The sequence below is a fragment of the Anopheles bellator genome, chromosome 1 (genome assembly GCF_943735745.2).
Source record: "Anopheles bellator chromosome 1, idAnoBellAS_SP24_06.2, whole genome shotgun sequence".
NCBI classification, from domain to species: domain Eukaryota; kingdom Metazoa; phylum Arthropoda; class Insecta; order Diptera; family Culicidae; genus Anopheles; species Anopheles bellator.
Window position 1 is genome coordinate 20,954,752 of NC_071285.1, and position 72,089 is coordinate 21,026,840.

Genomic DNA, 72,089 nt, shown 5'->3' on the forward strand with positions numbered 1-72,089 from the left:
GACATAATAAAAAATAAAATAAATAAGATTTTTAACTTAATAAAATAAAATAAAATAAATAAGATGATTAAAAATGGTGAAGAACTCTATATTACAGAGAAAAGTAAAAATACCAAAGCATGAGAATAAAAAAGAAAAGTTATGTTTAAAAAGAGAACGAAGCTTAAAAAGGAAACCGTTAAAGTAAAGTAAAAGAACAATAACAGAACTTAGAACTTAGAATTAATAGCACAAATAATCACACCTGTTGAAACGAACGCAGAAGCTGATAACCTGTGTTTAAAGAGATGCAGAAATTCACGAATTAAACAAAAACATAAATGAAACAAACAGTGAAACATGAAAGCAAAACCATCACGACACTGATCATAGGACATGTTGAAGTAAATTTTTTTAAAAATTATTATTATTGATTAGTAACAACAATTAGTAACAGCAATTCTATCACATTTGGTCTGCAATGCTTCGTTTACTAAACATGGACGGGAATTGTTTTGCTCTACTATTGTCCCAACTATTCGACACTGTCAAACTCAATCCCTCAATTTGGTCGGTTTCGCGTTATCTACTGTTTTCCACGTTTTCCGACGAGTCAATCTGGTCTACAGTTCCACATTCGGCCCGCAAAACGCGCTGGCCCAGAACCTGGTGGCGTTCAGATTTCGTTTCGTTTCCAACCTAGCACAGCGACCAGCTTGACCCCAATCGCCAGACATCCTTCACGCTGTGTGGGTCATCGGAACCGGAACTGACCCGGTGCCACACCACCCTCGCTTCGGGCTCCGTTTGTGAGCTGCAATCATAATCCTTACCCTCCAACACACACCGAGACCCGGGCTGGCGTTGGATTACGATGGGCCCAACGGTGACGTTAACAAATGCGTGAAATTTGTTAACTTCAACAAGGATTCACATCCGTTCGTTGGGTCGACCGGTCGACCGTCAACCCGCATGTGGGGACACAACGCCCCGCTGCGCCCCCAGACCCAGTGGGTGATGGATGAAACAATTGCCCGCCGTTTTTTGTGTTTTGTGTCGAGCGAGCGACGCAACGTATGCTGCCTTTGCTGCGACCTGGAAACTTCCTTCCTTCGGCCATGGCAGGAAGGATAAAGCACCTGAGCGGCTAACCCACCTGCCGGTTTGAAACTGGTCGAGTAAAGCCGGAAGGCAGTGGAAGTACGACCGAGTACCGAGCATCGGTCTTGGTCTGGTGGAATCCTGGTTCCAGAACTCACTCGGCGCGGCTCGACTCGGTGGTTCCGATCCATTAGAGCACACTCCACAGCTGGCCATGTCTCGGGTGGCCAAAAGCCCGCCGGCTCCGTACCGAGAACCGAGACCCATCTCGTTTATAACGATTATCCTTGCCGTTGCCGTGACCCTCTCGTCGATCCTATCCTGGCGTATCAATCAAATTAATTCAATTTACGTTCGCTGCTGACCGGTTACTACCGGGCTTCACGTCCACGCGTCAGCAACTGGATGTCAGGGAGTTGGACCAGAGCGTTCTCGGAGTTCCCGGAGATGGTCTACCGCCCCCGGGCGATTAATTTCCGTTCGCAGCGAGCGCTGACAGCGAAAGTACCAATAACTGAAGAACTTGGAACTGGTGACATATCGCGTGGCGATTCCCAAAAACAACAGGGAAGTCCAATCACAACTATTATGTTAACCTCAACGGGAATTAATCGTAAGCAAAACGTGCGTGTGCTCCAATCACTGGACACTACTGGACCCAGAGTCCAAGTAACACAAGTCGGACGACGGACGCCAATTCTGATGGCACTCGCAGTATCAGGATACGCCGATACGCTTCAACGGCGGCCGAGAGATCGGTTTATGGAATTATGAACATACTTCACGTCCACCGCAGCATCCGTCCGCAGTGCCGCGACAGCAGATGCAACGTGCTACGTGTTCCCGGTTCGCGTCGGGTCAGGCTCGGCTCGGCCATTTCGGAATTCATTAATTCTTCTATCCACCCTAGGTGGCCCCCGGGCACCGCGATATTGGCCCCAAATTTCGCTTCGGTGACCGTCGACAAACCTTGACATCGCGCCAGTTTCTGGCCTGGCCCCGGATGCCCCGGAACCGGAACCACCGTCCGGTCCCGGCTGGCTAAATGTTTATTTGTTTACCTTTCGCTTCCTTGCTGTCCGGCCATGCTGGGGCATTCCGGATCGATGCTAATACGATGCGATGTCCGGATGTTTGAGGTGCGGCACGTTTATGTTTATTATGGACTCGGTCGTTTTTTTATGCTCCTGGGGAGTGATGGCGACCGGACACGGATGGCGGATGGTGTCAGCTGGTGCGCTTGCCGGATCCACACGGTCAGAGATTATTTCGGCGGTGCACAGGCCGAACTTGGGACATATTTAGAACGACATTCGACAAACTGGACAAAACCGGGTAGTTCGGTGTAGGTAGGGAGCCCAGTTGTTGGCCCGTTCCCTTGCGGAGGTTCCGGAATCAATCTACGAGACCGGATTGGCACGAGACCATCAAATGGACAGCGAACTCGTTTGGACCAGGATTTTATCGCCGGACACGGCGGATAAGAATGAATTGGCTGCGAAAGTGCGATGGACGTAGAAAGCTCTTCCAAGAAGGGTCCGGTCGGTTCGTTGAATTCAATTATAGGTTCACGAGCAAAAGTGTCTCTGTTAATGTTTGTTTAACTTTAAAATATTGGTCAATGACAAGCTTAAAAATACGAGATTCTTGGTGAGACTTATCCATTCCACGATTAGATGTCATTATTTCAGAAGACTCCGAATTTCTGGTAGACCCAAGGACAGTCAGTGTCAGTTGTCAATCAGTCCGTGGCATCTCAACATTTACCGTAACAGCCTGGCTTTTTATGTTTCTACATAAATGGCTTAGAAGTCTTCTTCAATATGATTGTAATTGGTTGAATAATATTATAAAACGTATAGATTGGGCGAATTTCCTTCCAAGAAGCCCAACGCATGTTTTCTTAAATATCGAAACGCTAATAATCCCTTGGGCCAAAAAGACGAGGCCACATTCCTATGCTCATTATTTTCATGAACGATGTTATATTTGTTATTTGTACAAGATATTTTTTATTTGATCAATGGGTTGATGGTGTGTTGTAGTTTGATTGTAGTTCGAGCTGCCGAGATCGCGGAACTAATATTTTGTTTAGAATACTTTCCGTAATATTTACGTTATTTTAAATAAGCATTTGACAGCGTCAGACTTCGGTACAGCAACTTTACGGTTTTGTCTTCATATTTCATTAACATTATGCGGTTCAGTCGGTAGAGTTTTTCCAGCAATCAAAACATGCCCCAAAGTTTTCTTCCGGTATAACCTTCAATGCGTTTTTCGTTACAGTTTCTATCTCTTCAATCGATTCAAAACGGTGTCCACGGAGTGGCCTCTTGAGTTTTGGCGAATAACGAGTGCAATAGTGATCGATTACAAGAGTTTTAATCAAAGTTGTTTAAACAATTGGTCGGAGAAACGAAATATAAAACACAGAAACATCGACATCTCTCGTTGACGTTTGCCCAACATTGCTGTCATAAAATTATTAATTATTTTCCACAAACCGAATTAAAGTTGCTCACTCATATTCCACCGGAACGGGCGTACGGGCCAAGAACGGCGGCGGTTCACCTTCCAGCGGCGGGAGGGGACAGGGGACAGGAATGCACATTCCGGAGGTCGCAGCTTATCTGCACCACCCGATCCTCTTGCTGCCCCACCGCGTTCACCGGACGGGCCACCACCGACCGAAACCGGCCGAATGCCGAAGTTTAATTAGTTTATTAAATTCTTGTTTTCCTTCCCTCCTCGAAGTGGCCACGCAATCACCTACACACATACACACATGTGGTTCGTTATCGGTGTTTGGTTCTGCACATAGTAGCTAGTGAGCCACCGTACCGCCCCGTACCCAACAGCAACGGTTGCGTTATCAGCGAGAAAAAGCCGAGCCTGACGCCGGCGTGTTATGTGTGTCGAGCATAAGTTTGGAAACAAGCGCACGATGCGCCTGCAGCACGCAGCATAGTTTTTTCTCCCCGCTGTGACCGGGAGAGAGAGAGGAGCAAAATTGTGTTTGTCTGCTCGTTATGGCCCCCTCCTGCATACATACACATCTGATAACAATCACATGGTTGCTTGCGCACCTCTTGCGCGTTTTGGGGTAACTCATCTCGGCGCGTTGTCGCCCCGGTACTGGGTTGCCCCGGAGGCGACGAAGCTACAAGCGTGCCTATAATTGTGCAATTCTAGTATTTCCGGTTCCCCGGCACGCTGGGCATGAGCAAAATGATGATCTATTATCGAACGCCCCGGAGCCCTGGGGCCGGCCACGACTCACCGACGCGAGCCTCCGATATCTAAATTAATTTATTTCCACTTCGCCAACTGCAGGCTCCCCGATTCCATGGCCACTGACACTGGTGACTGACCCAAGCCCTTACCCGTCGGGCGGTCAATAAGCTGTGAAGCTAAATGTTCTGTTTGGAAACCAATTTACCAATCACTTTCATTTAATTTATTACCTTATTGGTATTGAGCATTGTTCAAGGATTTTTAGTAAAAGTAGGCACAAGGAACCTTTATTTTGGATCGATTCAAACTTTTAATAACCACCATCTCCAACAGCAGGAAATATTCTATAGACCATAGACGCTATGCTTTAATTTTTTAATGCAGGGTAGGGTTTTGTTACTTCAAACGTTCGATAGTTACTGCTGTTATCGTTCTTTTTCTTCGAGTAACGCTTGGTTTCCAATATCTGGTACTAGATAATTAGTGGACAATTAATTTATTTCATACCAATTGGTCATGGTTTTGCAATTGGTCATGTGGAAGTAGCTCACAATAAATGACTACTTTCAAGTCCTACCAAATACACGCAGTGGAACTTTTCTGACTCCCCTTAATAAAAACACCGTAGAATGCACGTAATTTTCTCACAACTGAATGGGGAAAACAAAAAGCAGCAAACGATTTTTTTTCAGTGTGAAATGTTACTCTGACAATGAGCATAAATTTGATATTAATTATGAGACTTCTTTTATATTTCGCTCAATATTGAACGCCTATCAATTCCGGGTGCTTTCGCTTCAAGAAGTGATATGCTTCATCGAGGAATATCAAGATCAGGCGTCGTAATATGACTGTTAATGGCGAATGTTTTAAAGAATGAATCTGGATTTTATATCCTCAGTCTGGGTTGCGTAAAAAATACTCATTACATTGTACTATTTGGCATGCAGCCCGCAAAATGCCTCTCTCACCATCTGTCCCAAGCTTGCCTGCGTATTGACCCACGTACGCAATCCATTTCGATTCTACATTTCGCAGGTGAGTGCCGATGTGCGCAAATCATTCCGTTTCCACGGTGGACCAAACCCTGGAGCCTAATCACCCACCGACCGGGAAATGCTCCTCCGACTCGTCCCGCTTTCCACGGAAAGTCCTGCAAAGACAGAGGCTTCGGACCGGACCATGAAACCGGTAGTGTTGTGATATCGGATATTTTCGAATTACCGAACTCATCGTGTATCCTTGCCAGTCCCGCGGGGCCACTCGGTGTTTACTTTGCGCTCTGTCGGTACCACTACTCGTTCTGCTCCAGTACCTCCGCTCTTATTCGAGATGATGAGCCAATTGGTTGCCCGGTTCGCCAAATTACATAATGAGTTGCCGGGGACTTATGGAAAATTGTTGCTTCAAGCTCTCCAGGCCAGCTTCGGTTCGGGCTGCGCGTTCGAGAGACCAAATATTATGTCGAAAAGCAGGGAGGCAATCGATCAACACCCGGGGCTCCCACCACCCCCCACGCCAGCCCGGCTCGCCCTCTTCAAAGACGGCCAATTCTCGTACGCCTGACCGGGCGCAACTCCGGCCCAATCAGAAAGGCGTTCGGAGGTTGCAAGGGGGTCGTGAACAGGGGCACGGGTTCAAATGATAAGCCTTGCGTGGTGGAAGCCAGTTGTCTCCTCGCTGTCTGTCTGTTTCCGGTTCCGGGTACTCCGGTCCTAACGGGGTCGACGGTGTCGGGAAGCGCACGGCGGATTGCGAGCGATAACACACGATTGCAGTCGCTTGATAAAAGCAATCAATCTCCAGGGTTTGTGAAAAGTTTGTTAATTGAATTGACGTTCGAGGGTTCTGCCGATTGGTTTGTGGAGCGGTCCGCGACCGTCTCCACGGCTCTCGATGATTTGCAGTTCATTTGCAGGCCGTTGTTGACCAATAGTGGCACCGGTTTTAATTGATCGAGCGACTGACATCTTTTCGAGCCCGACGGTATCGGCCGCTCATGCATGTGATTTGCATTTGTGCACGATTACAGATTTAATTGCATGTTTTGGGGTTGAGAGTAGTTCTATTGAGCTACTGTATTGGTTGGAATTAATCGGGCGTTGGTAGACCACATCACAAACCACGTTGGTACCATTAACTACTAAGCATTGCTGTAAGTAAGCAAACGTAAACGCAAGAGCCTTTTTTATTTGAGCATTGTGTTTTAGTCGCAATCAAGGATTTGTAAGGGTTAGGTTGAAACCTTTTTGAAATCGATAAAAATATACAATTAATGGCATGAGTATTGACTAACACCTGATAGCAGCTTTTGCTCATCTAATCATGGTTCCGATGAGTCAATTATGATGGACAGGTAAATAGGAGATAAGTCAAGATATAACGAGTCAATTAAGCTATCAGTTGATGGAACACTTTGATAAACATTTGCGAGTGAACTAATCAGCTCATTAGCTCAATGTATGTTTTTTGTTAATACCTGTTGCTTGATGAAACTTTAAAAGGGTGAATAATAAATAAATATTAATTAATTAATTAAATATTAAATTTAAAAAATACATAAAGCAGAAATCGGACAACAATAACTTTTTAACAGGCAAATTTATCATTTTTTAGATTGACGTTATGAGTGAAAACTTTTCTAATCAACTTCGTTTTGGTAGCTTCACCACAACTTGATTAATATATTTATAGCGTTAATTTTAACATGTTCTTTTTTCATTAGATGTGACATGAGATATGCGGTTTACCCAACATAATTTAGGCGGTTTAAAAATATTTTGAGATCGGTCTGGTGTTCATCAAGCAAACAACCTCACTTTGATGTTAATTAGTGACACTTCTTGCCGTGAGAGCGGATTAGACTAAAACATTATTTTGCTGCTTTACTGCTCCTTTTTAACCCTCGTACATTCGGGTTCCCAACGCCCGCACTGAGCCTCCGTAAATTTAATACTCCCAAATTGATTTGATTTACAACGCGTAGTCGATTATTACTTCAAACGCTGCCCGGAAAACCTCTGCCGACCTCCGAACCCAACGCAGGCCAGTGTTTCGGCTTTTCTTCATCTCGAGCGTTCGTTCCCGGAAAATTAACCCACAACCCGTTTCGCGGAAAACACCGAGCCCCGGCGACCGGATTTTTGGTCGGATGGCGGTTCAGTGTAGAGACCGATCTTGGGAGTCCACCAGAAAGACCAGAACATCGTTCATGTTGTTCGTGGATTGCAGGGGCCGATTTTGGTCAACCGATTTTCTTTTATCTTTCACGCTTTCCGGTGAAGAAAACGCATCACCCGGGTTCACTTAGAAAAATTAGAAAGCTTCCGTATGGGTCTTCACCCATCTTCACAACCGTGACAATTTTGGACGCCACCGCCAAAGTCCGCAGCTTGTGTATATGCAAACCCACCGGCCGGCCGATGCTTCCAATGTTGCATGCTCGACACGGTCCCCCGTTTCAGTCCCTCTTTCTCTCTCTCTCGGGGCAGCATTTAACGCCGGCGACGAATTGATGATTATACCGATTGGCCTGATTATGGGATTCTCGGGGGGCAAGGGGATTCGCTAACGGTATCTCAGTGGGGTGCCCCGCTACCCGTAGAATTATGCGCCACCCACCGCCCAGTTCGAAAGTCCCGGGCACGTTCCGGGGCGACCTTACGAAGAAAGCGCGGCGCGATTTTGTGGCGGGTGGATCGTCGCGAATTGCGTGCCGAAATCGCCCATCATGGATCATGCACGAACGAGCATAAAAAGAGGCCCGGTCGGCACCATCAAGAGGAATTCCGATGGGTTTCTAGTGTTTTTTTTTCTTCGTTCGGGCTTTGTTTGGTCCATGACGAGGGCGCGATTTATCGTCCACTGTTCGGCGCCCCTTTTCGACGGCTTAATTTCAATCAATTGTGTGCACGATGATGATTATCGAACGCCTTCTTTGGATCATCATCACCATTCAGGGGACCCGCGGGATTCGCGCGGCCAGCATACACAAAACTATGATTAACGGACCGCAGCGTGCAACAGTTTTTTGTTGTTGATTTTGCGAAAATTTTTCGCATAAATCGTTCTGTCTCGGATAAATTTCGCATACGTTCACTTCCAGCTGTCTATGATGTGCTTAAAAACCGATTCGCCATATTTTTTTATGTTGTATTTAAGTTCATGTTTTGTATATTACTAATATTTTTTATTGATGAAATGTCCTTGCGTGCCTTTAACTTGAAGAAGTCCGAAGTTCATGAATATAAAAGGCAAATAACAATAAAACATGGACGACCGTAGATCATCCAAGTGCGTTGCATCGATTTATCAAAAAATAAATAAACAAATAAATAAAAATTATTATAAAAAATTATCATCAAACGTATAAAATGACTCTAAACAGGATCGGAATATAACAAAAACACTCAACAACAACTGTAACAACTAAACCCTACAAGCAAAACTTATTTGAAACGAATTGGAAGTTTACCATCACTAAGAGGGGAATACCATCTTTTCCCAAAATATATTTAAAAATAATTCAAAAGACTGACAGAAGAGACTCGTAGAGAAAATGCCTGTGGTGGTTAAATACCAGCTGGTTTAAAACACAAATGGGGGTCGTAATGGTATAAGATGGAACGGTCCCAGATGGATATTTTGTTTGTGGTTTTAATGTTTTTTTTTATTTTTGCAACATAGTATAAAACCAAACTTTTACTGGGTTGTTTAACTGAAAGTTCTGCTTAACTCGGTCACCAACCACTTAGGGCCAATCTTGAATGTCGATCGAAGGCACGATTTGTACGCAGTCCACTACAAACGGTTCCCACACATTGACGTCACACAACTAGCACCGGCATTATTCAAACATTATTTTTCTTGGCGTTCAAATATTGTGCGTTTCGTTTGATAGCGTGCCGTGGACTCCACCGATATGAGCATAAAAAACAAATCATTATTATTATTCTGTACGGGGAGCAACGAACTGGCGTTAGCGGGGGGAGGTACTCTCTCACACACTAGCACAGAGCGCCACTCGCCCCAAATATGATCTCAAATATTTGTCTGAAATTTTTGACACACCATCGCAACATTTCTCGGGCACGCGATCCCGCGAAGAGAGCTCTCCGGTGGGGAACCCGTACCCGGGGTTTAAAATGCAACCATTTAATGGCCCCGTGCGTTGCGTCCCCGGGCGGCCCCCACAAAACAAACACCCACCGCCCGCCGCCATCCCGACATCATCCCATCGACGAAGGAACCAAAAAAATCGACAACCAGTCGAAAAGTGTTTTTCTTTGTCCAACACAACGGGCGTTGGCGAGAGAGAGAGAGAGCAAGCAAGCGAGAGAGAGAGAGAGAGAGAGAGAGAGTGGATAATCGAACGCCATCGCTCTAATAGCGTTCGGCCGGCCGAGGGAAGATGGTAAAGAGGTTAGTGGTGGATGTGTACGCCTTTTTTATGTATATGTTTTGGTGGAAATAATCGGAAAATAGTATCAATCCTGGAACCCTGGCACTCTGTATGCCTCTGTGCGCGTGTGTACGTGTTTGTCTGCTGAGTTCTGTGGGTTGGAAAATCCCTTCTCTCGGCTCGGCTGACTATCGACGGATTTCACGAGATAAACAGCAACAAAGACGATCCAATTTTTGAGCCGGCACCCGGCAAGCCGTTTTCCCTGTCTAGCGATTTTCGATTCCGATTTTCAGACGACCAACGGACGGATGGACGGACGGGCCCAAATGGGGGCTGCACGATAAGTAGCTGGGAGCAGAGATAACGGTCTAGGCCGCAGTCAGGCCATATCTAAATGGCCCATCAATGTTTGCCAACTGTTCGCCTTTTCGCCAATAGTAACAGCCGGTTATTGTCGGCCGTTACTGTGTGAGGCATTTATTGCAGAAACATTCACGCGACGTTCTTTAAATCGCGTCTTGAGTAATCAAAAGAACAATATTAGTTGATTACGGCATGTATTACAGATCAGAAAAGAAATTCACTTACTTGAGAATTCTTTCATTGGATCGTCCTTTTCATAACGAATTTTCCGAAATTGTTCGGTAGGTGTTTTAGTAACTTGATTCTCGGTGAACTTGAGTATTAAAAATGTCGAGCTTTGTTCCGAATAAAGCGTTGTTGCGGCTTTAGCTAGATTTGATTTCTTTATAGAAGAACAAACCGTTCGAAGCATATGGTTTGCTTGTAGTGACCACGCTCCAGCAGTGGTAAGAAATGGTTTCATGTGAAACATGGTTTCGGCAGGTCGAGTTTGATGGTTTCGATCTCAAGAATGATCACCATCCTGGTGCAGTTCAAAGGTTCTAAGATGAGGAATAGGCCGAGTTGTTGAGCGAAATGCAAATGGAGCATCGCAAAACCATTTGCTGAAATGCTTCTGAACGGCCCCAAATGAAGTTGGAATACAATCTCTAATGCACAATTTCAAACGAGAGGTCTATAAATACGTATATGACTAGAATCTATATTAAAAAAGACAGTTGATGTGCAAAGTTGCCACAGTAATGCTTTTATTGTGCGTTGAACCGTACATCGATTATTTAAAAGTGTCGCCGGCGGCCGCCGGATTTAATGAACGGTTTTTCTCTCTATTTTAAAGCATAATTCGTCACCATTTTCTCATAGGAGGTATGTAAAGCTCATATGAGGTATGTAGTAAAACAGTTAGCCCGACAAGCAGTACCAGAAAGGAAATACTAAACCTGAACTTTGCATTTATAGAAAATGTCCCAGAATTGGCCCAAAGACATTCTGCATTGTCGGGCTGTATTTTCCAGACTTTGTCCAATAACATAATTGCCGGTGCAACATACACCTGCCGAACTACACTTCGCTGATTTTGACGATGGGTTGAAGAATAGTTTTCGACGAAACTAAACTAGTTTTATTGGAGATAACGATAATAATAGCGATAACGATAACGACAACGATAATAATAATTAGAAAATAATAGTTCTCGAGTGAAATTAATTCATCCTAGACATATTCGCATTCAACTAGCTTCTTGCGGTTTCAAACAAAAATATTGTTCATCAAAAACAGAAATCCTAATAAAAGTTTAGCGCACAAAATGTTTCAATCCGTAGGCTGTGAGGCCAATATTGAAGTCCTTTGATCCTTGAAGGCAGCAATACTCCCAAAGTGGGACGCAATCTGTGCAAACTTATCAACCCGTGCACGCGCCTCGTTCCCGTCGGCCGGCCCATTTCATTATGCTGCCATCATAAAGATCGACCCGCAAAGCGCCGCGGAGCTACGCGCTGAAGCTGAAGCCGTCTTCGGCCCGTGGATCGGCCACAAGCCGGGGGCTGCCCCGCTGCCCCGAGAACGTCTCGACCGGACGGTGGGGGACCGCGGCAACAACACCGACGATTCGGTCACGCTTTCACAATCGATATTATGAAAATCAGATAGAAATCATCATTAAGCAAAAATAATGGGCTTTTCCGCCGGCCGTGGCCGGATCCCTGCGCTTCCGACAAAGTACCCGGCCCGGCCTGTCCGACCGCTCGGTCGGTGAAAGGGAGCGCTATGCACGCTCCCGAAAACCCTCCACCGCGGGCCGCGGTCGGGAAGAGCCAAACATGCTGCCAAACAGCGCCGACAACAACTCACCGTGGCCGTCCCCGCACACCCGACACACGGAGGAAGGCCCCCGGGTTTGTGTCCTGAGGTTTGTGGGAAGGAAAATTTGCACAAAACACGGCGAATGGGCAACAGAGAAAAGCCAGGGTCCGGGTGTAACATCGGGGCCCTCCCGAGATGATGGAAACGCAACCGAAACGCTCCGGTCGAAGGTCGGCCCCCCGGTGGCCCAACAGCATTGGGAGCATAATTGTGAGCTATTGACAACATACGAACACACACGCACGTACAGAGATACACGCGAACGGCCTTGCCAATATCTGACGTGGAGCGTCAGTGAACGGAATTCAAATGAAGTGAAGGGAGATTGAGCAAAATGGAGTCTTTCGGCCGCAGTGGCCCTTCTTGATGCCAAGTTCCATTCCTTCTGTCGGCAGGATGGCGGGGTGGGTGTGGAGCGGGATGGCGGGGGTGCAACAGCAAAACAAAACACCGAACTCTCTGCACCACCACCAGGACCAGGTACCAGAGGAGTGGGATGCCGAGCCCAACGCCGACGACACGGAAAGGTGGCGGGACCGGCAGGAATGCCGGGCGGGCGGCTACGAGAAGCATAAAGCACCCAACCCCGATATGCTTGTGTTCCATTATTTTGCTTTTTTTCGCCCTCGGTTTCGTTTCCTCGGCCCAACTGAAAGAGGCCGGGACCGGGCCGGCCGGTGGAGTGGAATGGAATGGTTGTTGTTCTTGTTCTGATCACCACCAGTTTTTCTGCCTTCTTTGCTGCGCTTTGTTTTGCCTTCCTCTGCTTCCGACGTATCATCGGGCCACCAAGAGCCTCCGGTAGAGCGGCGCAGCATAAGGAGGAGAGCCCATGGCCGGTCCACGGGGTAAAGATTTGTACTTATTTCGAATTAAAAGCGATTAGAACCGACTCTTGTGTGAGTGTGTGTCGGTATGGAACGGTGCAGACCCTGAAGCAGCACCGACATTCGACAACAAGGACATTCCGGTGGTTGGTTGGCCGAGAGATACGGCCGACAGGGAGTGTTGGGCCGGCCCATAAACCATATCATCGAGACCCGTTGAATGAATTCTAGGTTCGGTTGGGTTTTCATCTTTTTATCACCTTGCTTTGCAGTTCCATAACCTACTTGTAAGTTTTATTTCTTTATTTCATTCCTATTTATCACTGTTCTCAGAAAGTCACAAAGTCAGAAGTTGCCAACTTTTTCTTTAACAAATTTGTTAAATGTTTGTTTGGTAAATATTTTGATTATCTTAAAAGTAGCTTTACAAACATTACACTGCTTGAAACAAGTAAAGTAAACCACTTTTGAGCAAATGAAAAAGCAAATGAAACGAAAAGCGAACAAAAAAGTGTATAAACAAATAGAAATAAGGAAATAGTCATTTGCAACTGTGTTCTTTGAGACTTTGAAAATTCAATATAAAAAAGTAATATGTGAATTGATTCCAAATGAGGGAGAAAACGTTAAGGTACAACAACTATGAGCAAAAGATTAACAAGTGAATCAACATGCGAACAAAACAGTGTACAAATCAAATTTGTGAAATTATCTGAAAAAAATTATAGATTACTTTAACTGGTTTGTTATTTGCTTCTTCCATCCAAACTATCTTACATCCGTTTTCTAAGTTTCCGCACATTTTTATATAAAGTTATCGGAATGCCCGTTTGCACTTAAACAACTGACCGGCACTGTTACTCCATTCAAATCTGCTACCCGGCCGAGGGAGGTAGCACACAGAGCTCATGCTACCGCAGCAAACTCGTTCGTTCGTTCGGTTCCTGTGTCGTTATGCTCCGTGCCTTCCTTGCCCCTGTCGTGACACCCGTCCCCAATCCCCGGTGTGTGTCCTTCTGTGCGACAGCTTAAGGTCGAACCGTTTTTCTTTCTCCCTCACTCGTTTCTTTCAAATTTTATCTTTTCCCGGTTTCGCTCGCTGTTAATTTTACGGCAATATTATTACCGTGTCGGAGATGGAGATATCTGTGCCGGGTCCGTTTGGTTTGCGAACGCTCCTAGGAGATGATGAACGAGAGGTGATGGACAGGATCAGGATCAAGCAGTGGCGGGAACAGTGTGTTTTGGAATGAATAACTCCCGGGACACCCCGGGACGAACTCATATCCATATCCTGCTGAAGGTCATGAAGAGAGAAAAAAAACAAAAAACACCCGGGGAAGAGATTAACAGATCGCCGGAACGAGTCGTGGAGGAGGTCATGCCGGGCCGGAGGTCCCACTCGGGGAGGTCCTAGCAGGGAGATGCATTTCTGCTGCTGCTGCTTCGAGGTGGGTCTTCAGCCCGGGTCGATGCTTCTGTCCGTGCGGTGCTGACTTTTCAAGACGTCGAGGAGCATCGTTTCGGTTGTAAAAAGATGTAAAACCCGACTCTTTTACGACGGGTACTGCGTGCCGCACACACGCAGTCCCCGATTCCGGAGATCTTCATAAATGCGGGACGGGACCATTTCAATGCCATCCCTTGACACGCCATTTTATTACATCTTTTTTCAGCATTAAATCTCAATTACCAGTTGCGGGTTGCGGGCCATTCGACCCAAAGGGAATATGTGTGATCCTTGGCGAGCTGCTGCAGCTGCGCCTCCGAGTCTTGGCGCGGTTGGCAATGCAAAACGTGCACGCGTAACGTTACGTAATTAGCTTATTGGCCAGAGGGATCCCTTTTCGGGATTTTCTCCATTTTCCAAACACGTGTCACGCGCACGAGGACAGCTGGCATCGAGGACAATGATAGCAACGCGGGCCTCAAGACGGCACGTCTGGCGCACCCTTGCGTTACGGACGGCCACAGGTGTGCATCGTGCAGGCAAATGTGACACACTTTTACTTACTTTGCCACCTTTTCTTAAGATCTTCGGCCATTTTTTGTGGTGGAAATTAAAGTGGAAAAACGAATCATGGATCGCCCTCGTCTTCTGTCGCCATTAGTGACCTCGTTGATGAGGGGCTTGAACTTTCTTCCTAGCTGGAAGAATAACTCTCCCAACATACACAACATCTGCGCCATCGCCTTCGATGATTCGAGCACGGCGAGAAGAGTCCACGCGTAAATAAACAATCAACTAATTGCGTCCATATCTATCGGACCGCGAGCCATCAACGCCAACATATCTGCCCGCTGCCTAGTCTTGGCCCTAGCACCAGCTGTGGCCTGCTCGCTCTCGTTTTGGCGGCCATAATTAGTGCGGGGCCCCATAATTGCGTTGCATAAATAATCTATAATGACTTGAAATCAAATTGCATTCATTGGACCCCAAGCCAACCACGAGGACGACGACGGAGCAGACGAGAGTGTGTTTCTTTCTGCGTTGTTTAGTGTTTCGTTTGGTTCTTCTTTTGTTCGTCCCGTCCCGTTTTTCTTCTTGCTATTACTGGGGCTTGTTTGCTTGTCTTCGGTTCGAAATTTAGTTTTATTCATTGACGTTGCTGCCCATCGCCTGTTTTGCAACTTGCCTTTTTTTGCTCTTCCTTCTATCTTTCTCCCCGTCTTGTGTTGTTTTACTCGACTTTCTTTTAGTTTTGATAATGTACTCCGCGAATGCTTCTCGTTGAAAGGATTCGCTACTTTCGATACCCTTTCCTTTTTTTATCCCGTTTTTTTTGCTTACTCCTTTCAACTGTTTGTCCCATTTTGTTGCCATTGTTTTCCCTTTGCTCGCTGGTCGTTTTGATATAACTTTTTTCGGGATTGAAAACCTGCCCTTCGCTTTCGCGTTGAATTTTCCTTCCTCCCCCATGAGGTGGAGGCCTTCTCATTCGAGGGCGCGCTGCACTTGGGAAGCGTATGAAATACGACCGGGACAGGCACATTTATGTCGTGCAGCGGTGTGCACCGTTCGCTGCGTGTTCGATCCGTATTTGCGGGAAGCAATGGAACGGAATCGAAACGGCGGACGGCAGAGCGAGCGGGACTCTGAACTGAAACCGAATTGAAAATCTAGGTTAGATGCTTATGCTCGTGCGGAGGCCGGGCCAACGGGCGGCGCATATGTATGCGCCCGGTTTGTTTGTTTGTTTGTTTTTCCGTTTGTTTATGGTATGCTACGCGGTTGTTGGCTGGCGGCTGGTGGTAGGTGGTTGAGGCCTTGCCTTGTTTCAGGCACTAGCGCGGCGCGGTTGGTCCGGATTACGAGGGCGCTCTCGCACCGTTCGCCCCGTGGATAAAATAGAAAGGAACTTAACTTCTTTTTTATCTTCAGCCTGCGGCCCGACCATCCTTCGATGAGCCTGCGATGAGCTCTCGAGACGCGCAGACGGAACCAACCGAACCAAATCCTCCGGCAAGAACATCATCCATAAGTAGGTTTTGTTTTCGGTTTTTTAGATCGTTTATGTTTCGCTCGTCTTCTCGCCCCGATGTTGCTGGTGGTGGTGTATGCCAGTTGTTTGAAGCTTGGGCTTAAAATATTGACATCCACCCGCGCCCGTGCGTGCGTGTGTGTGTTTGTTATGAGTTTTTGGTGTACCTTTGGTGGAAGCATTCGTAGCCCCTTTTTTTTGCTACTTACCAAAGTCCTCGGAGAGATTCGGTTGAATGCGCATTTGAAGGATGCTCAGGTTTTGCGGGACTACCGCCGATCTTACCTGTGCTGGGCACGGATTACGGTCTGTATGTATGTGTGTGTCGTTACAGAGGTGGCTTAAGGTGCTACTTTAATGTTGAAGCCGCTTCGGAGGGTGATTTTGTGTAACTCGTGCCACTGCCATTTCATTGATAATATTGTTTTTTGAAATGGAGTACGTATCGGAAGTTCAGTCAAACGTAGAAATTGGTTGCCTGCAAATTGGGTTTCGAATTTTGTCGACTGGTAATTGAAGTTCGGTTCTTATTGCTACTGTTCAAGCTCCGCGGTTAGTGTTGGCTAATACAAATGCGATTGCCAATAAACGTTGTGTATATGGTCCCGAATAAATTTTCGTGGAATCGATAATGTGGCTGGCTGGTTTCCAAAAGCTTCTATCTTCTTCCAATTCGACTAATGAAAGATTCAGAACAGTCCAACCTTAATACTGGCACTTTATTTGTTTACTAAAAAAAATATGACAATGATAATTATGAAAAACGTATTAAAATTGCTGACATGATTATTATGCTGCACTAAGCCTTTATTCTGAGGTGATGTCTAAATGTATTTAAAGGTTCTATTCATTTTGAGATGTGATTAGGAAAAACATTCAACGATTGCAAAACGAACGTAATAATTTAATATGCCAATAGGCCAATTAATAATCCATTGGCGGGAATGGTTTGGTTAATCAATTGCATAGCGTGGATCACATACTATGAGGGATAATTTGTAGCCAAAATTGTTAGTTTAGTTAAATTTACCATCAAATCAGCATCCAGAATTGACGTGGACAGGTCCGGTGCTGTTAATTTTCAAACTATCATATTTCACGACATTCCTGTAGAGGGGAAAGAAAATATTGATCAATAGGACGTTAAAACCACCAGGAAAGGTCACTAAGGAGACAATTTCACACCAACAATTCCCCTTATCTAGACCACAGTTCCTTTTCCATTTGTTTCCTTATGTTTATTTAGCACGGGTAAAGCAGAAAATTTTAACTCCTTATAACTGTAGTCGTATCAACAATTCATCGGCCCAGAGCACCTTTTCTGAGAAAAAGGGAGGTTTCAAAGGAATGTTATGGTAAAATACCATTCTTCTTTTCAAATTGCCTTACTCAGGTTCGGTTGCTTTTCGGAAAACAATCCAGTTCTGCCCGCATCATATCAGAGTACGCCCAAGGTCATGAACAGAAGGATTTGTTCCTCTACCTCACGATTGAAGTTTATGTTGAATATTTCTTGGCGGATAGAAGAGTATTTGTGGTCGAGATGTTAGTCGTAGAGTAGAGTAGAGAAGACTAGAGCCGTTTATCAATTCAATTTGATGTTGATTTCCTACCCGTTATTTCACAATCCATGTTGATTTTACCGACTATTGCCCAGCTTTTATGGAATGTTTTGCCAATATCGTAGTTAGTTTTATGACAAAAAATCATATCTATGATCATGTGATTCATTAAATATAATTGGGAGTTTTTGCCATCCTGCAAGCCAAGCAACAAACCAATGGCTTGTGAGTTCTTCATCGCTCGTTATTACTCGTTAGTAACTAATGTCCAAGTAAGTGTTAGTAGTTAGTAACTAATGTGTAATGTCCACTCGTTAGTAACTAAGGTCCAGATGTTTTACTACCAGACAAAACGAGGGAAGAGGTCGAAAATCGAAAACTTTGAGCTTCTAACTTCGATAGACTTTCGATCGATTTAACGACAAAAATTCATACCGCCCCTAAATTTCAACCAAAATGTCATTTCACTGCCGTAAAAGCTTTTTTAACATTGTTTTTTGGTAAACATAAGAGAAAACACACAGCGATCGTTGGGTGACCCTGCAACCCCCGTAACACACAACAACATTGGAACGCACTCGACACGTCAGTGGCTTCCGTAATGGATTAATTGAATGACTGACACTGACTCATTAGCCCGAAAAACATATTGGTCCGTGTTTGCATAAATCCATTTGCCACAATCCATACACACAGTGCATTGTGCGCATTTTTATGTGGGGTCTTTTTTCTTTCATTTTCCAGCATTATTGGCACCGTCTTCTGGCTTCATTTTTAATTAACCCTGAAAGTGCACACACAAAGCGGGAATGCGAATGCTTTTGTTTGTAGTGGAAAACGGGGATCCCAATATGGGCGCCAATTAATGCACTTACGTTGCGCGTGGTCCGTGTCCTTGGTGTGGCCGGGGAAATCAGGCAAGCAACAGCCGCCGCTGCCCGGATCAAGAGAGCGGCGCATCGACGCGATGCACCGAAGAGGGCTGCAATTAACAATTAACCAATTTTCGGAGTGTTTTGCACCCGAGGGCGCCCTTGTAGCTGCGTGGCGGCGGCGGCTGCTGCTGCTGATGATGATTTAATTACTTCCGCCGCCGCACCGAACTCATCTTGCATCAGCGGCCGGTGGCAAGCCGCCCGCTACATGGCCGATGGAGGTGTGAAAAAAATAAACTCAAATTGAATGGTACTTTTTGGGGGAGGCTGTTTTTTAATGGCTCTCGGTGGGCAACCCGCGCATCATTCGCGCGTTTGGCTTTGCATATCCGCACGTGTGTACGTGGTGGCCATGCTGAAGAGGTAGTTCCTTTCACCTCCGGGAGCTTGGCCCAGCGAACCTTTAACTGAAAAACCTCCGGCTGCCGGCAAATTAGACACTTATGTAAACTCCTCGCGAAGCCACGGGGCCTCTTGATGGCATTTTCGATCCATCCTGAGCGCCCCATGATTCACCTGATGACCTCTCTCGGAGTTTGTTTCTCGCGATGCCCAAAGTGTACTTTTACACATTCGCGCGGCAAATGCGCCCCTGAGTGGGCCCTCTTCACGGCGGCCCTCTACCTTTTTCGGCTGACCGACTGACTGATTGAAGACGGTGCCGACAGCGAGCCGAAAATCTCTTGATCACCTCACTTTGCCTGCGTGCCTGTGTTTGTTCTTTGCTGCAATAATTGCGCTTGGTTTGGCAAACTTGGCACTTGACGCCGTCGATCGGCGGAAAACTGAGCGGCACCGGCAGATCAGGACCACCGCGGACACCAAACGGCGAATCGGAGCCCGTCTATGGGGTGGCAGTAAATTATTCAATTTGTTCCTCCATTTCGCATAATTGTAGGCTCGATTCAGTGCCACTAAGCCGAGTGCCACAGCGCACAGCGGGACACTCGGCTTTTCTCATGCAAAATGATATGCCTTTTTTGGAGTTTTACTTTCATTTTCATTGGAGAATTAGGAGATTGAGGCCACCCGGCGGCCTGGGAAGAGAATGGTGGACCATTGTTTGGTTGATGCATATCTTAGGCCCCTAAACCAATAATGGGTACGATAATATGATGAGAGTACCGCATCTTTTATCCAGCAAACATCGACAATGCGGTGGGGCTTATGGTGAGATGGCTTCGTTCAGTTTATGCTGGGCGCGTTGCGTTCGAAGGTGACATAGGCACTGCATATGCATGAGCCGAGTCATAGTTCAACAGCTACAGCAAATTTTCAATAAACATAAAGATAAAGAAGTAACATAAATAAATAAAATTTTAAATCAAAGCAGTTTCTACATAATTTACTGTAATAAGGCGTGTGTTAAAAAAGTTTTAATTAATAATACTAGAGCAATTGATAAAGCGTGACTTAAAACTGGCAATTATACAGACAGATATAATAATTAATTTAATAATTTCATAAAATTGGTTATTTAAAATAATTATTTTAGAGATTATTGATGATATGATGATGATGATGATTAATGATTAATAATGATGAAGAAGTCTGTTCTTTTGCATTTACTTTACTTTTACTACGTTTTAACTACTCATTTTCGATGAAAAATACTTTTTATGTCTGGAAACAGATGGTAGTTGCTATTGGTCAAATCTGGTGAATACGGTGGATCCTCCAACAATTCGAACCATTGAATTGAATTCGAACCATGAATTTTTGCCATTGTCAAAATCCTCTTGTGACGAAAAATAATCTTTTTCTTCTGTCTCGAAACCAACGAACCAGGTTCACACCACTCCTTAGCCTTTCGTTTTTACTCAGGATCATGATGATAGACCCACACATCAACGCACAAAATCAACTTTATCCTTTCGAAAAAGCTATAAAAGTTGCCGAGAAAGTCGTATTCGAATGTGTTTTGGTGTAATGCATGGAGCTTTCTGAAACCTAATACTTCAGTCAAAATATTGCTTACACTGCTCAATGAGATGCCTAGGGCTTCTACTAAATCTCTTTCTTTCACTCGACGATTGTCCAATAATTTTATTTTAATCTTGGGCTTCCGTATCATCCGTCGCCGTGCACTAATTAATCGGTTTCTAAGCGAGAGACGTCAGTTCGTTCACTTTTCCGTGTCGCTTGAACTGATCAAAACTAATAATCTTGAATCAGTTACAAAACCTTTTTGTGTTGTGAGTGATGCTCATTTACGTTCCCGTCCCGTGGTGGTTTACTTTCACGCATCGTGCCAATCGCAGCAATTCCACCCCAAACGTTTCGAACCGTTTTGTTCATTCTTCGACTCCATTCCGACGGTAGTCCGTCGGCGCCCGCGGAAAACACGCGAAACCAACTCAAACTTCAATCCCCCAAAAAAATCCACAGGAAAAATGGAACAAAACGGCCCAAACATTACACGCACCGGATGCGGGAAAACAGACACGGCACGGCATGGCACGGGCACGGCACCAAAGAACGGACACGAGAATCGCTTTCTCGCTCCAGTTTTTTTGTTTCTGTACCACGTTTTTTCCCCATTTCACGTTCTTCTCGCTTTTTCCGGGTTTCCCGCGCACACTCGTGCATTTGTGTGCCGTGTTCTTTACCGTGTGGTCCCGCAGCCCGGTTCCCCCGCGGCAAGCGTATCCGTTAATGCTATTATTGTAATTATTTCATAATCTGTAATTTGCACGATCAACTATCGGAACGTCGAAATCGGCTTGTCGCGCACTTCCCTCTGCTCGGACCTTTCGCTCTTGCCGTGCGCTGCATTTTCATTGACCATTTCCCTTTCTCTTTCGGGCGGTTCGGCTCATTCTTTCTCACCGTTCGTGGTTTTTGCTCGTTTCCACGCTTTATTATACACCTCTTTTTTGTCTCTCGTTTACGCTTGACGTTTTTTCTTTTCTCTTTCGTTTTGTTTTCTTTCTTTTCTTTTCACTTGCTTACTTTCTTTCGTTTGTTCGTCTTTTCTCTTTCCATCTTCTTCTTGTTCCTTTTTCCTTTCTGTTGCGCCGCCACTCACTTCATTATGCGTCGGTAACGACGACGACGACGATTCGAGAGTTCGCGGCGCGCCTAACGAACCACCGGACGGATGGCACGTACCGCCAACGAAGATCCGTCCGCCGGGACGGTGGCCCCGCTCCCACCCGCTTCCTTACGTGTAACCGCGTTCCGAGGCCGCAGCCGGAGCGCGATCTTCGTGTCTTGTGTCATTTGGAGGTTTTAATTTAGTTCGCTCGCTTAGCCCGATTCTTGCTTCATCTTGCGCGTTTCCATCCCGCGGTTTAGCTGTCTCGTTCGCACACGGTCCGTCCGTCCGTCTCATTCTGGTCCACTGCCCTCTGCCGGACGTTGATCGATCGCCGTTCGATCGGCCAGCTCGTTGGAATTGAATTCCAGCGTCTCGCGGCCGCGGCGACGGCGGCCGTGTTTTGCTTCGCTTCGCTATTTGTACATTTTTATTCGTCGTTTAGCGAGGTGTCACCCTCCCCCAGGGCCCGCCCGGTGCTCCGCTCCGCTTCCCCGCGAAGGAGTTATGTACCGTTTAACTGCCGCACAAAACGCTGTTGTCATCTCGCGCGTCGCGTTATCGGCCGCGGACCGCGTTCGGCGATGCACCGTTTCTGCTGGCGGCGAAATCGGTAATGTGTCTTTTGCGAGCGAGAAATCAAAGAAGCGAACGCAAAGAACGCCCCAATGGCCGCGCGCCGGAACCGGACTTTAGCTGGGCGCGGAGCAAGATGACGATTCAGATTTCGCGGTTGCTGTGCATCCCGAGCATCCCGAGAAGAGTTTCGCATTCCCGGACTGGTTGTACTGGCTCTTCGTATTTTTTTCCTTACTCTTCTACAGAGGGTCGGCGAGGTCTTCGGCAACGACCCTCGCCCGAACTTTTGGGGCCAAATGGGTTTTTATCATTTCGCGCCGCGCTTTGATTCCGCAATTTATTTCACGCGCAGGCCACCTTTTGCGCAACGAGCGCTCGGCGGAGTTTCGTCAATTTATGGCGCAATCGGTGCTCGGTCCATTGTTTTGATTTTTGTTTTTTGAAACACTAAGTGGGTAAAATATGTAAATTTACAATAGAAAGCAGCACTGTTGGATTTGGTAAACCGGATTTCGGTTGACTGTGGTCGACGGTCGGTTGCGACATTGTTTTTTTTTTGTATTAACATTATTCGAGTGAATGAGGAGTGTACTCTGGTTGAGTTTTGACTCTCTGTGGCAGGCATAAAAAGGGAATAAATTGGTAACATCCAGATTGGCGCTTTTTAGGAATTCTTGCGAGAACTCGTTGGGATGAAGAATTCCTTCTAGAATTGCTCATTGGGCTAACCGTTTCATGATTCCTATGATAAATTGATAATGAATTATGAATTAATGAGAGAAAATGATGATTAAATTAAAAAACAAACATCCGTCTGAGCTGCACTGATCTATCTATCCGTTCTAATAACCATATTTGAAAATCTATGCTTAAGAGGCAAATTCTTTTACTAAAAAGTAATATTCTCTAACTAAATGCTGAATTGACGAAGCAGTTTAAAAATTAATATCAGAATTCGGATACGTAGCAACGATTCATTCAGGCGTAAATCTTTACGTCTGAATAGAGAATAGAGAATAGAGATAGAGAAATTAATCATTAATCAATTATTTGACAAAGAGATACATAGTGCTGTAAAGTAGAGAAATAAAGAAATACCATGACCATGATAATATCGCTGAAGATAGAAACAACCTCCTTTCTTTGAGAAATTGTTAAACTATGTTGAAAAGACTGTCCACAATATTTGCATTCAAACTTCTTCCTTTAAAAATGCTTTATAAAATAAACGATACTAAACGATTCTATCATTTTATTGAAACAGGCTAATATTTTGTGAATATTGTGTTTTTAACTTTATATTTCATTTCTTTTGAAAACCTCTGAAAATGAATCAAGGTTTTGGTTAGTCTTAAATCAGATGTTTTCTTTTATACAAAAGCCGCTTTAGGCTGAATCGATCTACTTTCAATTACCCTCACGAGCCAATGTCCAGCCATAATGCCACCTAAAGGCCGACCGTTCGCAGTAATTCTTGACACTACAAAAGGAAAGATGCTCACCGTCAATTTGCGGCTCACCCAACGTTGAATGGAAAGCGTACACGGGGTGGCAGCAGCCGGAATCAAAAGAGGAGAGTTTTCCACGCCCACAGCGGAGGACAGCTCCCCGGCATCATCGGGAACCCTTCCTGCCCGGCCGGACGTGTGGCTGTTTTTGATTAATTTTATGTTTACTCCCCGATTGTTTTCGTTGCCGTATGTGCTGCGTAATGCCTTGGCCATGGCGGGATGCTGCAAGTCCACAGCATAGAGCGGCCAACCCACTCGATAATGGTTCGTTTATGCTTTTGTGTTGTTGTGTGGGGTCCCCCGTCGTCACACCATCCCGGCAGGCTACGGTGGGCACGGCCTGTTCCCTCGTTCTCAATGGCCAGCGGGGCCGCATTATGCTTGGTGCTGCTCAGCAAAATCCCCACACATAGCGACGGTGGTCGCGGGGTGGTCAATTCCATCAACGCGCCGCCCCGTCAATCACTCAATTTTGGCGTAGGTCCCTTCGTGCCGCGTGATGTCGGGCTTGGGTTCACTTTAATTTCTCATGTTTTCGCACCACCAGCGCCAGATTTAATACGCCGGGAGTTGCGGTAATCGTAGCGAACCCACGAACCCTGGCTCCTTTTTTGGAGCAGCGGACACACATGGCGCGGAGCATATGCTGCCGCGATGCCGCTCACCGATTAGCCCACTTTTCGGGCAGCCCAAACATAATGTAGGTTACTGTGTAGCCAGCAGCATCGGTCCGTTATCGGCCATGCATCTCTTTTCGCAGCTGTTTACTGAGCTGGGCCAGTGCGCTCTCGGTGGATTCCCGGGTTCACTGGATCACGTTTTATGCTCTCGTCGCTTGAAGCTTGGTTTTTTGTGGGGGTTGTGGATTTCGCTTCGCCTGGCCGCGCGCAACATTAAAGCCTAGATCGTGTTTTATTTCGATTGCGATTATCATCACGATGGTGTCCTACCCAAAACAACCACAACAAAAAAAACACATCAGATCTGCTCACCTCGCATGACAGAATCGCAGCGACACCGTGGCCACGCGCACAGTGCGGCGAGTATATTTTTGTACAGGGGCAAACCAGATACTTTATTGTCAAAGCAAGTGTGAGGAGTAACATTGAGTTGAGCACTGATAAATGCAATGTTCAATTATAAGCTAGCTAATAGTTAAATCAAGCGCACTGACCTGTGTTCGGGATATTCCACTCCAGTTATATTCCTTCCACTATTCCATAATGGACACCGACTTCCGGGTCCTCCAATACTTCAGCACGCCAGTGTTCGTTCGATCGGACTAGAATTTCTAGGCTTCCGACGCTGATGTGTTTCGGGACTCCTGACCAACAGTATACATAGTATCTCCAGCCTTAGTGTCCATGCTTCGTTTGCAAGCACCAAAATGTCTGAGGAACTTTTCATTCATTACTACTGTCAAGTACACTTAGATACCTCAACCCATTAAACGTGTAAGGTGCAGTGCACATAGTCCATCGTAAGATTGATCGTTGACGTGGACACTGGACAGAAGATCGTTTCGAAACACACTTGCCACACCGTCGCATTATAAAATCGCATTCAGAGAACGACATTCGAGCGTTCGGGCACCCGAAAAAAACAAACCTGTCTCGTCGCCGACGGAGATAAAAACAATCGTGTTTGTCCGTGAAGAGTACCCCCGTCATCTGCATGCCACTCGGTTCCCATGCTTCTTCGTTGTTATTATTATTATTATCGCTATGCTGTTTGGGTGACTTTTCAGGAGCAGCATAAAATTAGAACTGTCGATTTCTAATGACACACAGAGTCAGACGGGGAGCGAACTTGTTTTGTGTCTGTGTCTTTGTCTATTGTGTCCATCAATTTTGTACCGACAAGAATCGGGGCCCTCCCTCCCTCCCCGGGTGGATTGATAACTTTTCCGAGCTCCCCCAACGGAAACCTTTTTGCTTTTCCTATCGGGGCACCGAAAACCGCGACCCGATCGTGGCGTGGTCTGGCCAGTGCATGATGATGCCATCGCGTGTCAACTTCAATTAGGCGAATAATGAAAACCTTAAAAGGGAGGGGGAAGGGGCACCTCCGCCCGCCACCCCGCCGCCTCACTCAACCGCTCCGGGTTCAAGTTCGAGTGCCTTTTCATTAAACGAGGAACTCGAACGGGACGCCTTCGCGGCCAACGTTCTCGGGGATTCGATTTATGCTCCTCTTACATTCACTTTGTTGTTTCATGAAATATGTTATCAAAATACGGAGGGCGAAGGAGCGCCCGGAAAAAAACACAGACACACGTGCGCCGCCACGGTTAGTGAGTTGGCAATCCTTTCGCAAAGCACCATCCGCTCCGGTGGCATTGGGAGCGTACCGGGATTTATTATTAATGATACAACATAACCCGAGCCGGGAGGGGAGCCTGGCCGGAACCGGAACACACCGCGCGGATGCCACAAACATATACAATATTCTCTTTCATGATGCTGCGGCCGAGACGGAGCCACACAAGGCATAATTATTATTTGCACCGTAATTCAATCCACCAGCGCGGTTCGGCTCGCACCGCGTGGAAAGGATTGTTTCCGGGCGTCCCTAAAACCTAACACCTCGTCGCCACTCCCAGGTTCCGGCTGCCCGTTTGGCCCCAGAATCGATTTCACAAAATTCGCCCAGCTTTTTCACGGGAACGTCCTCGGGGAAAACTATTTACAGGCCCCCCGGGCGCCCGGATGTGGGAGCATATTTTTGGAAGCCACCCACCCGAACGCGTGGGAGGTGAGAAAATGGTTACAAAAATATGCTCGTTCTATGTTGCCTCCGGCCCCTAACGCACACACTGGCACCCGAGGGATATATCAACATAAACATCAAACGGTGGGCGTCTTCCATTAACCGGAAAGGTGGTCCGGATGTAACGGTGACGTTGGACTTTTCCGCACACCTCCCCCATTGAGGAATGGAAAACTATTTTCCTGGTGGAAAAACGGCAAAAACTTCGTCCCGTTTCGGGTGGAAGAAATTGTTTGCCACAATCGGTGGGTGTGTCGGTGGGCATTGTTGCTGTTGTTGCCTCCTGTGGCGGAACATAAAACTATGCTCACTATGCTTATGCGCCCGTCCGCCCCGGGGGCATCTTTTCGGGCGGGGAAGGTTCGACGCAATAATTCGGGCCTTGGGCCAAACCCGGCCCGGAAGCTTATCTTCTTATCCCGCTTCTCCACTTCAAACGGTCGTTTATCGGCGGCATTCTTCCGGAAGCGCGCTCGCGTGGAAAAGCGGAAAAGGATTCGCCACCGCCGGCAGGTAGGGAGCTCTAGCCGGCGGGGCTAAGTGTCGCAATCGAGCGAATCGATCGGATCGAAGGGCGACCGCCGTCGATTGGCTCCGCCCGTCGACGGGCCCAATTTGGGCCAAATAATTTGTGCCTCAATTGGGCGCCGGGAAAACGCCGTCCGGGGCCGTCCATAATCCGACGGAACGTGGGGGACACGGCGGGAATCGTTCGCTTAGCGCAAGGTCGAGGTCGAAAAGGGGCCGAAAAAAGGGATAACGGGTGCGGTGCTAGCGGTCGCGTTACTAGAGCGTAGCGACCCGGAAATTTAGAGTGTCAAAGTCAATGATCTTAAGGAGGTGTTTGTGTGTGTGTGTGTGTGTGTCCCGGTCCGGTCCGGACTCTATCGAAAGCCTATCGAACCGGACGTACCGGTTCAGGTTGCCTAAAGAAAGCGGACTTCACGGGCTGAAGGTGTTTAATGCTCCGACCTCTGCCCCAGGACATGGTCTCGCATTGAGTCGATTATTTCTCGATGATTGGAGTTGTAAATAAACAGTGGAAAACTATTTGTGAAAAAACGGATGTCTGTCCGTCAGGCACGTGCCGCCCCAAAACGGATCTCGGATTGAACGGAATTTGAACATCGTTTGCAACGTTCACTAATGGTCATCCACTTAGATTCCATTTACAGTTTTCGTTTGCCCCAAATTGGTTCAACGGAATTTATTTTATTTTAAACGTACGTTCGTCTTATTACGAATGTAAAGAAGGTTTAGTTATGTATAAGTAATAGTAAGTTGAATTTTTAACATGTTTTCATGTTTCAAAATGGAAAATGACGTCCGAGAAATGCATGCTTGAGAATTCGAAATATTGTAAACTAATCGAAGAAGCACGGAAATCGGTTATTAATATACGTGTTTGTGGTAAAAATAATGGAGATATTGGCAAAATATTCGAGTAAAGCGGGCAAGCAATTAGCAAAATAATCATGGAGTTCGTGTTCATCTTATCAAAGCTGGTGGACATAGTAAATTCATCACCTCAACGATTTGATAAGCTTATAGTTCATATCTCAACTACAAACACCTGTTCTATGCTTCAAAAATATTCGACAGCAGCTTCAATAACAGCTTAAAGAAGCACTTACATTTCATCCGCTGTAGGGTAAAAGATGCAGATGGCCAGGACAAGTTGGAAGAAAGAGTGGACTCTCGCAATGCTTTGAAACCTTCTTCATTCTGCAAAATAAATTATTCTGGAAAAAAATGCTCAAGACTGATGAGACGTTAGTAAGACTCAACTATCTTTCTTGTATAATTCTGCCAAGCCAGCATTGCAAGAAAATGACCAATGACCAATCTGGGGATACATTTCTGTACATGGAACTGGAACGTTAGCGACCCTTCAAAGTCGTGCGGATTCGAAAATTTCCTTGAACTCGATGAAAGAAGTCATCGTACCTTCAGGAAAACGGCTCAACCTACGGCAGGACACCGCACCAATTCTCGAAGGCCAAACTAGTAATGAAATACCTCGAAAGATATTAATATTTTGGACTATCAACCACAATGCTCGAAACACGAAAATATGTGGGCATGACTGAGACATCGAGTGGCTCAAAAGGTACTCCAGAATTTGACGGAATTAGTCAAGAACATTCAGAACATATTGAAAAAGAATAATCGCTGTTGCTTTCTATAACGTTGTGTATTCACAGGATGTGAAAAACCTAGTCGATATGTACACTGTAGGTCCGTTACATTAACGATCTGTGCACACATTACCCGAAATGGAGTAGTGCAATTGATCTAATTATATTGTAACACGATCCGGATGCAGGTCCTCGAAATCCTATCTCAACCAGCCATTCTTGGGCAAGATCTTCTCCGCTCAGAGGGCAATAAACATCGTGGCTTCTTTTGGAAAGTAATTGATTTTTGGCTCACGCTCGCGCCTTCGAGGCCCCCGCTAATTAATATGCCATCCCGCGGCCAACCCTGCGAAACCTTCGTCAAACGGGACCTCAAACGTCAAACGCGCACTATGGGCGGCCGCCGGTCAAAAACGACCGGCGACGGCGTTCCGCCGAAAGCGACACATTTCATGACACTTTCTCCCACACCGAACACCGCGCGATAGCCGGAAGCGTGTCCTGATTTGAAGGTTTACTTTCATGTTTCTCGACCGTCGCCGCCGTCGGCGGAATCGATTGATGTTGCCTCGGCGCAGATGCCAAAACAGCGCGCAGCAACGCAATTAACTGGCAACGTTTAATCATCTCTCTCTGCATTCACACGTACGTCACGAGGCCGGGCGTCCTGGTTCCTTCTGGGGGGAGTGGCCATCCTTGAACAGGCGAGACCCGCGCGCTCGAACTATACTTTTAACCTAAGAAAACAGCTTTGTAGTCCGGCCTTCGGTCTTCGGCCAGAGTCCTTCGTATGCCTGCCCGTCCTGGATACCCTGGCACGGCATTCCTGTACATCGTCACCCAGGTGTGTATGTGTGTCAGCGTTTCCGGGACGCTCCGAGCAGGAAGAAGCGATACGAACTCCCCGTGGCATTCCCGGAAACGCCGCCAGGACTTTGTGTGTTTTTCTTCCTTCTTTTTGCTCCGACTGCTGCCGGAGGACCGCTTCTTGCTATCTTCCTTTCCAGGACCTTCCATTTATCGGTTTTTGTATAGCGCTTCTTCAAGACGAGATAGAGAGAGAGAGAGAGAGAGAGAGAGAGAAAGAGAGAGAGAGAGAGAAGGGAAGACAAAAGCACAAAACCAACAGCCTGGCCCGCGTTGCTGAAGGCCCGAAAGATACTCGAACGAATCGTAGGAAGAGGCGCAAGACCAACTCGGCGACCCGTCCCGGGACTCCTTTTGGAAGCGAAGCGCCCGCGGAACCCGGGCGCAAATGGATCACCGCTTGAAATAGTTTAAATGGTCTCTCGTCTCCCGGCCAGCCGGCCATTTTTGGCCACCGCGCCCGTTTGGTCCGCTGCCGAGTGTGCATTAGAACCACCACCGACAGCCAACCCTGGCCTGGCCTTTGGTTCGTGTTCACAGTTTTGTTTAAAATTGTGTATTATTTCTTCGTGTTTTCGTTGCGTTCTTTGCGTCGCTTCCGTCAGCGGTCGCTCGCAGGCTTCCAGGATCACCCTCACGGATCTTCGCAGGCCACGGCACGGCGAAGCGAAGACTTCAGAGGCGTTCGCTGTTGCGGCCTGCGGTCTACCCAGCGGTAGAGCTGTTCCCCGCAGGGGGTCCTGTCCCTCTCTCTATCTCTTTCTTTCGCTCTCACCGTGTCCGTTTCTTTCATCCCGTGTTTGCCCCCGGGCGGGGTGAGCCGGAATTTTATCTTCGAACACTTTTTCGCCGACGCGGCCGCCGCCGGCTGGGTCTTACAGCCCATTATCCTGCTTATCCTTGTTGATGTGGTGCCCTCCTTGGCGCAGGTACCACGTCCGGCTGCCGTGGACACTTCCATCCCGCGCAATGTTTCCACTTTGCCGGATCGGATCAGCGGGCCGTCACCATGGCCGTCGTCGCTTTGGTCGGGTCGTGAACAACAACCTGCGCTGCTCCTGCAACGTGCCGAAAAGAAACATTTTCCATCGGCTCTTCTAACCGCCTTACGCGGTTGCCACGGTGGCTCTCTGCAGAATCAACAACAACAACAAGTTTGCAACAGCGAAACGTGAAGCACCAACCGGAACACCAGCCAAACTCCTGGCGACCGAAGCGATGGACACTGCAAGAATTCGCCTAAAATAAGAAGTCAAAATTCAATTCAAACCAAGATTGATTCACCATTAAAAGGGACACTGTTGGGATCGTATCCACGTCATGTAACTTCGTTTTTTGAACCTTCCTAAAATCACATTCTTCAATGTTACGTTGCTCCGGTCACCTACTTGGAAGCCACACGTATCACGTATCCCATATTATGGCGAAATCTTTGCATTCATTTCTTTTCCTTTCGATTTTCTAAGGTTTTGCTTCACGAAGGGCCGGCTACTTTCAACTGGATGAAGTTCTGAGTTCGCGGTATTCGGATATCATTTGCTGTATAGCAGCCTCTTGGCTACCACTCCGGAATGGCAAGTGGCTAAATCAGACCAAAATATAGTGGCCATCCGTTTGGTTGGTTGGTCTGTGACAGGACCTTGTTGATTCTTCAAGTATGAGAATATGGCCTGAGGGTTATCCAAAGTATACGCTTTTTTGGGAACTTCGAAAACGTTTTGCTTCACTTTTTAAATATTGGAGAATATTGGAGATCTTCGCTCGCTGACCTCTGATCAACAGGCAGATCGAGATCGAGAAAGTGTTTGAGAATGTCACTTACAGGCCATAATGAAACATCAAAGAATTTGGAACCTTTCTTGTGGCGAGTTTCGTGTTGCTGATTCGACTCCAGTTTCGTTGTGCAAATGTCAGCAACACATATTATTCCACAACCAATGAGGGTTCATTTTGGACCATTTTTATTAGAGTACATCGACAAGCATTGGTGTCAATTACACTAAAGGTGGCTAGAGTTTGACCGAGTCCATCGCTTATCTGAGTCCTTCTATCGGTAAGCTGTAACCTTTACCGCACGTCGTCGTCGTCGTCTGCCGAAGGTCTGTGGCTCCCGAACATCGCCGCTTCCATTTAAGATGCCCTCCAGGCGGCTGCTCTCTTCGCTGTAACCGCTGGTCAACGTCAACACTTGGCCGCTTATTGCGAGAGATCCTCTCTCTCTCTCTCCTTCTCGTCGCCCCAAGGACGAGACTTCTTCTCGGAAGCGCACCCGCCAGCCTTTGGGGGATGTTTTTTGGGGCGCGGAGATGAAATAAAGCAAGTGCTTCTCTGCGCTGGAGGCTGCCTCTTTCGCTAGCTAGCCAGCAGCGGCAGCAGCCGAATGGCAACCACTTGTTTATCACCTCTGGCGCTGCGTCCCGCGCGGACCACACCTGTAAACGGCTCCTCCTCCTGCTCCGGCTAATCCACGGTCCACGAGATCCCGGGCGCACGGATGCGGAGCAGTTCGGGGCCGGGATTACGTTAAGCACTGACGAGAAGCGTGACGATAAGCATTTTCCCAGCATTGATCCGATTGCCACCGCGACCCGTACAGCAACCCCTCCCGCGAAGGCGGGTGGGGTCCATTTCCACCTGGCGCGGTAGCACGGCCCACAGCAAGGATACTGTTGACCGGGGAGCCCGATCGGTGAACCTTCTTCTTCTGCCAACAGCGGCAGGTTGTGTGTTGGGACTGTTTTTATAAGCGTATCCTCGCCCACCTCGTCCGCCGGCGCCGACGGAATTGATAACAATTCTGGGGAAAGCTTTTTAATACTCTGAATACTTAATGCGCGAAACGGCTACCGTCGGCCACGGCCACCGTCCATTGAACTTTGTCTCTCGTCGTTTTCCCGTTTTCGGTGGTTTCCGGAATAAAGAGACGATTGGTTTTTTTTTTTCTTTCAATTGCGCCGACTCTGCGTTGATGATGGCCGTTTGCAGCTTTCGATTATGGCGCCCCGGAAAGTACACTTAATTTGGCTACTATACTATTGTGGACGATGCCCAGGAGCTTCGACGAGGTTGAGTTTTCTGAGTAAGCTTTCTTGGGGGAGTCTCTACATCCCATTCAATTATTATAATTCATAAGTTTTCTATGCTGTGTTGTTCTTTGCATGGCAAGGAAGTGGTCGTTCCTTTCAATTTACCAAATTTGGTGCCTATTTCGGTTTATTGTACATTGATTTTCATTTACTCATCTCATTAGAATTACATGAGTGCTTTCGTTTATTTTTCTTCATTGTATTGCTTTAATGCATATTACATTAATCAATGTTGCTAATTTGGTTCGTTGTTTTCACTTGACATGATCTGCAATTTGTTTGAATCACTTCTTGTTTTATTTTCTATTTTCTTTCACTTATTGATTACTTATTGAAACTAATAATAACAAATATTTATTTAAATATTTTTTACCTTTTACTCAATCGCAATTTGCTACAGTTAGCTATAAATTTCACCATTGATTTACATTTTTTCGTCTTGTTTCGTCTTTTTACTTCATTTTCTCTCATTTATCGACTGTTATGAATATTTTTTTCATTTGCATTTGAATCTCTTCTTAATTCGCTCTGTTCCTCTACTTTCTTCGATTCTACAATTAATTTTGACTGTTTCTCAATAAATCTTTTGTTCTCGGGTGCTTTTGAGACTCACTCCTATCGCCGTCTCGACCATGGGAAGTACTGCGTTCATTTCAATTTTTTTCAACAATTCTTGATAATTCAATCTCTTCTTCGAACAAAACCCATTCTGGAATGGATCCGTAGCTGTCACGACGACCGGTCACCACGACGGTGCTCCGGGCGCTCATCAGGAAACGGAACGCGCCCCGAGAATAAAGAGCCCGATCCAACGAAATGAGGGACCCCGGAGAAATAAATGTCACATTATCAAAAGTGCCGATCAACATATCATATGTTCAATTTCATATTCTAATGAACGGGGCCGGTATGCGCGGTTCCCCGGGGCCGGGACCCGGGGACCACGGAATGAAATCAGCCGCTGTCACCGCTGTTACCTCTGTCACTGCGGCGGAGAGTTGCGCGTTCAACGTCTGAAATTTCCCGCCGATGCCGCCGACGACGAATTGCCGGTGACGGTGGGACGGCTTTTTTCCCGTGAGGAGGGCCACGGAGCTAATGAATTTAATGACATTCGCCTGCGCCGCACGTATGATGATGATGATGTCGCGCTGATGATGACGATGGGCTCCGCCGGCCCCGACGCAATGATAAGCACGTCATAAAAGTAATCAAACTTTTTCCGGGGCGACCGAATAAAACTTTTTCCCGGGAAAACGATGAACCCCCGTGTGCAGGACAACGTTTGGCCAGAGAGAGAGGGAGAAAAATGGAGAGATGGAGAAAGATAGAGAGAGAGAGATGAATTGTAGCCCCGAGTCTCAATTACACGGTGGTGAGGGCCGAGGGCCCGGGCAACCCTACAACAACAACGGTGCCGCAAAAATGGCCGCCTTTGTGAGCGTAACTTGATGCGTTGGTTTTGTGCCTATTATATGTATGTTTGGAACGCTCCTCGGTCCAGCCGTCCATTTCCCTTCCAAAAGGCTGGCACCGTAACAGGGATAGATGGGCCCGGCATCCCGTGCCGGGAAAGGGATACTGTTTTGTTGCGTCGTTAGTTTTGATAGTTTGATCCCGTGGTGGTCGCGCACCCCTGGCCGATAATAGCCTCTGCGGATCGGAATCGGAATCAGGGAGCTGGGAAAAATCATCGCCCTTCAGCATTTTCCGGAGAGGGATTCGAAGCGATGATAATTCGATACTCGGTGGCACACTTTGCCTCTTGTGGTTCCCCGTCTCACTCGCACTTGTTGAAACTCCGAATCCTAAGGGGTTGTTGATAAGCCGGCGGTTTGCCGGGCCTGGCCTGGTGCAAGGTTGTTGAGCTGTCGAGTGCCATATGAGTAGCGGCGTTGTGCGGCGTTTCGGCTTCCGATTTTCGATCAAACGAAACGGAATTATGACATTAAGTGTGCCCGTTTTGCCCCCAATTTGTCCCGAAACGGTTGTACTAAACTGGTTCTAAAACTGGGTGTGGGCCGCAACGCATTCTAATTTAGATTATAAGCCCTTATGGCGCATCGGAAAATCCTATCCCGGATTATAGCGATTACGATTAGAGTTTAATAGCATTCCCAGTTGAACCCAGCAGCCGTCAGTAGCCTTATCCCTTCCGAGCTGGGGCCATCGGTCAAACTGACGAAAGACCGTGAGGAGGGTTCACGACCGACCGACCGGGGATTGATGTAAGGTTTGGTTTTCGTTTCCTTACAGGATGCACCGCAACGCGCACCACAGGACTTCCCGGCGTGAAGACATATGGTAGCATTTATGCTTCGTGAAATCGGCACCTCACGATGGCACCCCTTGGTGACTGATCAGGTAGGAAGCACCCTGAAGACACCATCGGAAACTGCATACACCCCAAAAATTTTCAGACAACTCGACTATGATCCATCAGTAAATGAGCTGCGCTCTTTCTCAATGACGCTTTACGATGCGTGGCATTCTCGGTTCTACACTTTTTAAGTCCCCGCGATGGCTGACTCTCGCTCGTTGTGACTTCCGACGGACTACAAAAAACCACAAGACGTGCCTCTCATAAAACAAAGCCCAACATAAATGGGCGGCGGTCCCCCTTCCGGAGCGCAGGGATCGTAAAATATCCATCACACGTCGTCGACATCGTCGTCTTCGGGACGGTCCATAAAAATTTGGATAGAGAAATCATCAGACCCCAACGGGTGCTGCTGCTGCCGTTCGTCACATTATGATTACTTTTAACAACAATTGACAACCGTTTTGGTTACGGAGGTTCCCCGTGGTTGGTTGGCCCCGGTGACGCATTGCGCTTTTCTTTCGAAGGCTACGTGCACCGCTCTATTTCAGAAGGTTGAGAATTTTGAATACCGCAGCCCGTGACTCTTGAGACGCTCGTGGAACTAATTTCTGAGTTGTTGTAACCCGACCAGAAAAGGTTTGATGACGCACGCGCCAGGCAAGGGCAAGTTATCAACACTCGACTGCTTGTGGTGAAGCGAACCAAATTTCCTAGTATGTTTGCAGAGCGACGAAGATCGGATTTGTTCTGGAAACCATAACTCAAGCAGCTAGCATTCGAGCCTGTGCCGACCACCAGCTTGTGTGTCGTGCAATTCAGCGGATTCTGCGGACATCGCCGGCAGCCGTTCTCCTTGTAGCGGCATCGCAACCAGATACACGCGAAAGCAAACACTTCAATGTAACGCACGCGCTCGCTCCCTGGTATGACTCATGCGTAAGCTATTTGTCTGACCAGCAGAATAAGAATACCGTGGCAAACAACGCAGCTAGACGATCCTTCTGAACAGATTATGGCGATCTTCGTTCGTTCTTCTTGATAACTTCAGCACTTCACAGATGTACCTGATTTCGAAAACGAATGGATGGAAAGCTAATAAATGGTGCCCTGAACACGAAACGTCCTTGTCGTAGTGTCCATATCGAAAAATGTCAGTAGCCTAAACGCAATCTACTCGTTACGCTTTCGATATACTCTTATTGGAGAGCACGCCCGATGACCGCTTGGACTTTAATTCTGTTTCGTCTTCACTTGACTTCAAAATGGCCATTTCGAAACGTCATTCGGTCCTTGATAATTTCTTTTGCAACCTAATTAGGTGGTAACGCACTTTTCGCCATTGTTGGTGGCTGGAGTGTAGATGCGGCAAATCTTTGCACGAAAAAAGCCTGCGGTGGTTGGTTTTAAAAATAGCTTAGTTATTTCCCAACTTAAGATTATTTAGCTTATTTCCTAACTACGTAGATAAGCTTTTGGATTTGATGGATAATTTTGATGATCTGTCGATGAAGATGATTAAGTGCAGTTTAAGTGCTGTTAAATTTGAGTTTCCATGTGTTACAGTAAATGGAGTATTTTGGTACATCACGGTTGAGTTTCTTTGTGATACTATTAGGGGGTTTGTCCTTCGGCGCTGATAGCACATTCGTCTGCGTAGATATACTGGCTGCAGTTTTGGTCAGCAGGCGTGTCCGAAAGGTTGTTGTCCGTATTGTGTAGTTGGTATTTTGTTGTTTTCCTTCGCGTGTCGTCTTAGCCTTGTTGCAATAACATTTTTAAATTGTTTTCCTAGGCAACTGACCAAGCTAATTGTCCTGTGGCTGTCGGGAGTTCTTGCATCCCTACCCTGTTATTATTGACTTTTTCCAGCTTTCTGGAAAAGACTCTATTTTCAGACATCCGATGAATATATGTTACAGGTTTTTTGGCAAATTTTTTAATGATCTGTTGTTTATGCCATTCAAGCTTATCCAAGATTTGTGTTGGGGCTGTAGTTGTTGTTGTCGTCGTTAGCTGTGGATTCGACTCTTCTGTCCATTGGCATTTTTATAGATTGTGAACTTTGTACAGCATTTTGGTTGTTGGCATGCTTCCACTGTAATTGACGACTGTTTTGCCTCTCTGTACCAATACTCAATTATGCTAGTTACTTTATATGACACGGTTATCCTGGCGGTCGTCAGCGCACACCAGCAGCGCACTTCGCTGACACATCTGGAATAAATAAAATAGTGCTCTCGATGGCCAGTCAGGCCTGCGTTTGGCGAACTGGCGTTTTGAATGAATAAAATTCGATAATTTAGCGGTGGGAGTTGATCCGCGCGGGTTGGGGATGAAAAACCCCGGAAACAACTTGTCCAGACCATCCGATGTACACGCGGGCTACAAACACGAACGCAACGTTTTTGGGAGCCCGCGACTGTGGAATTCACTGGCGCAAACAGCCGACACTAAAAATTACCATTCTTCGGCAACTTTATGCCCGTGGACTTGGTCGGTGGACGGCGGACACTCCTTCCCTATTGTTTCCCCCGGATCTTCCTCATTGCGACACAGCATTCCATTACGCCGTGTGCCGTTTTTTGCGTGTCTAGCGTTGCAACACCCGCCCCCGGGAATTCCTGGAGGAACCTTTCAAGAAGGGTCCAATTTTGGGGGACGAGGGACGAGGCCTTTCACTTCCGTGTTCCGGGTCTCCGGAAGCGTGGAGCTGAGCGCGTCTTCTTCCTTTTTCGTCCCAGTACCCAGGACTCATTGCCGGAGGTACTGCGAATGGAGAAAAGGGCCCAGGGCCCCCAAAGTACCCAACCCTGCACGGCCATCATCTCAGCTTAAGGGTGCATTAAAAATCCACGCCGAGAATAAAATAATCATAAAGTCCGGCCCGGGTCTGGCCGCGGGTAGCAGTGGCCGGGTACCTTCCGACTTACACCGAACACGGCGCAGCACGCGGGCACGGCTCTTATGACAAATTAATTACCGCCGTCATGTCCAGGTCCAAAGGTTGTATCTAATTTGCGTCCGGTGGATGTGGAAGGTGAAAAGCTCGGACTCCTCCGGGAGCCATGGAGTGTAAACATAATGCACACCCTCCCCATCTCTCTCTCTCTCTCTCTCGCAGTGCCCCAACCGGAACCCCAATTCTTTCGTCTACCTATTCTAACGCTCGCCGTCGTTGTTGTTGTTGTTGTTGTTGGGGTTGCGCGGTCCCAAGCGACCCGCATTTTTCGGCCCGATTCACTCGGCGTGCGCGTAAATCGTGAGTCACGGACCGCTGGCCTGCCTGACGCCCCCACCACCCACCCCCTTGGGGCTGGCATACCTGCCTTTGATCGTCCCGCTCCCTCCGTTTTTGGGTTGAACCGTGCACACGCGCCGCTGGTGTATAGGTGAGCGAACGCCTCTAGCGGTGGTGTGCGTGCAACCGAAGAGAGAAAGAGCGTGAGAGCGCTTCGAATGAGAGCGCTCTCTCTCTGCGGTACATGGGAAAACAAGATGTCGGCCAGAGTGGAGAGCGAGAGAGTGTTCCGAACCCGTTGGCACTCACGGCTCTCGCGGATTGTGAGATCGCGCCGTGCGAGCTCAACGCTCGAGGGTTCCGCAGCAGCGTTTTTCAAAATTTGTCATTCAGAAAAATCGCGTCGTTGCAGTCGGACCGCAGCGACTCCGTGCCGCGCGTATCACACAAACACACTCACTCGGTTGCAGTGGCGAAAAGGTGCACGATTCCCGTGAAGTGAGTAGTTAGTGCGCGGTGCTGCGAATCACGAAGAGGAAGAGTGAAAGAGAGTACGACGGCGAGCGAGTGCGAGAGCGAGAGAGAGAACGACGACGGCGGCTGCTGCAACCAGTTTTTACTCTGTGTGGTGTTCCGTTTTCTTCCTGTTTTGGCTGATTTTCCATTTTTCAACGGTGGGTATTTTGTAGTGTTCCGTTCCATCTTCTTCCTTCTACGGAAAAGCGCTCTGTGTATGTGCTTGTGTGTGCCCGTGTGTTGGGTGTTTTTTGGGGTGCCCCAGGTGCGTGCGTGCGTGCATCGGCGCGTGTGTATGTGTGCCATTCGGAGAGTTTGTTCGGATTAAGCTGAACTCCGGGTGGCGGTGAAGAAAAAAGAGAAAAAAAGGAATCCAATAGTTTTGGGGCCGACGCTAAAAGAGTTGCAGCGAAATGGAGAAGAAAGCATGAGAGAAAGAGAGTGAGTGAGAGAGAGAGAGAGAGAGAGAGAGAGAGAGAGAGAGAGAGAGAGAGCGAGTGCGTGCAAAAGTGTCGTGTGACGGAGAAGAAGGCTCTGCTGTGAAGCAGAGTTTGCTCCAACCGGAAAAATAGAAAGAAAATTTAATGGAATGAAAAGAAAATTCGGCGGAGCAAGCGAGAGAGAGAGAGAATCGCCGCAAGCAAAATGTTCACGTGAAGAGTGCGTTTTCTTCGGAGCTCTGTGAACACGCACGACGGGTGATGCACAGGATGTGAACCGAGTCTCCTTTTCGCCCGCCGCCATCATCAGCATCAGCATCGGTTTGGAGTAAAGAAGTTGGAAAATCGTCTGCATCGCATCTCCACTCACGTCCATCAGCTCCAGTGGCAGCAAAGAAAGGGTCAGTTCAATACTTACAGTGTAAACACTTCAAACATGCTACATTCCACGCAAAAAAGGCCGTCCAGAGTTTAGTGCGCAGAGCCTGGGATGATTTTTTTTTCTTTCACCCCGTGAAAAGAAGGCTCTGAAAAATTCCTCATTTTCGAGTACTGCCCGACGCCCTCTCTCTCTGTACCGTGGGAGTGCGCGTGTATGTGTGCGTGCAACCCGTAGGCTTTTTAGTACTCTCACCCTCTCAAGGGATGGATTTCCAGTTTTAGTACAACTTCAGCTCTCTCTCGCGCGCGCTCGTGAGAGCCACCGTCGCCGCCGCAGTGAGAGAAGGATATCGCGATCGCGAGTGGTCGCCTGAAAAGAGAGTTGAGGCGAGAGAATGGTGGAGAAGCAAACCAGGGAATGCGACAAAAAATGTCAAAGATGGCCATTTTGTTTACAAGGGTCTCGGGTCGTGTTTTTTTTTCTTCTTCGTTCCCTGTTTAACTTTTTTGGTTGGGGGATCTCCTGCCAAAAGTGCACGTCTCGCACTGTAACTAAATTGGACATTACACTAACTTCAGGCGTGTGAAATTTTGGAGAAGCATGGGGAAAATTGGAAATGCGAGAGAAACTAAAATAAAACAATATTGGGACTATACCACACATCAGCCAAAGGCTGGCCTCCGTAGAACCGGAGAATCTCCTAACAAGACTTCTGTAAAACCGAAACTCCTACGTATGAATGGGCAACGACCAGCAGCCAAATCTTGATAATCAGTTTCCGTTGCTACATCGGAAGTACGTTCTAGGAAGGCATCCGATTGATGAAAGATCCAAGCCGGCCGCGCGCTATACGCAACCGGGCAACGTTAATGTGTTTATTTTCATAGAAAGGTGCTAAATTTGGATATTTTATTAACCGAAGCCGAGTCGAGTGGCTGGTGCTCTGGATTTGCTTTCGCCATAGGACCCACTACCAAGTTGCGCACTACTTTAATGGCCGTTTTAAAGTGTTAAGTGTGTTAAATTTAGTGCACTAAGTGTTTTGACTTTTGAGCTGTGGTGAGCTAACAGCTTCGGTAAACTCACATTGAAGTGCGCCTCCAAACACAACTTCTTCGTGCCGAGAGAGAGTTACAGAATCGGGTAGATGATGATACGGCGCCAAGTGTTTGGAAGTGTTGTGGGAGATAGGGGCGTGAAGCGGTACAACTTATGCGCCCCGCTAATCAGCGTTTGAACACGATGCCTAATAAAAGGTTCCAGTGTGAGGAACGGTTCCCCAAGCCGTAAAACAATCGCACGCGCTTGCTCTCCGTCGCAACTTTCTCGTGATCCGCTTGCCTCGAGAGGGATCCGCGGACCTTTCACTTCTGGCTTCTAAGCGTCAGACGCTTAGTTCACGAAGGTCACGGCGCGCCAGGAGCTAAAACGGTTGAGGAGATTGGCGAAAGGGAGCAATCGTGAATCGAAATGGGTGCAGCCAGAGTGTGGCTCAACTGCTAGACCTCATTATACCAGTCTCTAATACTCTTCCCAACTCACTCCAATTGCTTCGGAGATCTGTTTCCAAATTATTCAGAGATGTCCAGACACAACCTCTAGATGAAAGTGGATCACATGTCATCTAGCAGCCTGGACTCGATAGTGCATGCTCTGGTCGAAGTAAGCAGCCCCGTTTCTTTGACACCTTATCTTGAACTTCAAAGCACCTCGTGGTTCTTGAGTTGTGTGCCGTGTGGCCTCAGCAAAAACTCGATGGAGTGACGATGAAGAAAATGGACAATACGATGCGCCCCGCAAGAAGTCAACATTAGGACGAAGGAACAGTAATCATCGGCTGTGTGCACCCGTTGGCTCCTAGTAGTTGACGGCGTCTTGAAGCTCGCGGGTCAAGTGTGATAGAGCAAGGGGGAGCAAGGGCGAGCAATAGGAGGCCCGCCGCCCGGCAGGCGAAAGACAAGGCTCCAAGATGATGCACTCGTCTCCAACTTCTTCCCATGCCCCGTCGTCCTGGGTACAGAAGGGGCGACGTCTCTTGAAGTGAAGAAGTAGAACGTGTCCGAGATGGGGAGGCTTCAGAACGGAACCAGCAGAGGAGTATGTGTGTCTGTGTGCATGGCAGTGTGACTGGCCGCTTGTTTTTCGCGGCTATCCAGAAAGGGGAACTACAGAAACGGTGCCGAGCTAGCGATTGTTTAGAAACTGGGTTTCTTGGAAATCGCAAGAAGTCCCCACCAGTAAGTGAATCGTCAGGATGATGGAACGAGAGCGAAAGAGATGGCGATAGGGAGAGAGGGCTTCTCGCATCTTCGACTGGCTACCAGTGCAGGTTCTTCGAGGATCGCGTTTTGCGACGCGAAGTCAAGACGCCAAGTCGCCCGAATCTTGACCATCACCCCGTGGACGGAGTGGAGCGAAGGGGGATCGCTTTCGGTGGTGGTGGACGGGCCGAGAAACAAAGGCTAAACGCTTTTGAAAGAGACACCAACGGAGAGAGCGAGAGGGTGATGCTGCATAATGGGTGCCTCTCCCTCGCTTCGCTGTTAATTCACCTTTTTGTATCAAATCTCTGCCAACAGCGAGATGAGATGAAAAAGGCGAGATACACACCGAGAGAGTGCGTCTCGCTCTCTCTGCCTCTCGGTCGCGTCCTTCTTGCGCTCGTCGCAGACTCTCTCTCTCGCGCGATGCATTCCTCGTTCAACAACCTCGCTCTCTCGCATCTTCATGATGAGAGCGCGCGCAGCATCATCTCGCCAGCGGCGGCGAGAGAGTGAGAGCCTTCTTCGAGCGAGCGAGCGTTCGGCGGTGTGTCCCTTTTTTGCGTTGCTGGCCACAACATAGTTTTTTTTTCTTCCTCGGCGACCGCGCGACCACTCGTGTGACTGTGTGCGTGTCTGTGTTGGTGGAAATTTCAGGTTTTCACGTCGGCAACGAAAGCCAGAGAAACACAGGGAGAGAGAGACGCAAAAAAACGGGCCACACAAACCCAAAACCTGACTGTGGATTTTGTACAGAGAGCAGCGGGACTCGTGGGAGGGTGCGGGGGAAGCTAACATTCCAGGCAGGCGAAAAGCGAAGCGAAGAAGATTGGGAAAAAGAGCGTCCACCGATCTCTGTGTATGTGTGTGGAGGCGCTGCGATCTTAAGAAGGAGAGCGACCGGTCGTCGGGTACATAAGATCGAACCTCAAGATGATCGTATCGATGGTCCGAGGGGTGTGCGGGTGAAGGGTGTTGTAGAAAAAACAGAACAGGGAGAGACAGCGGCACTTGGAGAGCTGAAAGCTTAGCTCGCGCGGGGACCACGGAGATCTTGAGATTTGTAGTGTTGCCGTTGCCGTTGGGCCGCTCCACGATCGAATGGAGCAATTTGAAGGTTCACTTCACTTCGTTTAGGCCGCGTCCGGGGTTTTTTCCCCGTCTTTTCTCCTCGCGCTTCTGGCGATTACCAGGCTCAATGACTCCCCATCACGGCTTCTTGTTCTTCTGCGTCTTCGTCTCGGAGCACACGGTTCTCTACCTCATCACCATCACCATCATCATCATCGTCCGCGGCAAGATTAAACAGGAATGCTTCCGCCCCAAAAAAATTGAGCTAGAAGGAAAGAGGAACGAAAACCATCTAACATCTAGCGCGCGTCTAACGGGTGTTGTTACGGGGGCCGATCGCGGGCTCGGAGAAATTAATCGCAGAACCCACCACCACCATATTGGAAATCTTGGTCCCAGAGCCCAGAGATTAGAGCGCGATCCGGACCGACCCTCCGAGAAGTACGGTCCTTCCGTGTCGTGTTTGATGTGATGATCTTGTTGATCATTTAAACGCGCACCCCAGACCCGCACCATTCACCAACATCACAATCCCACAGTCCATATGGCGCGGTACCCGTGGTTCTACGACGAGGTTCCAACTCGCCAAATGCCAAATTTCTCCGAACCGAAAGGACGAAATTAAATGCAATTACGCCACATTCTGGTGCTCTCTGCTGGGGGGATATACGGTATCATCGCGCATTCCCTAATGTCACTTGCCTTCCTTAAGCGCTCGCGGCCTTCGGGCGAGGCCCCGTGTGGACGGGGCGCGGATAAAGTTAATTTGTCAAATTATTCTTACATTTCATGGCGATAATATCGTTATATTTCTGCGCCTCTGTCTGTCTCTGTGTGTCGAAAAAAGTTGCTGATGAGAAGGAAGCCCGGCTGCGGGTGTAATACCTTCTCGCGTTGACTCGAGCACTCTCCTGAACGTTGGATTCGCTGTTATATGGTGCCCGTGCCCCCCGGGGAGAGACAGAATCTCATTTAAACCAAACTCGCTTACGAAATCATTAGCGAATTGTAGGGGCGGCCCCCGTGACTTGACCTGTGATGAGTGTCACTTTTTTCGTGCAGCATCGCACCATATTTCGTAGCAAAATACTTGTCCTAGTTTCTCCAATTCCTTCGGAGTCGTGCTGAAGAGGTTAACACCAAGAGCAACACCAAGATTACACCCAAATTGTTAAGGTTTTTGTCCTTCTTCAATTCTACGCTTTCACGAACACAATTACAAAATGTGACTGCTGTTAGATGCTGTCACATTTTGCATCTACTGAACGTTTTAACAGTCAAAACACATCTCAATAACTATATGCTCTTGGGAAGAGGAAAACCCCAAGAAAAACTTATTTGGATCTGCTGAGAGTATAAACATTCTTGTACCCCAACAGAGTGTCACTGGTGAACAAGTTAAGGAATAATTAAGCCACTTACTAAATAATCGTTTACAATATCATCCATTGAGATATTGAGATATTGAGATATTGAGATATTGTTTTTCAGTCGAACGACGATGTACATTCACACCAAGTTTCTCAGAAAGCTTCATCCACAAATCGGACCACTGTAGCAATTACTTTTAGAGAGGGCCTCATCCAGTTCCAATCCAGAAGGCCACAAAAAAGAGTGCCAATCCACTTGACAAATGATAAAATCGCGTAGCGTGTAGCGATAGTTGTTCGATCAATTTAAAGACACTTCACGAATGGCATGGGAAGCCGACAATACCGAACGAACCAGGGAGTTTCCAGATCTTATTGAACGTCAGAAATTGCCGTAATTGCACAAATAAATGGACGCGGAGTTCGCGAACACCAATCAGCAGGCTCCTGGAACAGCAACTGGAGCCAAGAATTAAACCACATCTTCTAGCGTATCATCAGATAGCACCCGGTGGTTCGGTTTCGAATGGCGCCGCCTGTCTGGCCCAACTCATTGCCGGCTCAGAATTTGCCAAGGTTCTCAGGCGCTGGTGGCTACTGCCAAAAACTAAAACCCGGACTAAACGAAAAACGTTTTGTTGTCCTGTTTAATGGCGGGACCAGGAAGTGTTCCAGGAATGCGTCTTGGTGGTGGTATCTTTGTGGGAAAAAGCGGGACACCAACCAACTATCCAAGAAGTGTAGGTTTTGTGAGGGAGCTGTCGTCAAATCAGGGTTGCTGGGTTTTAGATGTAGGCGCTCTCAAATGCCCAATTCTTGCTACAAAACCAAGGCACAGACTTTCAGGATTGTTAAGTTGGTTGATGGCGCACGTCGCCTGGATCTAGTTGTGGATCGAGTCTATTAGATCAGTGAATCCGTTTTGCAGATAACGCCAATGAATGGTCCCTGTCACATCGTTCACTCAACAACTATTGAACGTATTTCAACGCAGTGAACTGACTGGCTGCCAACTTATGGCATTTCGTAAAGATGGATGTAACTGTATTGTCCGTCGCTCTGGAGAACATCAATAAGAACCTCAGAGCGCAGTGTTCTACGATGGGGCACCGCTGGCAACCTTATCCCCGCCGATTTATGTCCGGAAATTAATAACGATTGATTTAAATCGATCAATTTGTTGTTGCATTGTGCTGTGCGCGCAATGTACCGGCAATGTCTGTTTTGTATCCGTTTTGTAGAACAGAACACACTGGTGGAAGTATTTCAATTCTACAACCTCCACGGAACGCTCCCGAGAGAGGCGCACCCAGAGGACTGGGGCGGTAAGATACCAGGGGGGAATAGAAAAATGGACTACCGAATGGTGGACGCGGCCACGTGGCGGCGACGGCAATCGATTCCGAGCCATTGACGTCGTCCTGGTCCTGGTCCTAGATGTGTCCCGTGGTCTTGGGACTTGGTCGTTCCGTAACATTTACCCCCGAGAACCCTCAGCTCGAGCTCGTCGAACCCCCGCGGCCAATATATTTCATTCTTTTCGGCATTAATGCCGCTTACCACCTGCCTGCCTCTGTCCCCCCGCGCTCCGGGCGCCATTGACAAATGGTCCGCCGCCACCGTCACCACCGATCGCAAGGATCTCTCGGCTGGACGAGAGTGGCCATCCCGTGATTTATGATGTCACGTCGATAGACGGCGACAATTTTGCGCGCGATTCTTCGTTTTTTCTCCCACTTCCCCCTCCTTTTTATGGTCTCACTTAGTCCTTAGGCGGTGCCAATTGGTATCGAGTGTGTGAGAGAGAGGGAGAGAGTGAGTAGTGACATCATCTTATCGATGCATGATGCACTTTAGATGCTCTCTCAGTGCTCCTCTGCCTGGTCCGTCCTTCGAATGTTCTGTAGACCGGGGGTGGGTTGGTCCGGTGGTGCCTCCCCAGAAGGAAGACAGTCATTTGTGTGTAGTTTTTTAGTAACCATTTTTCCAACCTCGCAAACGATCGTCGTATGTGTGCGTCGTGTCCCCGTTTTTCCTCTCCTTATCCCGTTCCGTCCCGCGCCATTTATTTATAACCACGCTCAAGGATATATGAAGAGCGAGCAGCGAGGAGGTCTGGAGGGAGAAAACCCGCACGGAGTAGCAATTTTCCTTTGATGGGAAAATAAGCACCCCGGGCGGCGGTGGTGGCGGCGTCCGGAACGGGGTGCGTCGGTGTGTGTTTGGTGGTAGCGCAGGAAACGAAGTGGGTCGATAGATAGTGAACATCCGTTTTGCTCCTGGGCCTACCAGTGTATGTGTTTGTGCGTCGGTTTTCCATCGCGTGAGGGGATGAATTTCAATGATGAGTCGAGAGGGTGAGACAGAGACTGCCCAGTGAACATTTTCTCTCTTCTCACCAAAAAATCCAATCCTCATCCGGTCCTCATTCGGTTCCGAACGGCTGTCTCGAATACCTTCCCCCATATAGCGTTATATGAAAGAATCGCTGTGAGGAGCCGAAAGGTCCATGGAGTGAGGAGCCGTTTAAATTCTCTCACCGAGCGGCCCCCTGTCTCTCACGTGTGTGTTCTCTCGCTTTTTTCGTTTTCTTTCTCCCATATTCCCCCTAACCAAAATGAAACAGTTCGTATTTGGGCGGTACATTTCGATATATTTTCTCTCTCTTTTTTGGCATACACTCTTCACTCTGCACTAGCGGTTCACAATTTGGTGCGTAGCTGCCTTCAAAGGCGTTGTAAAATGCATTGCATCGAATCCTTTGCATCCCATCTGGACATCTGATTGGACATCTGAAACGAGCAAAGCGAAAACATTTCAACATTATTTGGGTGTCACTGAATACTGTCCAATAAACTTACCTGGATTATTTCTATCAGGATCACCCGTGATCGACAGAGAAGCACAAGCACTTGGTACTTTACACTTGGCACTTAGAAAAAACAGAGGCACAGTTTTCGTCCCGATTCACCAAAACTTAAAGAGAGACTGTCGGACCCTCGATACTTCGGGAGTTTGCTGTCTCGCTGTCTCTGTTATTTCTATTCCTTTTTCTTTCTCTCCAACGTTCGTCTTCCACCAGCAAACTCACGGCGACTTCAAAACTCACGGGGATTCCTTCCGTTCTTTCCCCGGCAACCAACGAACGCGTCTCATGCTCACTTCGTACGCTGCGAGATCGCCCTTCCTCGGCCTCGTCGCAGGCAGAGGGGCGTTCGATCTCACTCGTCTCAGCCTTCCTCCGCCGCGTCGCAGGCAGAGGGGCAGCTTCGGGCTCTCAAAATTGTTCACTGGGTGCGGGAGAGAGCGAGAGAGAATGGACGAAGAACACTATTCTAACGACAACACTCTGTTTGTATGTGTATGTGTCCGCGTTCCGCATCTTTCTATTTTCGCTGACATTTTATGGGAAGCGGAAAACGGCCACCAATGGGAGGTGGGGTGGTTGGGTGGCGGAGAAACAGATGGCGCGCCGGCGGAAGGAAACATTAGCGACAAAAGTCGTATTCCACTCCCGAGAGCCCCCTCCTCCGTACCATTCTACTACAAAGGAGGGGGGGTCGGAGTGGAAAAGTGAAGTTGGGAAAAATGGCGTCGCGAAGGGGGGTGGGGTGGACGTGGAAAACTAGGGACTGAATGAAACGACGAACGATGACGACGGCCACATGGGTCCCCCTCCTTTTCTTCGTGATGATGTCGATACGTTGCGAAAGAACTCTCCTCCGGTGTCCGGTGTTGGAAAAATGCGAAACGCAAGGACATTCCCTCTCTCTCTCTCTCTCTCGCTCGTACGCCACGCTTGGGAAAAAGAGGAAAATCCACTCGCGGCACCAAAGTTTAGAAATGATTCGAATAAAGCTTCACTTTGACGACCGACCGGTTGGTGGTGCCAGTGGGTGGTAGGCGCGGGAGGGAGTCCTTAGATGAAAAGGAATCGAGTGTAGTACGGGAAAGTGGCCGGAATGAAAAGTTTCTCATTTATAACCTGCGCCCGAGCTGCTGTGTGTCCCGACAAGAGCCTGCCCCATTTCCCCCCTGATACGTTGGAGGACACGCAAAAGCCCACCAGCCACCCCAACCCACCAAGGCCCCCTCTGCCATCAGGGCCGCAGTCGCTTTTTTAGTCGTCTCTTTTATTGGGATCTAGCAGCACGGGCGGCAGCCGGCTGAATTATGGAATTATTTATGTGTGTCCCACAGACACGCGCACGCAGCGGGACATCTCGTTGAGAGGATACCCACACACGGAGCGAGTGAGAGAGCGATAGAGAGGGTGCCATTCACACGCATCGCATCATCATCAACAGCCTTGCTTCATGCGCAAATAATCCTTCTGCGGCGCTGCTGGTCCTGTTCAGCCGGGAGGGGTTTCGCAGCCCGATTTTGAGGACTGTGGAACTCCCTCGGGAGATCCTTCTCTGTGCGCTCTCTGTGTTTGCCGTCACCGTCAGTACAAACAAACGCACACACACCACAAACGCGCAAAATGCGGGACCTGGGTCGGTGCCACTTTCGGTGCCTTCCAGGGGCTTCCTTCCTGTCTCTGTTGTCGCTATCTTTTTAATTAATTATTTGAATTAAATTTAATTGTGTTCCCCTTCTTGCGCGCGCGCTCTGTTGTCTGGATTGCCGCCGCCGGCACACTCAGTCAGTCAGTCAGTCATTCAGTCTTATAATGGCACTTGAATTTTAGTTTTATCTAACGGAGGCAAGGTTGTGCTTTAATTTATGGCACCATAAAGCGATCAATTAAGCAGCGCAGGAGCCGTGAACACAGTAAGCCAGTAGAATGAGCCTCCCAACATCCTAACGCAATCGCTGGCTTTTTGGAGCTTCATGCTACTTTTTATAGCACCGTGCTATAAACAGATTTTTGTTGTTGTTAAGAAGCGATGTCCAACCGAACACGGCGGAACTTCAATACAGCGGAAAAAATGGGAAAGAAAGTATCTCTTCTCTCGATACGCACACCGAGTTCTTCTCACCCTCACAGAGGGCTTCATCAGCTAAAATAACATTGGCCAGCAGCGGGGCACAAAATAACAAAACAACACTAACAGTAATAATAACACAACCGGGGAGAAGTGATGGGAAAAGCGTGTTGTGGTGTTGGTGACTGTACAGAATTCTGGAGCTCTTGTTGAGGAGGGCTTCGATCGAAAGCCAGCCCACCACGGCCCTCCAGATACGCACACGTCACACCAGGCCGTGATCAAGATGGGCACAGACACACAGCCAGCAAGCTCTGGTCACTTCAGATTCGTCACGCGCCCTCACCTTCTTCTCTCCAAGAGATCGTTCTTGGAGGCGCTCTAGCGACCTCACCCCAACTGCCCAGCGGGCAAAAACCGTCGTGCGACCTCTTTATAACGAGGATGTCGCGTCTTTATAAGCCTCTCCATTGGAAATTATAAAGAGCCTTTACCGCCTGCAACGCTTCGTTATAAGGAACGCTTTAACGATGTGCGTGTGTGTGTTAGCCCTATTCATCCGTACCCTACCCATTCATACTCACCGTATCCCACATTCATACCCCCGTTTCGGATCTTAATACGCATCACACGGGGTTTTAATTTTGACACCTTTATTTATTATATGTAAAAAAACACACGCAAAAAACACGATAAAAACACCACTATACCTACCGACACATTTTTCAGCCTTCCTTCGGCACCACAGCCCTACGCAGCACTGATTTGGTTATGAAGTCCCGTCGTTAGGTTCGGTCAGCGTCATCACCTGAAAGTAAAAAAAGTATCAATATTATTTCCGATTGATCAAGCGATCGGTTTATTATACTTACCAAGCTGTGAAGAAACGATTTCGGCAGCTGCAAGAAGCAAAAGAAACAGATTAATGTTGAAAAACTACGCCACTCTGCGCGAACATGACGAGCGATCTTTGATCACTCTGATCGCCAACAACACTTGCAATACTTACCAGATTCTTCCGGCGATACATTCTGCAGTCATTCGGCGAACTGTGAACTAAAAAATAACAAGAAATTACATAAAAATCAACGCTTTTTAACATATACTTACCAGCAGCGACACCACCAAATTGCCTCCAAACTCCGCGATCAAAACAAACTGCGAACTGTCAGTTTTGGTGATACGGTCAGGTTTTGGTCAGTTTTGGAGGATACGCATGCACCAAAAGGAAAAATGAGTGCGAAGAGCGAGGAAGGACTCGAAGAGTGCGAAGAGGGAGAAAGGAAAAAATATGTTCACAGGAGCGAAAGAAACGACAATACCGCGGTATCGCGCTACGCTTGCGACGGCGCGTGTTTGTGGGGTCGAGGGGGTAGGAACGGGGAAAAATATCGCGCGACGGACGAATTTTCGAAACGCTTTGCCCGCTGGGTGGTGGCCAAGAGGAAGAAGCAGTGGTCAAGAGCGCGAAAGAGGCCGCCCCGAGAATGCACCACATAAACGGGAGAACCTCTCCGCGGGACGACCCTGGGGTGGTTAAAAGCGGTCCGCGCCCTCCCGTTGTTGTTGCTGTTGCTGTTGTTGATGGTGATGGTGGTGTCCAGCGAAGCAGCGAAGAGTAGGGAATGCTGGTCATTGTCCAACAGCACAGGCACCTATAATGCTGGACGCGCCGCAGGATGATGAGTTGAACCTCTTTTTCTCTTGGTCCGTTTCTGCTTTTTTCGGCTTTCGTCGTCGGGGTTTTGTTGAGATTGCGTGGCCCGTTCTTTTTTTCGAACTCTTTGTATCTCTCTTTCTCCCTTCCTGCGTGTGCGCCGAGTCTGTAGCACTCTTCCGGGGGCCGCGGTCCCAAGCGTTCCCAAGGCTCAGGGCCCGAGCCGCGGCCAGCAATCAATCGCCGTTGGAACGGGTTTTTGGTCCGCACAAGCCACCAACAAGCAGCTCTGTGTGCTGTGTAGGTTACTTGGGCTGTGCTGGAGCCCCCGACAAAAACAAAATGGGGAGAAACATTGTACCATATTAGAGTTAATCGAAGAAAGTATTAAAGAGAGAGCGAGAGCAAATAATAAAATATATACAACACAGTGCGGCAACTAAATTCGAAGACTGTGGTACTTTGGCATTTCAGATTCCTAGAGATGCTTCTCTTTGACTGAGTGTTTGGGAGCGACCTTGAAACTTTGTAGTCGTTCGTGATGCTTACGAGTAACAACTTTGTTATAGATGTTTCCTTTATCCGTTAAAATATCAAGAACCGTTTTGTGACGCAGGGTTTCGCAATCAAGTTGATGTAGTGTCAGACGACGAGACGTCTCGTGAACCGGAGAACCCATTGCATATGAAAATGTGTTATGAATATTTAATGTTATCCATCATGATGATAATCATCACCTCCTATACCAAAACTTTCTTTCGATGGTGACCAAATGACAGTGCTCTTTGACAGTTTGATCTTCCCAACGGCTGTTGCTGCTAGTTGAAACGCCACCGAAAGCATCAAAGAACTGTTCTCCCATATAAACAGTAAAACTTTCGGAAGAATTTAGTCTTCGCTGCTCAACTTGCTCCTCGATGTAGCAGCAATCAGTCTGTGGACGCAGTTGCCACACTCCCGAATCTCATACGCAATTTTTCATCGCAGTGCGGGAAAAATCGTGGAAATTGATAGTGGAGAAAATGAAATAACAAAGAAGGTGACTCAACACACCCGGAACGCGACCTCTCTCCGGAGGGATCCGGGGTGATGGGTTCAAAAAGGACGAGCCGCGCCATTTTCCCTCGATTCATTTACAGACAACGCACTTATCTCGCTGAAACTCGGAAGTGGAATTATCTGCTGCTTCTTCCGTGCTGCCGCCAGTTGTTGTTAGAGTATGTGGTTGTTTCTGATGGACTTAGCTTAACCACATAAAACCGGCCCACCGTTCCCCGGACGCCGTTCCGCCGATTCTCGGTGGTTTCCGGGGACCCCTTATGCGCGCGGATAAGAGAATGAAAGAAAGGCCACCAACCGACAGGAAAAAAAGGAGGTATTCTTTCAAATATTTACATTAAGGTAATGCGCGGGTATCATTAACGAAAAATCGCCCACCTCACCAGGATCAGCGAAAGAGGGAAAGCAAGAGAGAGAGAGAGAGGACGTCGCGGACCAGTGCACGGCTGGTTCGCCTTTTTCCTGCTCCTTATTCTTCTCCTGGACAATTTCCATAATCAATTTACGTCAACTCTCGTCCCTTTTCTTTATCGCTCTGTTCATTTTATTTTTTTTTGTTGGTTTCATGATTACTTCAGTGTGTGTTCGTTTCCATTATTTTTCGTTGCCTTTTTCTGCGCCTTTTCCTCCTATTTTTCCGTAACTCTCGAAAGTGCTCTGCTCTCGAACGCCGCCGCGTACGCACCAGCCTTCAATTTATTGGAATAACAGCCCGCTGTCCACTCTCCTGGGCCTTAAGCAACCTTAAGAGACAGAGAGAGATAAGTTCCTTGCGATCTTCATTAACGTGGTGCTGCCTTTTCTTAAGGCTCCGTTTCCTTCCATCGCAAACTCTCTGGGAAGGGCAAAGAGTACTTTATTAAAACACTTATCATTTTGATGGCAAACTTAATGACACAGACACACACGGGGCGCGCATCCTTTTTCGGGGCGTCATTACGCGCGCACAAACACAATCGCGCTCTAGCATATTAAATAAATATGCTCCGCCGATCGTGCGCGTCGCGCGCTTATTTCTTGATAAACAAAAACACACGGTGGCGGGCGGATGTGTGTGGCCCTCGTCCCCCGGGGGGATGGTTTTATTTAGTGCAATAAATTACGTGGCCGAAGCGCGACCAATCCCCTATCGCGCGCGCCGGACCCAGGAGGGCAGGATTCTGGGAGCTTCTGCCAGAGAGACAGGATTATCGAGGACGCGTTTTTCGCGCTTCCTTGAACGGCGGGGTGGGTTTCACTGGCCAGCCAGCCAACAAAAATGATGGCGGAGCTACAGCGATGATGATGATGGTGATGGTGGATGGATTAATATTAATTCACCGTTTCTCACTTCGCCCGGAGACGGCTGGACATTAATCCGCGGAACGAGCCCTTTCTCTCTCGCGCGCCCAGCGCGGTAATGAATAATCCGCCGGACCGCATATAATATGGGGCGCATACTAATTTATGCTTCTTTTTTGCGTGCACTGGACCGTAAAAATGAGTTCTGCTCGTGAAATAAAATGAAACGAAAGAGAGAAGTGTGTCACTTTGGCGCGTAGCAACTTCTTCAGAAAAACACTTCAATTCTATTCTTCTTTTGTTCGTTTTTGGTTTATCTTGTTGTTTGTTCTTGTTCGTTTTCATAATATCTGTCTCTTATTGACCCTTCGAACTTTGTTATCCAAGCTACACTATCGTTCTGTCTTTTTATCTTTTTTCTTGGGTTTGTTTCTTTGTCTGTTTTCTTATTTCTTCTTTCCATGTTTATCGCCTAAGTTTAATCCATAAGCCATCACTAACATTTAACATTTCGCATACGTAAACTCTTTCTCACGTTCAACCTCACGAGCTCACCTCATGTGCTCTCTTGATCACGGAAGTGGTCCTCCTGAAGGTGACGAAAAGCTTTCTACGATTGAAACATCAAACCCCGAACGTTGCGCAAGCCGAACGCCATATTACCACGTAACCGGGGGTGTCGTCTTTTTCCGCCCGACCGCCGGAAAATTAGGGGGTTCGGTGTTTCCTTCCGTGGTGCCGATGGTGATGTATACGGGAAATTGTGGGCATAAAATTCAAAATAAGCCACCAGCACGAAGCCGCGAGGAACGAATTCTTTCCGACGAGCGCGTAGTAGAGGGACTGTTGAGGTGTGCATGGTGAGGTCCACCTTGTTGGAGAAGGTGTTGTGCCCGCATCCCCGAAGAAGGAAAAGACGGGTGAAACACCGTGAAACATTAATGCTCGCTGCTTTCCGCCCGATGTCCGGGCTCTGCTTTTTTTATGTTTCGTTAAGTTTCAATCAATCCGTCCATTTGCATTTAAATCGCCCGGATCGGGTCCCAGGTCTCCTTGGTCCCCCGGATCCGACGCTGGTGGCGGCCGTCGTTCGGTCGTCGTCGATTACCATAGTTATGAGTTTTTAATTATCCAATCTATTAATGTGTGTGGCTCGATTTTCTTTCTCGTCCGTTTCGTTTCGGTTACGAGTTTTTCTTTTTATGCGGTGCGTTATGTTGTTGCCTTTCGATGCGCCGCGTTTCTTGTTTTGTATTTTTTTCTGTGTGATTGTTGGCCTCTCTGCCCACAGCAAGTAACAGCATATTGGCCGATTGGCATGAGAAATGCGTGTCTCACGAGAAAAAGCGAATCGCGACTCGCAATTCGTCATGTTTTAACCAAAGAAAGAGACAACGAGACACAGAGAGAATGAGAGCGAAAGAGAGAACAGTCTACACACAGTCCGGTTACCGAAAAGTGATGCGTTTTTTACGCCCAAAACATGCTCTTCAGCGCCGGAGACTTGGACAATCCGGCAAACGACGAACCCCGCGCGCCCGATCGACTCAAAAATTCGAAGCGTCGAAAGGAAAGGCCACACTAAATGGGTGGAATTGGGAAAGCGAAACTAGCCGCCACCGCCACGACGTCAATGGATGGCAGCTGCGCGCTGCCATCAGCCGGCCTCTGGCCGTTAGGTTTGAAGGTTCCTTTTTCCTTTATTTCCCGAACCCCGACGAAAACCTTTCCGAGCGACCTTTTTTCGCTTTGCCAGCGGCGCGCGGCTAACTAACCTCTATTGACGCGAGGATCGAGTTTTGTGTATTGTGTTGTTCCGCCGACCGGCCTTTCGGGGTCCTTTCGGGGTTCGTCCTTCCACACCATCTCTCTACGCACATCCACGTCTCTTCGGACGTCTCTGTGTCGGTGCCGAGACCTGTTCCTGTTGTGTTGAAGCGCAGTGAAAAATTACCTTAACTAAGTCCAAGAACCATCCCGTGCCGATTGCCATTTCACGGCCTCGCTCGGCCCCGATGGGTTTTGTTGAAATTCGATCTTTTTCTTCTCTTTATCGCGCGCTCTCGCTCGCTCTCTCTGCCCTGCTCGCTCGGATCCTTTTGTGTGCGTGTATGTGTGTAGAGCGGAGCAACATAAAACGCCTCGGACGGACCTCGCCTCGGCATGTGGATTTTGGGAATTGTTTTCTTCGTTCCTTTTGCTCTCGGCCTCTCGGATCATTGGCTGTGTGACCTGCATATTGGCCTCATAAAAAACGGAACGACCGCGCCGAGGGTAGTTTAGTGGTCCTAAAGACTACCCCCCTCGCCACAGACACCCCAGGAAGATGAGGTACAGCCGTCACTTACACCTACCTGCCTGCCTACGCTTGGCCGATCGGCTCTCCCGGAGTTGTTTTGGGTCTATTTTCGTTCGGGGCTTTTGATGACGGCGGCCATTTTTGTGACCGCCGCCGCGAGGAGTTGATGACGTGGCTTTGCAGCCTGGGTCGGGCCGGTCTTCGGATGTGATCTGCCATTTCAATTAATTTAGATAGTGATTTACCGGATCGCCGCCGCCACCGCCTCGAGGCTTTTCGCATCTTCCCTCATCTCCCCGGGGGCTTTCGGAAGTGCCAAAAAGGCGGCCACGATTAACTGTTATTAGGTCGGCACACCACCACCGCCGCTCTCTCTAATATAGGGCCACCGAGGTTGAGATTTTGCGGGCCAATTTGATTGGACCTTTTTTCGCGCCGCGCGCTGCGTCCGGTCCGCGGGAGTTTAATGGTTGGCCTCACTCGCTCCCAAAACGGCGACGGCGGTGGCCAAGCGTTTAATTGATTGCTTTTACCAGTTGGCAGTGGTTTTTTATGGCACATTTGCTTTTATTAAATAAACGAGTTTTTGTTTATCTGCCAAACATTCCCGGTCAGCCAGCCAGCCACGGGCCGGCCAGATACGTTTCAATTTCCGTTTCGACGTAGCCAGGCACATGCCTGTGTGTGTTCCGGTGTGCTCGGAACTCCATTTTCCGTTGGCCGACTCCGAGCGGAATGTAATTACCCCGACCTGCCCCCGTTACCCGGAGTTTCACATTCAGCGGAACAGAATTCTAAGCGCTCGTGGCTGGCTGGCTGCTGCGATGTGGAAATCGGAGCGGCCCACAATATGGCGGCCAATTAGAGGGCGATAAATTTGAGGTCGACCTCTCGTCGTCGGCACCGGCACCACAAACCGAAAACTCTAGGCAAGGTAGCCACACTCAAAACCGGGGGAACTGCTCCGGTTTTTGTGTGTTGCCGGAAAATGGCGGATCGTCGTGGGGCGGGCGTATCAATTTTCGCGGGTGCGCGCATCAACCGCTCTTGGATGGCATCATCTCGCATCCGGCATTCGAGACGAAACGAACGGAATTTCGGGCATCACCGCGCCCGTGCCGTTCTGGAAATCTGGAAACTGGAAGCATTTTTGTTGCGGCCCCCCATCCCTGTGCCACAATCGTCACAACATTTGCCTATGGCCACTATTTATGCCAAAAGAAAAAAAAAGAGTTTTCCGCCCGTCACACGGCGGCACTCGGATTTATTATGCGAATTTCATTAGCAGAGCGCGCTTCGACAGCGTGGCCAACCTTGCTACTATGGTGGGCAATAAGTAGCGGGAGCTGTTATTTATTGTTATTTATTTACTTATTTATTTATTGTATATTAATTATTATTAGAACATTTGCCACCACGTCGATAGAGCTCAACACTCAATTCAATTTAGTTGGTTACCGGCGTGCTACATGGCAAGTGTTGCAGACCACAGCCCACATTGTTACAGAAAGCAACAAAAACGCCTATAAGGCTCGCCGACTGCTTCATTGAGTCAACCAACTTACAACTTTACGGTCATTAGTCTGCGAGGTATGGATTTATCGAAGGAAAATAATAAAAAACAAAAGCAGCTAGAGGTGTCGTTGACAGTCTCGACATACATTCATCTCCAAAAGATTTTGCGATTTCCAAAGTGACTGATAAAACTCGTCAGTCTACTGTTTGTACCATTTTTGAACCCAACCGAAGTTTGTCTTTCAGCCCGTAGGTCAAGCTTTCGAAATGGTATTTATTTGAGATCCTTCTAATGCTCCAAGAACAAAACCAACCGTCCGATCACCGAGCAAGACAAATTCTTTTATGTATGAAAGTCGTCCAGGTGAACGACTGTTTGGTTCGGAACGGATCCTTTGCAAAACATATTTTCACTTAATTCTTTGTTGATCTCTCAAATTTCCCAGCATTTATGGCCCACAGTGGCATTCTCTTTTAGAATGTTGGGCTCCGGTTTTGTGCTGCGATATGCTTCTGTGGTCACAGTGGAAACTAATAAATTCCGGATGTGTGTGGATTGAGTAACCAGCATCATCAGAACACCGTGACCACCACGACTCGAGAGAGAGAGAAGGAGATTCACTTCTAATGCCAATTACCCCCTTATTTTAATGCACGAACACAAAAAGGTGTATAGAATTATGCAACGACCAACGGCTGCTTTTGGGCCCAATTTGAGTCTCGCGCACACTTTTACACTTTCTCCTCGGGCTCTCGCGCAAAACATGAGCTGATGAGCTTCTCGCTGCTTTGCCGTTGTTGTGAAGCTCGCTGATTAATTTATGCCGCCCCGAGATTTCTATGTACGCACCCCGAGTGCGCCGACCACACCGTGCGCCGAGCATTAATTAACATTTATGGATTTAATTGAATAATGTCGAAATGCTGCTGCTGCTGCGAAGCCGAACCTTATTGTGCTGTGTGTGTCTCGTCACACAGCGCGGCGCCGCTCACCATGAAAATGGCTTTTCCACCATATTTCCCTGGCCCCAAATTGGGGGGCGGTGCGATTTTAATTAATCAGAGGAACGAAATGATCCGGCGAGCCTTCATTTTCCCTTTTTTCTTTGTGTCGCTAATAATAATAAGCCCCCGAATTCGCTCTCTGAATTTGTGTTTCATCTTCCCGCCGGGGGTCAGCAGCAGCAGCAGCATACTGTAGTAGTGGAGGGCACGCACGGAAACACCAGGACTCAGGTGGAAAACTAATGTTTGGCTACAAGCAAGCCACAATCTCTTAGCCCCCCGGGCCAACTTTTGCTGCTCGAAACTCACCAAGGGAAACTTTCGGGCACACAAAAGCGACACGGGACAAGCGAAACACTAAATCGCAAATCGGTACAAGTTTCGCCGTCGTCTTTTCGCTTTTTCTTCGCCACTGCTGAAGAAGTTTTCCTTCCTCCTCGACGAGAGCCGACTCGAGTGAATGGAATAATCTCGCTGGAGGTTTTTTTTCTCTCTGCTTCAATTTACTCAAAAGTTTGGATCGCCGTCGTGTTGGACGGTCGGTCGGGGTGTGTGTTGTGTTTCGAGTTGAAGTTAAAGTTTCCTTTCGCAACACTATTTGATAGAGAAAGAGAAAGAGAGCTTATAAAAAAACCTAATGCGCAATGCGTGAAAGCAGCAAACCGGAGAGAGAGAGAGGATGTAAATGCATAATTAATTCCAAACGTCCCTCTTTCGCACTCTCACTCACTTTTCCCGTTCCCATCCCGAAATGAGCTGAGAAAATGTGAAAAGTTGTGGTAAAATTAAAAAGAATGAATTTAACTATTTTAGCTTCCCCTTGACGACGGAGCGGACCGGCGCACCGGCGGGGCAATGTTTCCCTTATCCGGTTTCCGGATGAAATATGGGCTGCCGGTGGCGGTGGGGATGAGTTGCATCCCCGTCCCTGTGGGTCACACTTCCACCTTCTGCCGCAGTTTCTGGTTTCGCGTGTGAAACGTGATATTTTATCCACTCACAGGGCGATCCAAAAGTCCCTGTCCGTCGTGGCCTTTATGTTTTGTTAAACATTTGATAAAAATATCAATTAAAAACAATTGAAAAGCAATCAATAATTGTTGAATGAAATTGTTGAAATAAAATCAATAATTGACTCAACAAGGGGCACCGGGATGGGCGACGTGGAACTCCGGCCAACAGCAGACCTTTAGAGTAATCTGACGTAGCTCATTATGCCTTAACAATCGTTCGGAACCCATTTCATTTATTAATGATTTATTGGCGACTTTCCCAACAAATCGACACATATGAACGGGGCCTAGTCGACACTTAGATGTAACAAAATAAATGCTCAAAAAATGAGGGTCACAAATGTTAAAACAAAAGTGCACGTCAGAAAGAGTAGACATAATTAGAATTCTTGCACCGGTTAATAGACTAACAAACTAACATGTTCAAGAATTCGACCGACCACAGCACCTTGTAAAGAGTTTCTAAAGAGTTCTAGCTCCGCATAATGTAAGCCTTAAATGTAGACCAAGAATCAAAAATACCAAAGCAACGAACGGCATGAACTCTAGGGACAATTGAACTTTGAATCTATGATTGTTACCTAGGTCAGTATGGACAGTTTAGATGGAACTGTAAAACGTGAAGCTACGTTACATTAAAGTAATGTAATTGTGTTTCGTAATGGGTGCGATGAGGTATGCGAAAATTAATTCTTCAAGGAGACCCTGTTTGGATTCCGGGAAGCTAGAGCTGCACATGATTATGTCGCAGAAGATGTTATTCATTATTCACATTCAGAATTTCCGACTTGGCACGATTGGCATGAGTGACAGTAGCAAAACCATCATTCATTCTAAGGTCTCTTCATCATTAGTTTAGTAAAATACCGACAGGTTCCCTGGGAGCCCACCGCACTTTCGCACCCGCCCAATGCTGGTTAGTACGACGTTAGAACCGTAACTTCCGCCTCCTGTGGCAGGTGATGGAAGTTAGCGAAAACTCGCCAACAACAACTTGTAACAACAAAACGCGGTCAAACGCGTTCCGTGGCCTCCTTCAGAGCGACCTTTTCTTGGCCTGTACCGGGTGCACTCTCCAGGGATCCCGGGGACAGATTTACGATTTCCTTCCGCGGTGACGTCCTCCGGGTGGGGATATAAATTATCCACTCTGCACATTACCCGGCGCACCTTCGCCGTCCAATAAAGACCACACTCTCGAGGTGTCCGTACGAGTGTGTGTGCCATATGACTGAACCAGGACGGGCTTCCGGGAGTCAGCTCTCTCTAGCCGTAGACGTCCCCATGTGCGGGGCACCCATAAATGCCAAGTTCCGATCGCTCTTGAGCAGGAAGCAGCAGCCTACAGGTTTACTTGAATAAAAACCCATTTCCTTCCTTTCTCTCTCTCTCCGGAGGGGACACCAGCATCGGTACGCCGGGAGAGGTGTTGATTGATGTCCGAAAAGTCTCGTGGAGGAAAGCGCGCGCCTAATGAGGCACAGAGCGAATGGTCAAGAAAAAGGAGCAATTTCTTCGCCGGGGCTCTCGGACTCTGTCTGGAGGCTCCAACAAAGGGTCTCCAGGAACCCGAGACTTCGACAATCCCTCGCGGCGACGCGTCTCAAATGACGTGAAGGGGTCGCTCTCGCAGGCCTCGAAGCGAAATTAACAAAAGACATTTTCATTGCTCAAGTCCTCAAAGGGCGCGCGCGGCCCACATATGGTGGTGGAGTGTTGCCAGCGGACCGTGAAGAGCATCTCTCAACATTGGCCGCGCGCGACGTTAATTAACAAACCTTCCAGAGCGGGGCACCGACTAGGGCTTCCATATTTCTCTTCCCTGGCTTGGTGTCGGTTGATGGGATTTATTATTATTGTCCTGACCTCTCTCCAAGCGGCTTCTGCTGGTGCGTCGTCGTGTGAGCTTCGCTGGTGGCCGTCTCTTTCCTCATTATAGAGCGCTACGCGAGGTGTATGTTTTTGCCCTGACCACACTTCCGTTCGGCCTCGGGACATATCAGCCTGTGGGGCAATTTTCTCTCCCCGAAAACTCGCGATGTCGATGCACGGCCGCGTAACTCAGAAGTGGCATAACATTCCCGAAATGATACGGAATTAATATGATCTGCCTCGGTCGGGTTGGCTGATCGATTCTTTTTCCTCTCTCTCTCTCGTTGGACTGTTTACGATCGGCATCGCGATCGCGCCTGAGAGCGAAGAACATCTGGCAAAATCTGCGGATGAAACGCCATAAACATGTCGAGGCCCGAACGAGACATAATTTAGTCCGAAACCTGTTTTATTTGGGAGACGCGGGCGCGACGCACGTTTATGAGGTTCGCCCCCCGAATTTTTAATGTCGCGAAGAGATCCGACGGGGGCCCATCGTAATTAAAACGCAAACTAGGGGGAGATTCAACCCATTACGGCGATTTGCCTCGATTTTGATGTCCACCGTCCCGGAAACACGGGTGACGCATAGATGAATTCCTTCCAATCGGTGTCTTCCACACTGTGAGCAAAGCCAAAAGCTGTGCGTAAAAACAAAACAGATTTGTGGAGGCCAACCAATTCATGGTGTTTTGGATCACATTTTTTGATGATTTCGTCAAAAACTTCTCGACCCAGATCATTCTGGAACTACCATCTCTGGCTTCAGAGTTTAGAGTAGATAATGGTGATAAGAGCCGAAAGGAAGAAATGGTTGAAGAATATTCCAAAAAGGAACGTTTCGGTCTATTTTCGAGAGTTGGAACCAAGGACTTACAAACACTGCTTAATGTCGACGGAGGAGTACCAAACTCCAAGTACTAAACCCCAACAAACATTATTCCCCAAAAAGGATCACAATAGCACTGGGACTCAATATTCTGTTAGTTCAATAAATTTTATCGTCTGAGTCGTATAAGTCGCCCTAGTCCCGGGAATCAGTGACCCATGTGTTGCTGCGCTTCCCGAAAAGCCTTTGCTTTAAATGCCGCTGCTGCCCGCACCCTCCTCACGAGGAATCCATCGAAACGCGGGACGATTTCTGGGACGAGATCTCTCGGGGAAGATAATTTACGATCTGTGGGTCGCGCGTCGCGTCGTTCGATGGTGTGTCATGTTGTGTTGGTCGCCCGCGAGCATAATAAACGGAAGAACGGGCGCGTAGGAGGGCTTTATGGGGGATGTTTGGATGTAATTTTAATATTTCCATCTCCTACTTCGCTCCCCCCATGGGAGTCTGTGGGGCCGGGAATAGAAGGGTCGGAGCCGTTTTGGGGAGGCCAACAAACGGGGAATCGACTTCGCCATCTCGTCTTCGAAGGCTTGAGACGCCCACGTGCGAAGAATTTTCGCTTTTAAAGACCGAAACACGCACACGCGGACAGTTGAACTTTGTCCCCGAAAATCTTTCTCCTCGGCGGAGCTCATTTATGTTACGCCGCCAACAGTTTTACTGGCGGCCGATGGAAAGTTACATAAATTAAAATCTAACTCGTTCCCGCACGGCCGGGGTGGGTCCATGAGGTGTGGAGGAGGGTGGCAAAGGAATCAATTGCCGAGCATCATCAAGGAGCATTTTCGCAATTGGTTTGGCGGCGCTCTCTCGAGCATCATCATCATCAGCATCATCATCATCATTAGGGGATATCCGCCGCTCTCTGCGTGGGTTCGTAATAAAGTAATTAACTCGTAGCAACTTCCGGCGCCCAGAGGGGGTGGTGATTATGTGTGTGGTTAGTGTGTTGGATCGCTGTCATCTGGTTTGGCCACAGAGTCGCTCACCGAGGCGAGCGTCTTTTGCGGTTCCCGAAGTCTCGATGCCGCGCGCGATCTCATTTTTGCGCGCCGATGACAGATTTGCTGGCACCGGTTTTTGAAGGTGGTGTCCCCACATCACCCACCGCCCGGGGTGGTGGGGGTGTGGTCCCGTCGGTGCAACTAATTAACTGGAAAACTTGCTCCGTCCTCTGGGCGCGCAAGGGCTCAAATCAAAGTGAACTGCTTCTTCCTCTTCTTGTGGCCAACCGCGGGAAAGTCACTCGTCGTCTTGTGGGGTGGTCCAGGAATAGGGCCACCAGAACCACCTATCTGTCAGCGGTGGTTCCGCAACAGGCATAATTATTCCCGCACGCACGGCGATGATGGATATTTTTATTGCGAAAGCGCGTGCGGCTTATGCAAAACCGGGCGCCACCATCAAACTTTAATGTGACCACCGGGACCGGGACCAAGACCGGGACTTGCACATGGGATCATGTAGCATCCTATAATTGGACCCCCGAGTGCGATTCCTTTCCTTTGAGGATTCGGTGATTGACTTTCAGGTTTAATGTTGCGCGGCATCCAAAACGTGTAGCAGTGCCCCCTTTGCAAGCCTTTCGTTCGTTGACCTTCACTGCTTGGGCGCTGCTGCTGGGCTGCTGTTAGATGGCCATCGCTCTTTAACCTTTTGCCGCCAGGACCATGCTGGGCTGAATTTTCCACGAAAACATTCCGTGAAATTGTTTCCAAAACTCCCCGGCGGCTCTGGCGGCATCCGTTTTGATGTTTCTGTTGTGGACCCCACCCCGGGCGGTGGGCCTAAAACAGAAAAACAGAATTCGATTGTTCATCGTTTTTAAGACAACAGCCAAAGGTCAACTGCGCAATAATATTTGTTGGGTAATTTTCTTCCCCACACGCCGACAACACGGCCGCACACTGCGTCATACGGAAAGTCACACCACACCAGTCGGGAAGTTTTCGGGAATGTCACCCGATGTGATTGGCGCGCGTCACGGATTTTCCCAATTTTTCGCGCCCACCCGAAAACCCGAGCCAGTTACGGGCGATATACATTACAGCACCACCGTGTCTTGCCCGGCGTTCGTTAATTAACCTTTTGGGCTCATTAAGAGTAGTTCTTCGCACGTGCGCGGGCAGCGATAGTTTTCGCGCTACTTCGTGGGGCGGCCATCGGTAAAGCAATGACAGGTGAGGGAAAATAAATACTGCTTCCCACAAACGTTCTAGTTTGGTATTTGGGACTTCATTCAAAATATCCTACGTCTGAATACTTTGGAAAGGCGGATTCCCAAAAACAACTGCTGTCAGTAAACATTTTTACAGGCGTGTTTATTGATGTTTTAAAATTGAGTATTCTTCAAATATTTAACCTTCCTAGAAAGCAAAGAGCATAGCATACCTTGTGTTTGAATTTGAACTCCAAAAGCTGTCTCCGTTACTGACTTATACGCCAGAAAAAAATGTTCATTATGTCATTTATCCCGTTCTGATTGATTTATGGCCTAAGCTTGCTTCAAACGCATTCATTGTTGTCGATAGCGTTGCCTATTAATTATTTCATTAGATTTTAAAAGCTCATAGTACACCACACCTTTCTTTTCCCATCATATCGCTGTAAACACTTAATTGACTGAGCTGATACAGTCATCGGACATCATCTCACTGCTCAAGTATCCTTTCTGGGGGCTGGGCATTCCACCGTCTCGTCAAATCATTTAATTTTGGATGAGTTAAAATTGTTTCCCACGATTTCCTCGAGAGACTGGCTACGCCCAATTATAGAATGAGGCGACCTATTTCGTCGCGTTGAGGCTCTCCACTTTCCAATGCATGTAGCATGCAGAATCGTTGGGTTGGGTTGGGTGTAAAACATTCTTTGACCGAAGATACGTGCGTTTGCGAGACCCCGGTCATTTCGCAAACGTTCTGTAGCGTTCCTCCTACCAATCGATCCTCTTTTCGTGTGGGTCGTGTTTTCACCCGAAGCGACATTGTCCTTAAATCACGCCGACGGGCAGGACGTTGGCATTTGAACCCCACGCCCGGGCGTCCGGTCCCAGACCCCAGAGAAAGTTAACGATTGCAAATTTCGTTGTCTACAGTGTGTTTCCATATACACTTTGTTGTGGGCAACGGGGATCCGGCGCAGCACCACAACGTACCCACCGAAAGGACACAGAGGACCGTTGGCCAAGACGTTAGACAGCGTATTTTTTTTCTTATCTCTTTGCTGCCTTTTTTTGTGTTCGCTGCGCACATAAATTGGGTCCATTTTTCTGTTGCCCTTTGCCGCGGGTGTGTTTTGCATTTTCAATGGAAAACCGATAGATTTTCCAGACCGACCGGAGGAAAATTCCTGCTGTGTTGTACAGGAGGGTGGTCGGTGGGAGTTTCATCACCGATCATCGAACCCCGGAGTCCCGGGGAGTGCAAATTGCTGCAAGGTTTATGCACACCACACAAAAGGACAACGAACGGTGGACTTCTGAACGTTAGTTCGTGTGCGAAGCATGGTTGCACCAGGACCGGTTGTAAAACTTTCCAATCTTCGCCCAATCGTCCGTGGTTCAGGAGAACATCACTCGTCCGCTGGGTGGCTTTTTCACGCACGATCGAGCACCGTGGGTGATGGTGGTCGAGTTGCTGTAACCGCGAGCATATCGATGATGGGAATACACGCTGATCATAAACCTCCTGGCAGCTGACCCGCAGCCTCCGCAGCTCTCTGGCTCTCCTCAATCGAGTCGGAGGCGAGAAGATGCTTTAATTTCGCTGTAAAAGTTAATCGATCATTAAACGGAAGCGAGACCGAGAAGCGTATAAACCGCCCCCAGGGGGGTCGCCGAGGGGACTGCCGCTGCCTGTGATAACCCCCGAAAAAAAAAACGAGAACCACGAAAGCCAGTTAATTAAAAGCAAAACCACAACCACCACCAGAGATCGGAAGAGCGCGCGCCCCGTCTCGTAATACATTGATTTGTTGATGTTTGGCTCTGGTGGGTCGCTCCAGCATCCCGCGACCACCACCACCCACCGGGGAGTTATGTTTAATGGATTGTGGCCACCACCTCCACCCCCGGTCTCGGGCCACATCAGGGCACGGTGTAACATGATACGGGCCGTGCGGATCGCGTTCCGCTTGCGTGTTGGGTCAACGTCATTTAGGTGAGGGCTGTGTGCATATCCGCGGGGATCAGTCGGCGGGCGGGCGGGCGGACGGGATACAGCATCGTCGTTCGGGACCACTAGCAGAGCCACCCACTGTAACTAGTTTAAATTTATCTCCAAACAGACACACTCACGGCACTATTGATCGGTTGGAGTGACATCGACTGGAAATGAAGCTGCTTTTAATTACTTTATGTTGCGTTTATGCGCAATTGAACAATGGTGGGGTGGTTGTTTGGGCCGCGCGGCCACCGCTAATGTCATGAATTTTCCAATTTGAAGTTTCAATCGAAACACTACGGCATTGGTAGCCCCTAATACTGTTTGCTGTATGCGTTCCAGCGTCAGTGTCCATCAGCGTGCTGTTGATAGCTCAGCGATTCATAATAGTTACAGCTAGCTTTGTTGGTGAGTTTGATTGTCTGTCGCTCCACTCTCGGTTCTGATATCGGTTCGATATGTTAAGCAATCTCCTTGTCTGACTGATTCGGACAATAACGGAAATGTAAAATGCATTGGGAAAAAAGAACCATTATTTTTGCGTGAAGTTCAGCAGTTTATTTTAGGTGGTCCGGCATGTCCGAGCTCTGGGTGCACATATGCACCGTTTTGTTGTATAGTTTGTTGGTATGGTAAAGAGCTGTAGTAATAGATTTTCATAATCTTCTCTAGAACCTAGTTTGTTAACCTACTAAGGAAGTTTTGCACTGCGTGTAAAAGGTGTTAATTACTGGGTGCCGGGTCCAGAATATAGCTCATGCTTTAGGTGGACGCCTTAAAACTTCCCATCCAACTCAATTGGCAATTCAATGATCAATTCTGTTGGCCGATACTGGTCAACCGCTAGAAGCAACTCATAATAAATGATTCGCTTCACGTCCCCCCAAATCTGGAACATTCTTGGCTTGGCTTGCAAGAATTTAGTTAGTGTCAAATGTCATCTTAGAAGCCTAAACTTGAAATCGTATGATCGAAACTATAAGCGATATCGATAAGTACAGCCATATAGTCTGAGAAAATAATGGATTTCTTTTAACAGAATAATACAAAAAATAACAGAATGAAAAAAATAAAGAAGTAAACACAATAAATTCAGAAAGTAAGGAAAGCAGACGGTAAAAATCAAGCTAAATCCTGGATCAACTTAAGATAATTGACAATAAGTTTTCTATAGTTTACGAAAATAAAAGGAGGTTTCTTCAAAACTAAAACACATCGAATAGAGTATTGTACAACTCTTTTCAACGTAGTAAATGCTAATTTTGCATTCTCTTCCACTGCCATTAAACTTGTAAAACGATTTGGGATTAAACCATGCTGCTCGTTTTTTAAATGTATTTTCTTCTGCTGCTTTTGTATAACTAAGTTTATTTACGCATTTATTTGTTTTTTTATTTACTTGATTTACTACTTTTACTATAGAATAACTTAGAACTTGCACCACGGTTCATAACAAAAGCAGCTAATGGGCTTAAGAACTGACAAACGACTCAATGACTGTGACGGCAGGTGTTAAAGCAAATACATTAAAACTAGTTGGTGTAATATCAATCCAAAAGGCCGGTCCTGAGTAGAAAGTAACGTAGTTCACAACCCCAAAATTCACTGAAAAATAGTTTCAAAAACGAATATTTATACGAACCCCCCGCGCATTGTGTGGTGTTAATGAACGAACAATGGGGCTAGAGGATAAGGGGCATTATATCTTAATTAATATTAGTTGCCGGGGGGCCAGTGTTTAGAATAAGGTTTATGGGGACCTCCTCCGACACCTAACGAGAGACGGCTTCTCGCGGTGCGCATCGATCCGCGTCCCTTCCCGCTCGGGGCGCGGGCATCATCCCTTCCGGGCCTTTTCCGGCAATGGCCGCGGAAGGGCAGCCCGAGTCGAAACTGTGCCACGGAGCGGAACGGCGGGGAACTCGTGCCTTACGGCGACGGGCCGCGACGGTTGAAGTGTTCACCGGAACCGTACCACTTATGGGTCCCTCCGCCGCCACCGCCGCCGCCGCCGGGTCCCTTCATCATCAGCGAGCCCCCGGGGGCCGAGGGTTAAGTGTACGGTTTGGCTGGCTAGGCCCCATTGTTTTACGACCGCTCTCCACGGCGGCGGCGGCGGCGGTGGGAGGTGTACTTTCTCCTCGGTGGTGGTGGCCAGCACGACCACCAGGTGGCGCGCACAGATTTACCTATTTTCCCTTTTTCCCGGGGCGAGCGAAGAGAAGAAGAAATAATTGGGTACACCCTCTCTCGCGGGCGGGCAGGGGGGTTGGTTTGTTCCATATGTCCGTCCGGGTGGTGGAGTTTGCATGTACACACCACATGCTGCTCCTGGGACCTCATTTCCACCGATCGTGGTTTACACGCCGCCGCGCCCGGATCTGGTGATGGTGAAGCATTCCCGCCGGGCCGGGGGAAGGAATTCGAGGGCGTCGCGAAACGAACCGTGTGGAGACCCCCGGGGGCACAAACAGCAGGGAAAGGAGGCCGTGGAAAGAGTGGAAACAGATATAACATCAACTCTAAAAGCCCTCTACGATATGTGGCACGATTCGACCGAAACGCGAAGAGAACGAAATGGAGGCGACGACGCGAATGAAAGTAACCAAAAAAAAAACGGGAACAGCGAAATGGTGGTGGGGACCTTCCCCCCAGTAAAAGAGGGGTCGAAAGGGCGGGGTCCCCCTGATGTAGCGCGGGTTGCAGCCGCTGCAGGCGCGCGTGCTAATTAGGCATTCATCCAAATTAAAATCAACATAATAAATATTTATTGTTTAGTTTTTGTTTATCGAACGGGCATTTCGGGGGAACAATAATTTAAAACAGAAGCATACAATGGCCCCTGCTCCCCCGATGGTTGGCTGGCAACCCACCCAATCAGCCCCCGGGCCGGGCGGTGGGTTGATGTATGCTCTCGGAACGACAACCACCAGCAACACACGGAAAAAAATGGAGCTCCGGGGCGCGACTCCCAGCAGAAGATCGAAGGGGAACACGCGCGGAATACACACGATTCCGATTCACACATTATTCACCCATTAACACATGGGCCGAAAAGTGTCGGGCCTGAAAAACGGAATGCGTTTGTGTTTCCATCAATAGGCCTTAGTTTCAGCGATAAGTTCTTCGTTTGATTTCTTTGGGGGACCAGGGAACGCTCCAATGTCAGCTCAGTCCCTTTTCGATCATTCGAAACGATTTTGTGGATTTTATAAAATGTTTTCTGGTGTTACCGCCTCATTTGGACGTCCACTGCATTCAGTATCATCGGTGTCTCTACGATCACCTTTGAAGTCAACTAAACAACGTTTTATCGCTATTTCTGATGGAGTGTAGTCCTTATAACATTTTTCATGCCATTGAACGGTATTTTTTCATTGATTAAGAAGCAGTGTAAAATCGAAACGCGAAATTCTTTTTGATCCATTTTTCAAAAAATAACAAAAGTAGTGTCACCCTCATCTTATGAGTAGATAATTATTAAGCTTTAACGGGACCGACACTTTCCGCCCCATGTGTTATGCTGTGTGTTGTATGCTGTTCGGGGGTCGCTCTGTCCCACGAACCGGCCCAACATTCGCTTGTTTCGTTTCATTTTCTTTCTTTTCCGCTGGTTGTTGGCGTTGGCGCGGCCCGCAGGCTCTTAATCTTGCATTTTATTCCCGTTTTGGGGCGCGCGCGGCGCTGTCTATTGCGCTGCTGTGTCTGTCAATCAATCACAACGGCACAACGACGGTGAGTTGCCATCTGAAGGCTGCCTGTTTTTTTTTAGCCCCTCGACTCTACTCCAGTTCTTCAGTTCGCTCTTATGCTGCGCTCGTGTGCGTTCAGATTTATGCTTCGTCCACAATCCGTTTCCTTTGTGCTCTGCTGTGTGTGCTCGGGTTCGGCGTGTGTGTGCGCGTTGAGACCCATTTTTGGGCCGAAAAGTTGCGCTATGTTTTATGCTTTTTCGGTACCACATTTCTGGCAGGGTCTTCCGAAGTCCAGGGCGGCTTTTGGGGGATAATCTTTCCCGATCGACCAGTGATGGGGTGTCCAGCACCCGAAACATTATGCTCCTGGCGTCCATCGCCGCCGACAAACGTCTTAAACGCTGCCAACCGCGGGGGAGCCAATCGAAATCCACCGATTTTTTTTGTTTTGGTGGGTCGTCATGTCATTGTGGGGAACCTTTTTACCCGGCCCGGAACCCCTCATATGCCCCGCTTCTGCAGCAGCACGCTAAATCCGTCGTCTTTCGCGCGGTGCCTCGTTTTTTTGCTCGATAAATCATTATTTTTGTTCGCGCGCCGCGTTTCCCATCCGTGGCGTCTCTGTGTGTGCGCCATGACGATTGTGCTGTCCCCAAGAAGTTTGGCAGCACACCCAACCCAACCCGACTTTATGGCCCAGCCCCACTCGGTTGTTCGGTTGTTGGAGAGAAGCGTAGCAAAATTATGATTATTCAACGAAACAATGGTTTATTTATGGGACCAGAACGACGAGTGCGCCGCGCGTTTGTCGCGCCGGAACCGGTCACTCCTTTCCGAGAGAGCAAGAGCGAGCTTCCTTTTCCGCCCCGAGAACTGTGCCGAGGGAGCCGAACCGAAAGAATAGTGTGTGGCCTTTTGCCGGTGGCTAAGGATTATCCTTGTTCGCGATTTAATGCCGTCGCGTCCTCCGGGTTATTTCCATTGTGCTTTTTCGGTTTGATTTATGCTCAAAGTTTCCGGGCGCCGCCCGAGGACAAAGTGTTGCCTCTCTGCTGCTGCTGCTGCCACTGCTGCTCATTATTGGTCCCTGGCCGCTTTTTCCCCAAATGATGATGTCCTTTCGGCGAACGCTGGCGCGACAGAGTGCCAATGAATATTTACGCACACTACACAGAAACTGCTCCTCAGCGGCAGCAGAGTTGGATCATCATCGTGTCAGTTGGCGCGATGTTTCTCAACTCTTTCGTCTATTTTTAGTGCCAAAGAAATGGGGCGGCGATACGGTAGTTACTTATCCGACAACTGCCGAGAGCGGTCTTGGACACTGCAACAAAGGCTCCGTCGGAGTACTGGGAATATATGGGTGCGCTGTACAACTGCAGCTTCGACTCCCGGGCGAAATAGTCCCATTATGTCATTGTTGGTGATAATCACCCCTATCCATGCTCTCCTTATTGTTGGGGTTCCGAAAGTGTCTGCAGCTTGCTCGATCCCTATGTAAGCCTGAGCTATGTCGGAGAGCCTTCGACCTATAATGTCATAGTCCAGGATCTGGTTGATCCAGTTGATCTGGCTGCTGAAGATCAGTGGTAGACTTTTCTCTTCGGAATCACCACCGATAGTTACCAACTGATCTCGATCCTGCAGAACGAGCCAAGGGATCCTATAGGCGGATCCATTCAGCACCGTTACACGCCTATAGTTGCTAAACAGTAGGTCTGTCCCCCGTTTTGTGTATGGGGTCCGCGATAACAAAATTCCAGGCAGAAGACATCGATGATTTAATGGGTCTCGAGCCCCCAACGATTAGCCCTTCCGATCTGTTCCGATGCTCGGGTGACAGAAGCAGCTTTGTAGCAGCCTTCCTTCTTTCGTGTTTCTGGAGTGCCAACGAAGCTACCGAACTCGATCTTCTACCGATCAAAGTGCGGCAGTAAGAAAGAGAAAACGCGCTCCGTTTGTGAATGCCACCCGTTTTCGAAAGTACAGCTCCTACAAATCGCCTCCGATACGATGATTGGGACAACCGCACGGCGGGCGGCACCATTAAAGCGGGATAATCTCCGGCTGGCCGTTGGAAGTGCTCGACGCATAAAAAACGGGGTCCCCGGGGATCGCGACCGCGAAACCGGTCACTACCACCACTGCGGCCCAATCGCTGGGTGACAATAAAATTTGCCAACCGCCACGAGACCAGAGATCTCGCGTTGACAAATCTACCCCTTTTGAAGTCCGAACTCCAATCTTCACTTATCGATATGCGGCGGCGAGCGTCGTCGTCGTCGTCATCGGTCGGGGTCGGGCTATGTTTATCTTTAATGACAAAACCGACAACCGCGAACCGACTTCAGCTGGGCCGCCGCCTGTCC